The sequence below is a fragment of the Salmo salar genome, chromosome 19 (genome assembly GCF_965601325.2).
Source record: "Salmo salar chromosome 19, fSalSal1, whole genome shotgun sequence".
In the NCBI taxonomy this organism is placed as follows: Eukaryota; Metazoa; Chordata; class Actinopteri; order Salmoniformes; family Salmonidae; genus Salmo; species Salmo salar.
Window position 1 is genome coordinate 14,396,047 of NC_138309.1, and position 72,089 is coordinate 14,468,135.

The 72,089-nt window shown below is 41.0% G+C and overlaps 3 protein-coding genes across 6 annotated transcripts; 2 read left to right on the forward strand and 1 right to left on the reverse strand.

The window, feature by feature from the left end:
- Positions 1-5,713: 5,713 nt before the first annotated feature.
- On the forward strand, positions 5,714-23,636 carry LOC106578486 (ATP-binding cassette sub-family D member 3-like). 2 transcript variants are annotated; one of them, XM_082965641.1, is made up of 21 exons: positions 5,714-5,730; positions 10,983-11,232; positions 12,655-12,691; positions 12,792-12,893; positions 13,620-13,708; positions 14,645-14,714; positions 15,280-15,377; positions 15,493-15,616; positions 15,829-15,885; positions 15,982-16,124; positions 16,279-16,348; positions 16,494-16,563; positions 16,766-16,955; positions 17,175-17,339; positions 17,501-17,564; positions 17,886-17,963; positions 18,154-18,219; positions 18,373-18,582; positions 18,762-18,866; positions 19,094-19,150; positions 22,006-23,636. In XM_082965641.1, exons 2-21 carry the CDS (start codon positions 11,123-11,125, stop codon positions 22,081-22,083), a joined length of 1,983 nt encoding a protein of 660 aa, XP_082821767.1. In that variant the 5' UTR covers positions 5,714-5,730; positions 10,983-11,122; the 3' UTR covers positions 22,084-23,636. The 2 variants fall into 2 exon arrangements, with proteins under 2 accessions (XP_082821767.1, XP_014012817.1); XM_014157342.3 differs by lacking the exon at positions 5,714-5,730 and adding an exon at positions 10,164-10,407.
- A 3,073-nt stretch (positions 23,637-26,709) lies between these two features.
- Positions 26,710-33,341, forward strand: acp5b (acid phosphatase 5b, tartrate resistant). Its single transcript, XM_014157343.3, has 6 exons — positions 26,710-27,171; positions 27,365-27,555; positions 28,460-28,587; positions 31,730-31,921; positions 32,608-32,755; positions 32,897-33,341. Exons 1-6 carry the CDS (start codon positions 27,099-27,101, stop codon positions 33,134-33,136), a joined length of 972 nt encoding a protein of 323 aa, XP_014012818.1. The 5' UTR covers positions 26,710-27,098; the 3' UTR covers positions 33,137-33,341.
- A 250-nt stretch (positions 33,342-33,591) lies between these two features.
- Positions 33,592-44,674, reverse strand: LOC106578489 (tissue factor). 3 transcript variants are annotated; one of them, XM_014157344.3, is made up of 6 exons: positions 44,297-44,674; positions 43,903-44,035; positions 43,079-43,272; positions 42,631-42,815; positions 41,100-41,274; positions 33,592-34,947 (listed from the first exon to the last, which is right to left on the reverse strand). In XM_014157344.3, exons 1-6 carry the CDS (start codon positions 44,355-44,357, stop codon positions 34,802-34,804), a joined length of 894 nt encoding a protein of 297 aa, XP_014012819.1. In that variant the 5' UTR covers positions 44,358-44,674; the 3' UTR covers positions 33,592-34,801. The 3 variants fall into 3 exon arrangements, with proteins under 3 accessions (XP_014012819.1, XP_014012820.1, XP_014012821.1); XM_014157345.3 differs by having other exon boundaries at positions 43,903-44,011; positions 44,297-44,673; XM_014157346.3 differs by having other exon boundaries at positions 43,903-44,011; positions 44,349-44,671.
- Positions 44,675-72,089: the final 27,415 nt, after the last annotated feature.

The following is a 72,089-nucleotide window of genomic DNA, read 5'->3' on the forward strand; positions in this document are numbered from 1 at the left end:
TACATAAATTACAGAAAATACACAAATCAAAATATAAATACAAAATGCAAGCAGAAAGAAAAACATGGTCATAACATAAACCCATTCATCAGTAATAAGGTCCTCCGTCAGCTTTCTGAATTGCCCTACAGACACCAGAACATTTTGAAGATTGTTCCACAAATAAGGTGCAAGAAAACTAAAAGCTGATTTACCTAAATCAGTAGAGACCAAAGACATTTCCAGAGTTAGCCATCCCTGAGACCGGGTGTGGTAACTCGTATGTCTACAGTTTAGTAATGATGTTAGGTACAGTGAGACTTTTTGTAAAATGGCATTATAAATGAAAACATAGCAATGTATCAACCTACATGACATTAAAGAGGGCCAACCAACTGTCTGGTAGAGAATGCAGTGATGAGTACTAAATAGTCTCCCGTAATAAAGCGCAGTGCGCTATGATAAACTGCATCTAACGGCTTTAATGAAGTGGCATCTGTGTTCATTTCGATGATGTCGCCATAGTCTAGGACCGATAGGAATGTTGACTGAATAATTTGCTTTCTACTATTTAGCGACACGCAGGACCTATTTCTATAGAAGAATCTTGTTCTTTGGAACATCCTCAGGTCGTGTAACTATCCATGGGACTTAGAATAGGCTACAGAATAGGGCCGAGCTGGATATTCTGATCTGTTTCTAATAGGGCAGTTATTTGAACTATCCCCTCTACCCCACAGACCTATGCTCTCACTCGTCAGCTATGACACACTGCTCTCATTTGTTCCCTCCCCACTACCAAAGATGATTTACTATATTACCAAGTGACCGCTCTAACAATGGAAATACATGTCCTCAAAGATGGAAGGCAGGCGAGAGGAGGCAACACCAGGTTGGACCATTTTAGCCAATAAAAGGGTAGATACGCAAGTGAACAACCAGTGGTGGAAAAAGTACCCAATTGTCATACTTGAGTAAAAGTAAAAATGCCTTAATAGAAAATGACTCGGGTAAAAGTGAAAGTCACACAGTAAAATACTACTTGAGTAAAAGTAAAAATATATTTGGTTTTAAATATACTTAAGTATCAAAAGTAAATGTAATTGTTAAAATATACTTAAGATTAAAATTAAAAGTAAAAGTATCAATAATTTCAAATTCCTTAATAAGCAAACTAAACGGCACCATTTAAAAAAATATATATTTTTTTAGCTACACTCAGACATAATTTACAAAAGAAGCATGTGTGTTTAGTAAGTCCATCAGATCAGAGGCAGTAGGGATGACCAGGATGTTCTCTTGATAAGTGGGTAAATGTGACCATTTTCCTGTCCTGCTAAGCATTCAAAATGTAACAAGTACCTTTGGATATCAGAGAAAATGTCAAAGTAAAAGTAAAAGTACATTATTTTCTTTAGGAATGTAGTGAAGTAAAAGTAAAAGTTGTCAAAAATAGTAGTGTCCACTTATATCAGCGCATTAGTGCCTACCTAACCATTATTAAAATGTTATTCGATCAAATAAGCCTCACGTAGCAAATAAGCAATTGCAATTTTTGTTAACCAAATGTGACACTCTCTCACTGACCTCCATACCAAAATTCTTTCTTTTCGTGGACAGATTTTGGACGGAAGTAAACCCTCTCGCTTCGCCTCTTCTTGGATTGACAGTATAGCCACTACCCATCATGCTAGTCGATGCTTACGAGGGAGAATGGCGGAAGCAGATACTGAGTTTGAATCTGATGGCGCTAGGCAAAGATGAGAGTGAGAATGAAGGTGATGAGAATACTGGATGGGCTACAGTCGCTAAACGACAGATAAAGGGAGCTAAAATCACAGTTAAAATGCAGTCAAGTAAGCCTACTGCTCAAGGTGCAACTACTTCACAGTTAAAGTAGTAGGAGTGCAGTTCGAGGATATGAAGATGTACCTGGGAGATCCGCTTGATGTTGCCAACATGGTGAAGAAAGTGTTGGGTACTGTGGAATCTGGGAGGGTGACCAGAAGTGTAATTTCTTCTTGGCAGAACAGAAGGAGTGCATGTTGCGCCTCACCAGAATCAAGGGCACCAATTAAGGGCGTGATTTCTGGAGTCTCTGTGGAAGTCGGGGTTGAGAAGATGAAAATTCCTGGAGTAGTTGGGACTCGACGATTGACGCGTATGTTCAATGGAAAGAAGATAGCGAGAACATGTTACTGTTTTATGAGTCTCTCCCTACACATGTCAAGATGGGATGATGACGTTGAATGTTGCAATTGTGGTGGGAAGCATGGACATGAGTTCCCTGAATGTCCTATAAGGGTGAAAGAGGCAGAGATAGCTAGAATAAGAGCTGTTCAGTGTGTCTGTCTCCTATGCCAAGGCAGCGAGAAAAGTTAAAGAATATTCTAGTGCTTCTGTTGCCATGGAGACACCACATTCCAGTGCTGTGAGTGCCATTCGCAAGGTGCAGGACCCAGGTACCTTTGTCTTGAAGAAAGTAGATTTTGGGGCATTTATTGCTATGGTGAGAAACTGCACTGCAGGAGTGGATAAGAACTCAAGAAAGATCAATGTCATTGTATCTGCAGCTGAACGCTTCTTGAGAATGAAGGATGTAATGGGTGAGGAGCTGCATGGTGGACTGACTGCAGCTGCATCCTCTCAGGTCACTGGATCTGAGTAGAGCTCTGAGTGGATTTAAAAAATATATCTATATTTATTATTTATTGAATATTCGAAACATACAATATACTTGTAGTGAAGCCGCTCAATAACTACATCATACCAGTCATGCATCAGATTCCCGTTCCGAGCGACACACAGAAGCATCCAGGGTCAATGCCCTGCTCAAGAGCATATTGACCGATCAACCACCAGGCCAAAAAGCGTGAACCCGAACCCTCCAAGCTCCCCCCACTGTTCCCCAATAGCTGTCCCTCAACCATTCGAGACCCCTCCCAGGAAGAAAATAAAATAAAAAATACAATTAATTCCATTCCCCACCCCCAAGAACCCCCCAATGCACCAACAACCAAGAGAATGAACTAAAGAGACAAAAGGAAAAGACAGAAGAAAACAGCAAACAACAATGCAAAAAAATAAATAATAATAATACATTTAAAACAAAGGACATCAAGGACAACTAAAATCATAACAGCAATGCCAACTGTATATGTTTGTGTGCATGTCTGGCACTATTACATGTATGTGTGTGTTCTTGTATGTGTTTATTTGAATGAGAGTGTGTGTATATGTATGTGTACAAACACCTGCACGGCATCAGCCTCAGGCAAACCGGCATTAGTTGTAAAAACACTGCCACTTAGTGTCATTCAAATGTACTTTTATTATGTTTTATTTTGACTTTTTATTTTATTTTTTATCTTTGACCATCATTCTATCCCCAGCACAGCAACTCCACTCCCACTTGTCTCCAATTCCACATACCAACCCTCAGCTTCCCTCAGCCCATCCCATCTATCTCTGTTGGCCACCCACTTCGGGTTTCTTCGCAACTAATATCTTTCAACTATGCTGTGATGTTTAACGTACAATTTCAATCTATCTAATTGAATAGAATCCAGAGATTGTGAGTTGAATATAAATTATTTTACTAAGAGTATTAGTATATTAGTAATTGACTGACCCGGTCTCTCCAGATCTCCTAACAGTACTATTTCTAGGGTCAATTTTAGATCAATGCAATGCATTTTCAGCCATTCCTGAACCTGAGACCAGAAACAGTCTACCTGAGGGAAATACCAAAATAAATGGTATATTGATTCTATATCCTCACAACAAAACCTGCAGAGCTTCGATGATTTTATGCCCCAAATATTCAACATTTTGTTGGTGGCAAGAATTCTACATAATAATTTTAGCTGAAAAGCACGAAGTCTTGAATCTTGCGTTGTTTTATATATCAACTCATTCACCCTGTACCATGGAATTGTCAACATCCTGGTCCTGAAATGAAACTGGTATACTTTCCTATTTATGCTATTTTTATTCCTCTGCCAGTTTTGATCCTTTATATTGGGCAGACAGACCAGTTCCCTACCTCCTCCCGCTGCCACCCGCCTCCTCCATTTTTGGGGCAATGCTGTAATCAACTGGTTGTACTCTTGGATTGAGCAGACCTTTTCGTACAATTCTGATAACTCCATGAAGGAAATAACTCTACCATTCAAATTTACAATATAATTTAAGAACAAAATACCCTTTTCAAACATCTTTCCCATAAATACAGGTATTTTATCAACCAGCGCATTTGAGTTCAGCCATAATATTTGTTGTAATATTTGTTCTATCTTTTCAGGGAGATGAAATTGAAATTGTAGCCAGCTCTGCAATGTTTGTTTGAAAAAATGTAAAGTGCTCTGAGTGTTTTTTGAAGTTTTTTGTTTTTGTTTTGTGTTTTGTTTTCGGATGTTTGAGTGGATTCAAAGTTTTAGTTTTTTGCCTCTCTTTTTTATTTCCCGCATCCAGTAGTGGGCAGCAATGCACCATTTCTGGTGAAGTCCGCCCTAAAACCAGTTTTGCCAACAGATTTCTAAAGTTTTCAAAGCCCTCCAGCAACTTTTATTGGTAAAAGAGTATACAGTGTCACTGTAAGGGTGCCACAGCAACTTTGGGTTGATTTTGCGACTTCCCTGTTTGTGTGTATGTGGCCGCCTGGCTGAGTTCTGCTGGACTGGTCCCTCTCTGTGCCTCCGCCTCCACCTGCTGCTGCATGAGTGCACCTGTCACTTGCGACCCTTCCCCCGCCTCTCTTCTCTCTCCACTCTCTCCCCCGCCTCTCCCTTTCTCCACACTCTCCCCCACCTCTCTCTTCTCTCCACTCTCTCCCCCGCCTCTCTCTTCTCTGCACTCTCTCCCCCACCTCTCTCTTCTCTTCACTCTCCATTCTCTCCCCACCTCTCTCTTCTCTCCACTCTCTCCCCCGCCTCTCTCTTCTCTCTCCCCCACCACTCTCCTCTCTCCACTCTCTCCCCCGCCTCTCTCTGCTCTAGCCTCTCTTGGCCAGGGGGGATGGGGGGACATGCCGCCCCCCCAATATTCAGAACAGGTTGTGGGCATACCCCCAACAACAGAATGGTGTAGGCGTATACCAGTGGTCACTCCTCAGAGGAGGAAGGGGAGGACCATCCTCCTCAGTGAATTACATAAAAGTTGTGAAACATTAAAAAACGTAACCTTTTTAGATTAAACTAAATATTTTCACGTCAAGAAATAATTTATTAAAACACAGTTTTGCAGTGAAGGTCTACAGTAGCCTCATCAGCACTCTGTAGGGTAGCACCATGGTATAGCAGGAAGACAGCTAGTTTCCATCCTCCTCTGGGTAAATTGACTTCAATAGAAAACCTAGAAGGCTTGTGGTTCTCACCCCTTTCCATAGACTTACACAGTAATTATGCCAACTTCCAGAGGATGTCCTCCAACCTATCAGAGCTCTTGCAGCATGAACTGACATGTTGTCCACCCAATCAAAGGATCAGATAATGAATCTAGTACTGAAAGCATAAGCTACAGCTAGCTAGCACTGCAGGTCATAAAATGTGGTGCCTAGTTGACTTAAAGAGAGAGAAAGACAATAGTTGAACAGTTTTGAGAGAGCTACTGTAGCCATATTTCGTATTGTTTTCACTTTCACTTACTTAGCTAGTGAATGCAGGTAGCTAGTTTAGCTTACTCAAACAGAGAGGGATGCTATGTTAGCTAGCTGGCAATGGCTATCCAACACTGAAACTCTTCCAAGTCAAGGTAAGCTTTTGGTTTTATTAATTTATTGCCACCAGGGCCTGCCCTAAACTGCTTGGAGACTACACTACTACATGATTGTACCGGGTTTACTAACACGTTAGTTCTTGAAGCTATGTTGACAATGACATTAGCTAATATGGTGACAACAATGTAGGCTGTGTTTAGCGGGTAGCGGCTATGATAAGAAGGTTTGGCTTGAAAAGGTTTTTTTCCCATGAGATCCTGCTGTTTGTATGTGGCTGCTATGAAAGTGAACTGTGTTTGCATGTGATCAGGGGTGAATTCATTCCGCCAATTCTGTTGATAAACATTTCTTTAACGGAAGCAAACGGAATGAGTGTGTAAAGCAGTATTGAATGTGTCAATGTCTGTCACCTTTATTTCTCAAATGACTTTGTAAACTTTCATTCATAGGCTAGGTTGTAGCAACCTCATGATGGGTAAAGGGAAAAATGTTGTATCATGTAGTAGCCTAAATCTATCAATGTTACATTGAGCTGGGTGAATGGAATTTGAATGACAGTCATCCAATATGCTGTAATAGAAATAAGGCCATGCTCATAAAAAAAATCATTGTCCTCCCTCATCTTAACCGCCACTGGCATGTACCTGTCATTAAAAATATGAATGCAAGTAGACCACTGATTGGCCAGCTCATCCTCCTCAGGACGATGACATCATCCTCTATGAGGAAATAGCAAGCATTTTTTTAAAGGTTTGAAATACAAATTTGATACAGTTTTTTCTCTCAAATTTATGCACTGGCCTCAAATACAAGTATAGGATGAGTCAACAACATTATTTGGGTATGAGATAACAGAATATGAACTTTTAAAAGTGAGATTTTCACTGTACAATTACTATATAACAGCAAACGTTTCTATCTGCCCAATGGCAAAATGTGTAGAATTGCAGGAAATTAGCTTACAAACAGCAGAATGTCCTTGTTTTACCATGAAAACATACATTAAATTAGTTGCAAAATGAATAGGAAATATAGCCAAGAGGTTGACAAGGTTATAAATAATGATTTTTAATTGAAATAATAATTGTGTCCTTCCAACTTTGCTTTCATCAAAGAATCCTCCATTTGCAGCAATTACAGCCTTACAGACCTTTGGCGTTCTAGTTGTCAATTTGTTGAGGTAATCTGAAGAGGTTTCACCCCATGCTTCCTGAAGCACCTCCCACAAGTTGGATTGGTTTGATGGGCACTTCTTACGTACCATACGGTCAAGCTGCTCCCACAACAGCTCAACAGGGCCACTCCATTATAGACAGAATACCAGCTGACTGCTCCTTCCCTAAATAATTATTGCATAGTTTGAAGCTGTACTTTGGGTCATAGTCCTGTTATAGGAGGAAATTGGCTCCAATTCAGCGCCGTCCACAGGGTATAGCATGGCGTTGCGAAATGGAGTTATAGCCTTTCCTTCTTCAAGATCCATTTTACCCTGTACAAATCTCCCACTTTACCACCACCAAAGCACCCCCAGACCATCACATGGCCTCCACCATGCTTGACAGATGGCGTCAAGCACTCTTCCAGCATCTTTCATTTTTTCTGCGTCTCACAAATGTTGTTTGTGATCCGAACACAAACTTAGATTTGTCTGTCCATAACACTTTTTTCCATCTTCCTCTGTCCAGTGTCTGTGTTCTTTTGCCAGTCTTAATCTTTTCTTTTTATTGGCCAGTCTGAGATATGGCTTTTTCTAAGCAAATCTGCCTAGAAGGCCAGCATCCCGGAGTCGCCTCTTCACTGTTGACGTTGAGACTGGTGTTTTGCGGGTACTATTTAATGAAGCTGCCAGTTGATGACTTGTGAGGCGTCTGTTTCTCAAATTAGACACTCTAATGTACTTGTCCTCTTGCTCAGTTGTGCACCGGGGCCTCCCACTCCTCTTTCTATTCTGGTTAGAGACAGTTTGCGCTGTTCTGTGAAGGGAGTAGTACACTGCGTTGTACGTGATCTTCAGTTTCTTGGCAATTTCTTGCATGGAATAGCCTTCATTTCTCAGAACAAGAATAGACTGACGAGTTTCAGAAGAAAGGTCTTTGTTTCTGGCCATTATGAGCCTTTAATCGAACCCACAAACTAGTCTAATTGCTTCTTTAATCAGGACAACAATTTTTAGCTGTGCTAACATAATTGCAAGAGGGTTTTCTAATGATCAATTAGCCTTTTAAAATGATAAACTAGCTAACACAACGTGCCATTGGCACACAGGAGTGATGATTGTTGATAATGGGCCACTGTACGCATATGTAGATATTCCATAAAAAATCTGCTGTTTCCAGTTTCAATAGTCATTTACAACATTAGCAATGTCTACACTGTATTTCTGATCAATTTGATGTTATTCTAATGGACAAAAAATGTGCTTTTCTTTAAAAAACAAGGACATTTCTTAGTGACCCCAAACTTTTGAACGGTGGTGTATATTATATATTTTTTATGTGCTTGCGCAAATATACGTTATTAAATCATGACCTCATCTAGCGACTTCTATTGACAAACGGAGTAACCTAATGAAGCAGGCGTGAAAGAAATGCCTGAAACTAGACCCTCTACATCAGTAGTAACCAACCGATCACCAAACATAGTCGATCACCAAACATTTCTGTAAAAAACCCAACAATAAAGCCTTGCGTTCCTATTTTTTGTATTTGTTTCTCGTTGTTGGTCGTAGGTGCACTTGATTCAGCAGCCCTAGTGCTGTTGGTTGTAGGTGCACTTGATTCAGCAGCCCTAGTGCTGTTGGTGGTAGGTGAACTTGATTCAGCAGCCCTAGTGCTGTTGGTGGTAGGTGCACTTGATTCAGCAGCCCTAGTGCTGTTGGTGGTAGGTGCACTTGATTCAGCAGCCCTAGTGCTGTTGGTGGTAGGTGCACTTGATTCAGCAGCCCTAGTGCTGTTGGTGGTAGGTGCACTTGATTCAGCAGCCCTAGTGCTGTTGGTGGTAGGTGCACTTGATTCAGCAGCCCTAGTGCTGTTGGTGGTAGGTGCACTTGATTCAGCAGCCCTAGTGCTGTTGGTGGTAGGTGCACTTGATTCTGCAGCCCTAGTGCTGTTGGTGGTAGGTGCACTTGATTCAGCAGCCCTAGTGCTGTTGGTGGTAGGTGCACTTGATTCAGCAGCCCTAGTGCTGTTGGTGGTAGGTGCACTTGATTCAGCAGCCCTATTGCTGTTGGTGGTAGGGGCACTTGATTCTGCAGCCCTAGTGCTGTTGGTGGTAGGGGCACTTGATTCAGCAGCCCTAGTGCTGTTGGTGGTAGGTGCACTTGATTCAGCAGCCCTAGCGCCAGGAAGGCAAAGTGTTCCCATTTTGAACCATTTCATGTGTCTGAAGGTAGAATGAAGTGCACTTACAGGCCTACCGCTGGCCAATCAGACAGCTTAGATCACCGTGTCTGCACGGTTTCCTCTTACTTCCACTCATGCAACAACCAGCACTGCAGCTGCAATGAATATGTAAATATGCAAAGTGTTGTGTTGTTATTATTAGTGGCTTGTGTCTTTTTTTTATATCAAGGAATATTTCACTTTCTCTGGTCATAGGAGTAACAACATGAATTGGTGCATGAGTCAGAAATAATGCAGTCCAACTTGAGTTTCAGCATCAACTGGAAGACTGTGCCAAAGACAGTACAGTATGAAGAAGGGCAGAAACTGCAAATGCTGGTTAAGTGTTTATTTCTTTATAATCTTTGTTTATTTCTTTATAAAAAAAAAGAGCCTGTTTGAAGAGGTAGGGTTTCAGATGTTTTTGGGACTCTGCTGTCTGAGCTTCAGGGGGAAGCTGGTTCCACCATTGGGGTGCCAGGACAGAGAAGAGCTCGGACTGGGCTGAGCAGGAGCTGCCCTCCCAAGACACCTGAGGTTGCAGAACGGAATGCTTCTCTAACCCCAAACCCCGTCCTGGTCTGCTTGGTCTGCTTGGTCTGCTTCGCAAGTCTTCCCGGAAGTCTTGCGATGTTGCGTCTCTGGGTTTAGAAACTCTTTGACGGTGTCCCCTATTCTCAGCGGAGGGAGGGAGAGTGGAGAGACGGTGAGTCGGGTGAGGCACGGTGCTCCCTCCATCAATCTGGTAAAAAAGGCCATCAGTCCAGCTGTTCCTCACAAGTAATACAAATGATCTATTACCAGTGTGATCAGATAACACAAACCTCATTGCTGCAGAACTGTTTTTAAGTGGTTAATGTTGCATAGGCTTACGTTTTTTAAGTCATATTTTAAAAGAAATCTGAGCTGTAGATCTCGGCTTGCATTTTGACTCAGAAACGGTTGGTGACCACTGCCCTACATACTGGTCTTGACAAGAAGAAAAAAATCTGTCTGGGGAGGTTCTCTTCTGCACTGTTCAACCAATCCAGTAAATGTGGAGGAGGAGTTAAGATGGAGTGTTACCATAGAGTTTCTAAACCTAGAGGCGCAACATCGTGAGACTTCCATCAACGCTTGTGAAACAGACCAAACAGACTAGGCAAGGGGTTTGGAATTTGAGAAGTCAATGAGAGAAGTGAAAATGCCTTCCATGGTTGTTAATTTTCTCAAAATCTAAAGGCATAACCTAGATTCTAGCATATGTCTTAAAGCTGCAATATGTAACTTTTTGGGTGAACTGACAAAATTCACATAGAAATGTGAGTTATAGATCTGTGATTCGCATTGAAAGTAAGTCTAAGAAGCAGTATGTCTGTTCTGTGTGCTTTTCTATGTGTGCATTTCTATACTTCCTGTTTTTAAGTTTTGTTTTTGTATCTTTTGCTTTCAGTTTTATACACCTGCTTCAAACAGCTGAAAATACAATATTTTTGGTTATGGAAACGATATTTCACAGCGGTTTAGATGGTACAATGATTATCTACACTATACTTGTTTGTTTTGTCACATAAACTGAAATAGGCAAACTATTAGAATTTTAGAAACCAGGAAATAGTGGAGAGAATTCTGCATAGTGCATCTCTAAGTAGTTGAAGATGTTATTACTATAACCTAGTGAAAGTGACAAACTGACACGTTTTCATTTTTGTCAAAAACAGATTTATATCGAACGAGTGCCTTTGATTTGAAGGCCTGCATATGAGCAGTTTGGCGCGAGATGAGTGTTAGACCCGGTTATGTGTTTCTACTTGAGCCTATAAGTGTGATCTGGGATATCTATTAGAGAAGCAGTTGTAGCCTATCTTCGTACTGTACTGTCTTTGGTGTCACCTTGTTAATATTCAAAAGCGGAATTCACTTCACAGGCTCTCTTTCCATTTCCCCTGAAAACCGGAACATCCGGTTGTTGGGGACTTGGCAGAGAGGCTACAAATGGAGCAACCAACAGCTACTTTCCTTGAAATATAGTTGGCAACACTGCGGCTCAGTTGGTACTCTAGGAAACATGGCAGCCGTCAGTAAATACCTGACAGCTAAAAACTCCTCGATAGCTGGGGGAGTCCTACTCGCTTTATGCATCCTGACGCAAAGAAGAAGAAGAGGCAAATCAAGCGGGTATGTTGCTGAATAAATTATAATCTCGGTTGTACTTTAATTGTGCGTTGCTTAGAGCGCCCATGCCATCGGTTCTTGACTGAGGTAAAAGTAGTTTTATATTGGATATTCAGTGGATATTTGCTTTTCTCTATATTGAACTAATTATGCCATGACTATGAAAATTGTATATTCTGAATCAGGGGTGGATGGAGAACAATCCACTCAACTTTTTGTTGTTGTTATAAAAAAAAAAATAAGATTCCAGATTTCAATCTTCAATAGATCTTACACAGCGTGTCATGATTATGAAAATGGTTATGTTCTGAATCAGGGGAGGATGGACAAAAATCCAGTTAATTTGTAATTATTATAATTTTTTGCCACTTTCAATCTTCAATAGTTCTTACAAAAACGTGCCATGACTATGAAGATGACATATTCCGAATGAAAGGGAGGATGGAGAAAAATACCAGTTTTTTTTGTTGTAGTAGTTGAAATGTAAAAAAAAAAAATTGAGGGGAGGGATTGATTTTTTTTTGGTGGATTATTTATATTTTTAGGGTGGCTTTCAATATTCAAAAGCACTCTGCTTCAAAATGCTGATTTTCAGGTTGACCTAATCACTGCATGTGGTGTTGCAGCCAGAGTGAATGGGTCCGTTCATTAATCACTCTCCTCATCCCACCCCAACAACCTGCCTCTTTAAGAGAAAGAGACAATCCCAAAAGCAGTTACAGTTATTTTTGAAAAAATATCAACATTTCAAACCCAAAAAATTATGGGAATTGTTCTCCATCCTCCCCTGTTCAGAATATATACTTTTTATAATCATGGCACGCTTTGACCTATTGAAGTCCGAATATCCAATATAAAACTAATTTTACCTTGGTGTGTTCTTGTATCACAGAACTTGTGGCCAGCAATCCAAGTTAGACAGAATTCTTGAATGTCCAATTTGACAGACGTAATGGCTTAAATCTGAAAGTCAGTGATATATTGCAGTTATCCATAAGAGACAAGGGTTGACGCAAATCATATGTTGTTGCAGTAATTATGTGTTATTATATCTCTGTTGATGTAAGTCTCCATTCTCATTTGCAAACAAAGGTCTTTATAGCCTGGGTTAGCAGGATAATTGGGGCAACAAAGTAACAAAGACATCACTGTCAGTTTTCCCGCAAGATACAATGTTGCTTATTACCAGCATGCTGCCTGTCAGTGGAATTTGAAAGTTCATTGGACAGTTACAAATTGCTAATTCATTTCAGGTTAAATGCTGTGTCAAGATTCCTTGTGACCTTAGTTTAGCCTACACACCATACACTTGGTTTATGATGGTCAAGATGAAACTAATGTTACCTTGGTACTGTGTTGCTATCCTGATGTCCCACATGTCTGTTGAAACATTGTATATGACTATGTGCCCTATGTCTTTTACAGTAAAAAAGGGGGTTCAGAACTGGTGTTGAGCAATGAAGTAAGTATGTAAGCGCATCAACAAATGTATAAAATGTCCAACAACATGTCATTGTCACATTTGTCCCCTAACAACTGCTTTGGTTCTATTATTTGTGCAGGACAAAGCAGCTAAGAAAGACCGGGCTGCGGTGGACTATGTCTTCTTCCTCAGAATCAGCAAGATCCTCCGGATCATGGTGCCTCGGTGGTTCTGCAAAGAGGTGAGCCTTGTGGTTGGGTTGTTGTTGCGTTACAGAAAATATGGTCAACAATTGCACATATTGAGCAAAAACAAGATCTTAGTATTTCCCAATGGCTTATGATAAGTCCATTATTATGTAATCTGAATAGTAATATTAAGTGGATGTCTTTGTCAATGTCTTTGTTCTGTTGCGTCACATCATGATAAGCGTTGAACCTTGAAGTAATCAATATATGTGGGAACAGGCGATACCCTTGCCTTGTAAAGGTGGATATCTGTTCCTTCATTGCATCACTTTTACCCCACAAATGATCTCTTTCTCTATGCGTGCGTGTCTCAACATGTTCTACAATATTGTCTAAACGTGTGTGTTCTACAAAACCATGGAGCCTAGACATTGACCTTATATAATGATCAGTTTGTTTGATAAGCCAAGGTTGCGATGACATGAAATCTGTTGGGTGGATCAGAGTTGATCCTCTGAACTGAATGAGCTCTAATATGACGGAAATGCTGGTCATGCTGTTAGTTAAGGACAGGCCCATTCTACATTTGAACTGCCATGTTTTACTCATTCATATTTTTTTAATTAGTTTGCACACATTATTTACAATACAACATGAGATTGACTTGTTTAAGAACTGTCCATTGTATTGTTTAATCTGAGGGATTTGCTCATCTGGTGTTGTCTGTTCCCCACCTGTCCTGCACCACTTCTCTATTCCCTCCATTGTTATCACCCCAGACTGGATACCTTCTCTTCATTGCTGCTATGCTGGTGACCCGGACATACTGTGATGTATGGATGATCCAGAACGGAACCATGATTGAAAGGTTAGAACCATAGAACTATAATAGTGTTCTAATACGAGTTCTACGGTTAGAACACTGACTTTCCATGTGACTTGTTAGGATGCTTCACTATGACTGTTAACCAGATCATGATAGCCAATGAGTTTGGTGGTGGAAGTGTTGAAAGGGTTAAAATATTACATGCACAGATTCAGCTTAGTACTGGACTAAGACGCATGTTCAATGGAGATAATCAGCGTAGTGCTCTTTACTCCATGACTAGGCTTAATCTGGGTCTGGGAAACTAGCCCCATATCATACAGTATTTATTTTCCTGCTCAGGAATTGATTGCTGTCTTTCAATCTCCCACAGTGGTATCATTAGCAGAGATCGCAATCTGTTATTCCTACATTGCTGTCATACCTTGTGTAACTCTCCTCCACGTGATGGTTTTCATAGAACCCAAACCTACAAAACCAATAACCTGTTTTTTTTTGTTTGTTGCCTAGTATGTGTACTTAACCAAGTTAAGCTTTTCAGGCCATAACATTTGTAAACTCAATATGACTAATTGCCATTGGCTATTCCAATGCCAATGAATCTATTTGTATAACAAATAATCCTTCATTTCAGAGCTCCTCTGCTTCCATACATCTCACAGCCAATGCAGCAAAACACTAGCTAGGCCTTATATGTGAATTATCCTAAATCAGTTTTCTAAATTTGTTTGGTTGTTACTTTTTCTCTGCTCTCCATGACTTCTAGCTCGGTCACCGGATATGTACAGTATGTGCTTGAGCTAATGCCACTTTTCCTTGCCAATTACTATGACCATCACGGCAGAGGAGTTGGATAAAGCATAAACAGATCTGAAGGAGGCCAGAGGCTGGTTACTGCCACTAATGTTGAAATGAATCAATCTGACAATATCTATCTGTCTCATGTTTGCTCATTCTTGTGCATGTTGTGGTTTGCAGTGCAATTATCGTTCGCAACAACGCAGATTTCAAGAACTACTTGTTCAAGTGTTGCAAAGCTATGCCAATTGTAAGTGTGTTTTTGGTATTTCATCGCATCCAAAAGTTACATAAGTCTAGATGTTAATTGATATACTTGAGTCTGATTTAAATCTCATCTTGCAGTAGTAAGTTAGATGTATAACGAATAGTTTACAAATACCAGACCTCTGAATGTGCTACAGTAGCCCTACAGTACTTCTTTAGTGTTATAATTGTTCTTTTGGTGTAAATTCTCTGAGGTCTGATATTAACATGGTAATATACACTGAATATCAATTATTAACCTCTCTCTACGGAAAATCATCACTTACCAATACTAATGTATCAATAACCATATATTTAATTAGAATACTGGATAATGTTTGTGTACATTTGAACAGAATGTCAAACTTATGTGTATCTTATCTGCATGACACTTGGTATGTAATTTGCTCTGCATGCCTTGTATTAAACAGTCCCTCTGCCCATTTAACAAACAAATCCAGATTTCATCACATGCATACTGTGTTTGGAGAACAGACACTGCAATAGGTTGTATTTGAATTAAGCTCTGCTAGTAATAAAGTGTATGTTTTGTGACTGTCCATTTCCAGTTTGCCTTGGTGAATAACCTCTTGAAGCTGGGTCTGAACGAGCTGAAGCTGAAGTTCAGAGAGAGGCTGACCAAACATCTCTACGACGAGTACCTCAAGTAAGGATTGTCTCCTGCCTCATCTCAGAACTTTGACGTCTGGCTTTTTCACGTACATTCCAATAGGGCTACATATAAATAACAAATGAACTCACTCAACATGTACCATCCCCAGAGGATACACATACTACAAAATGGGCAACCTGGATAACCGCATCGCCAACGCTGACCAGCTGCTGACTCAAGATGTAGAGAAGTTTTGTAACAGTGTGGTTGACCTCTACTCCAATCTCAGCAAGGTACAGTAGAGTTGACCTAAACCATCATTTTTACTACTGTTTACCTTCTTGTCTGTGTGTGGTTCCAAGGTGTCTGGTGCGAATTTGTATAGTATTTGTAGAACATCTTAGTCAATCGTTAACTTCTTGTGTAAATCATAATATTGCTGAAAACAAGCCATCAAGAAAGCTACATTGTGTAAAATGTACACTTACTGCATCTCTCCTTTTAGCCTCTCTTGGACATTGGACTGTACATCTTCAAGCTGACGTCTTCCATCGGAGCCCAGGTGAATATATATATATATATATATATATATACTCAAGAAGCATCCAATAGATTCCATTCAGGTTTTAACAGGATGTGATGTCATTGTTTCCCTCAGGGCCCATCCAGTATGATGGCCTACCTGCTGATCTCAGGCCTGTTCCTGACCAGACTGCGGAAGCCTATCGGTAAAATGACTGTCATTGAGCAGCGCTACGAGGGAGAGTACCGATACGTCAACTCACGACTCATCACCAACAGGTAAAGACCTGGATCTACAATGACTTTATCATGGGTTGGCAATACAGTGTTTTCTGATTAAAGTAAAAACCTGTTAAATAAATCCTCAGTCATGGAGCGAGTTCTTTAAAAAAAGAGAACTAAGTTATGTTAAATATGTACTGTTTTGCCACAGTGAGGAGATTGCCTTCTACAACGGCAACATGAGAGAGAAACAGACGATTCATTCAACATTTAAGAAACTGGTAAGTACCATTAGTCCTTTGTTAGTAAGAGGGATATTAAAGATTTCTTTGTTCACTTCCATCTCAACGGGCAAACTGCTGATTGTGATTGGAACTGTCTCTACAGTGTCTAATGTTGTGATACCTTTGTCTTCTATCTTCTCAGGTCGACCATTTGCACAAGTTCATCTTCTTCCGCTTCTCTATGGGCTTTGTAGACAGCATGATCGCCAAGTGTAAGATCTGATGTTTTAACCCTACAGCTTATGATGATGTCCTCCGTTACATAGCCAGAGATATATGGCTCTCAGTCAACTTGCCATTGTCCAGACACCAAATTATTATCGCTTTGCTTGGCAACAAAATAACATTGTTCAATACAGAATTGGTTTTCCACCAGAGCTATGAGTCACCTCTTGGGTCTCTTCCCCCCTGCAGACATGGCCACCGTGGTGGGCTATCTGGTGGTGAGTCGGCCCTTCCTCAACCTGTCCGACCCCCGCCACATGAACAGCACCCAAGCTGAGCTGATGGAAGACTATTACCAGAGTGGCAGGATGCTGCTGAGTCTGGCCCAGGCTCTGGGAAGGATTGTACTGGCTGGCAGAGATATGACCAGGCTTTCTGGGTGAGACTTCACTCTTCCCAAAACACTGATCCCATCGCCTATTCCATTGAATTGGTGACATTTAATTCGAAGGCTTCTCCAGCCAGAGACCACATAACGGACATCACTCCCGTCTTTCCATGCCTTCACTCTACTCTTCCATCACGGCTCTTCATGCTTTCACTCCCAAGTGCTGTGTAGGTGGTCTTCTGATATAGGTCTGTCTCTCCTTCCCTACAGGTTCACCATGCGTATCACTGAGCTCAGGAAGGTCCTGAAAGATCTGAACTCTGGGAAATACGAGCGTACCATGGTCTCCCATCAGGACAAAGAATCATTAGGTGTAGAAAGAATCACACTGGTCCCGGGCAGCGGACAGATCATCAACGTAGACCACATCATCAAGTATGTGTGACAATCCTCAGTGCATTTCTGTACATAATATTGGCTGCATAAAATCACTTTAATATTTTTACTTTTACCTCACTGAAGTTGTTCAAACCGAAGCTGTTTTCTGAGGACTGAGCATGATTCGTCACTAAGAACAGTGTCTGACTGTGTTGCAGGTTTGAACACACACCACTAGCAACACCCAATGGAGATGTCCTGATCAAGGACCTGACCTTTGAAGTGGGCATCTCTTTCTTTCCTTTGTATATTTTATTTAACCTTTTTATTTTGGCATGGTTAGTCTCACTGAGAACTCACAGGTCTCTTGCAAAATAGATGTTATGAGATGGTAAAGCTACCATGACTTTGGAGTCCCTCGCCAATGAATGTGTGCCTCTTGTCTAGTCATTCAGTTGAACCTAAGTACACTCAAACAACTTAGACTTTAATGGGTGATGTTGAAGTAGTGTTGACATTCAAAGTTTGGAGGGCCACGCTGGATGTTACAATGAGGTTATTTCCTCTCCCTGACGCTCTCTCGCTTTCACTCTCTTTCTCCAGGTGCGGTCTGGTACCAACGTGTTAGTGTGTGGGCCCAATGGCTGTGGCAAGAGCTCACTCTTCAGAGTACTGGGAGAGGTGAAGAATTGTCTGTTTATGATCTTGTTCTATTTATTCATACTGACATGACTGTGTCTATGTAAGATGTGGCAATGGAAGATCTGGTAATAATGGAAGTACTGCAACAAAGTCAAACATTTCGGTTCAAGTAACTTAAGAGCACAGTAGGCCAATGGAGGTAACATTAGGTGTGTTGTTGACTCTATAGCTCTGGCCTCTGTTCGGAGGGCAGCTGACCAAGCCTGAGCGAGGGAAGCTCTTCTACGTTCCTCAGGTAACTAAATGGACACTTTGAGTCTTATATTACCAATGTTATATTCTATTCCATGTTTTGGTAAATTGGCAGCCATATTGGCTCTACTGGAAGGCTGTTCCATGTTATTGTAGAGACCGTACATGACCCCTGACCTCTTCCATCGTATTGTAGAGACCCTACATGACCATTGGCACGCTGAGGGATCAGGTAATCTACCCTGACACCTATGAGGAGCAAAAGAGGAAAGGCATCTCTGACCAGGTGCTGAAGGAGTACCTGGGCAATGTCCAGTTAGGTCACATCCTGGACAGAGAGGGGACTTGGGACACCGTGCAGGACTGGATGGATGTCCTCAGTGGAGGAGAGAAGCAGAGGATGGCGGTAGGACGAAAGAGCGGAGTTCTACCTGAAAATGACCGTTTTCTTTTGATTCTTTCTTCAGTTTTTAATCGAAGCTTTCTCAAGCTTACATCATCACATTCTAATTCAGTTTATTACAGAATTGGGTATCATAAGGTGATTGACTTTGTTTTGTATGTGTGATGTTTGTCTGTCTGTAGATGGCAAGGTTGTTCTACCACAAACCTCAGTTTGCCATCTTGGATGAGTGCACCAGTGCTGTGAGTGTAGATGTGGAAGACTTCATCTACAGTCACTGCAGAACGGTACGGATAGCCCCAACCCCTAACCCCCTCCAGCCTTTAACCTTGACTCTAAGCATGTACTGTGATATGTCTGAGTGCTTACATCCATCTTTATACAACTTCAGTTTAATAAATAACAATACACCTTACATACACGTTATGTCTGCAGCATAGTTCATATAGTTCCTCATGGAATTATTTGGTCTCAGAAGTGTTATCTTATGATTGGTTTGTTACTTCATCCACAGGTTGGCATCAGTCTGTTCACGGTCTCTCACAGAAAGTCTTTGTGGAAACACCATGAGGTAAGATGACAACCTTTCTGGAAACACCGTTACGTGGGTCTTTGTGGCTTCTGATGCGTCAGTGTACAGCATGTTGTTTTGGTGTGATACATCTGGGAGTTTTTAGTGGGACACTCCCTGGTAGTGCTTTTTAATGGTGAGTTTACAAACATAAAGTATGATAAATATATTTGAAACTTGTATCTCATTATGGTAAACAGTGCAATAAGTATAGCCAGTTATAATTGAAATGGCTTAGCAGATAATAAGAAAAGAATATCAGTATTTACCTGGCTAAAAGAGAAGGAATTTAATATCTATTGCTTACAGGAAACTCATTCAATTTTATATAAATAATTAAACATTGTAATAATAGTCATCTCTATATACTCAATAATTTGTAGTTTGGTCCTTTTTACACTTTTAGATGAAATTGTGTGGGAAAAGGACTGGAGGGGCAAAATATATTTCTCCCATGGGCAATTAAATTCAAAAGGGGTGATATTCATTAACAGTCATTTTGATCCGAATGTGCAAATTGTCCAAACAGATCCTCAAGGTAGATGGATGATTTTAAATATGTTTTGGACCATGATGGGAGGTTCTAATAAGGTTTTAAATACCTCTATGGACCGAAAAGGAAATCACACTACAAACTATCACCCTCATGAACTTAAGGAAATCACCAATGTCATGGATATATTGGAATTAGTGGATATATGGAGGCTTAAATATCCTGACCTAGTGAGACATACACGGCGGAGGCTCAATCAAGCTAGTCGTCCTGACTACTTTCTTATGTCATTCTCTCTGGCACCAAAAGTTAACAAAGTGTTGATAGGGGACAGAATGCAGTCGGACCATCAAATTTTCATGTGGATGAGGATATTGGAAATTTAATCAAAGCCTATTGGATGATAAATTATTCTGTCCTAGTTAAAAACAAGTTATAACTGACTTTTTCCAACATAGGTACATCAGATCCCCTTATTGTATGGGACACTTTTAAATGTGTCTTTAGAGGCCATGCAATTCAGTACTCATCTCTTAAACAAAAGCAATGTAGGTCAAAGTCCATACTAACAAAGGAAATGGAAGGACTAACAGTACAGATAGATACCAATAAAAACTGTGCCATAGAGGCTCAGAATAAGTGAGAGCAAAAACAAAATAAAATGAAGGAACTTATTCAAGAAAGATCCAGTGTAATATATTATGAAAAATAAAGCAAACTGGATGGAATATGGGGACTAAGGCACAAAAAGAATTCCCTGAAACTTGTTACAAATGACAGTCAACCATTATTCATAAAAAAAAATTGAAAGCGGAAGTAAAGTACTTTAAGCATATGTTTTCATTTCGGTCTCCTCTATCTCCACTAACCGAATCAAATTGTATGGATTTTTTTCTATTAATAATGTAAAATTAACATCTGTACAGAGACTCATGTGAAGGCCAAATTACAGAGGAGGAACATCTTGATGCAATTAAAGCCTTTAAGTCCAGGAAATGTCCAGGGCTGGATAGCATACCAGTGGAGTTATACCAAACCTTTTTGATATACTCAGAGGACCATTATTAGCAGGTTTTAACCACTCCTAAATAAATTATAGATTATCAGACACTCAACAAGAAGGTCTGATGTCATTATTACTGAAACCGGATCCAAGTGGTAAATATAAAGATCCAGTCTATTAAAACAATTGGAGGCCTCTTACACTTCAGTGTTGTGATGCAAAAATTTGAGGAAAATGCATAGTGGATAGAATTAAAAAGGTATTGTCGGATATTATTAATCCTAATCAGACTTTTTTTTTATATATATTTTTTTTTTACATGGACAATACATTGGAGATAATATAAGACAAGTACTGGAAACAATAGAACACTATGAAAAATCTGGGAACCCAGGCCTGGTATTCATTGCTGAGGTTTTTGATAGAGTGCGACTGGAGTTTATATATAAATGCCTGGAATATTTCAATTGTGGAGAATCTCTTTGGTTAAAGTTATGTATGGTAACCCTAGGTGTAAAATAGTAAATAATGGCTACTTCTCAAAGTTTTAAACTGTCAAGAGGAGTAAAACAAGGTTATCCACTATTGGCATATCTATTTATTTTTGCCATTGAAATGTTAGCTGTTAAAATCAGAACCGGCAATAATATCAAGGGGTTTGAAAACCATTGTACGCTGATGACTCTTGTTTTCTTTTAAATCCACCATTTGGATCCCTCCACAGCCTCATAGAGGCTCTTGATACTTTTTCTAACCTCTCTGGATTACAACCAAATTATGTGTACTAAATTACGTATTGGATCGCAAAAAATACAACTTTTACATTACCGTGTAGTTTACCAATAAAATGGTCTGACGGTGATGTGGACATACTCGGTATACATATCCTGAAAAAAAACTCACTCCAATACATTTTATAGAAAGTTACCAAAAATAGATAAAATCTTGCTACCATGGAAAGGAAAATACCTGACTATTTGTGGAAAAATCACCCTGATTAACTCTTTAGTCATATTTCAGTTTACCTATTTGCTTATGGTCTTGCCTATACCTAGCAAATATAACTTTTTTAAAAAGAAGCCATAGAAAGTTGGTTGCAATTTCAGTTTAATTCACCAGAAAAGACAGAATAAATAATACCATAAATATTGTGGTTTAACTCAAATATACTAACTGATAAAAAAAAAACATTATTTTTCAATACAATTAAAAAAAGAAAAGTAATCTTTGTAAATTATATCATAAATAGGAGGGCACATAAATGTGCCCTGGTGTGGCTGCCTGGTTATGGAACCACACTTTGAAAACATTTTACTGACAGAAATACCCTTTGAATTTTTGTTTTGTAACTTCATCCAGTACTACCTTCACATGGACGGAAGAGGGAACTACGACTTCAAACCTATCACCGAGGAGACCATAGAGTTCGGCTCCTAGAGGAGCGTCAACGACACACACCATCCTCCGGCCTGGAGAAAGGCGCCCCCTAATTCTGCACTTAAAACAAACCTAGACTACTGTTTTTAACATTGTAACCTCTTGTTTTCTTTTGACAAGATATATTTAAATGATCAGATATGTTAGTCTGGTTAAGTAAGCATTTGTCAACGGTGATTGTATGTGTTTGTGTTAAACGCTCTACAACAAAGCTTTCTTAGTGTCCAACATGCTTTCTCAAACCTTAACCTTGTTCTGAACACCTCCAAAACAAAGGTCATGTGGTTTGGTAAGAAGAATGCCCCTCTCCCCACCGGTGTGATTACTACCTCTGAGGGTTTAGAGCTTGAGGTAGTCACCTCATACAAGTACTTAGGAGCATGGCTAGACGGTACACTGTCCTTTTTCTCAGCACATATCAAAGCTGCAGGCTAAGGTTAAATCTAGACTTGATTTCCTCTATTGTAAACGCCCCTCTTTTACCCCAGCTGCCAAACTAATCCTGATTCAGAAGACCATGCTAGACTATGGAGACGTAATTTATAGATCGGCAGGTAAGGGTGCTCTCGAGCGGCTAGATGTTCTTTACCATTCGGCCATCAGATTTGCCACCAATGCCCCTTATAGGACACATCACTGCACGCTATACTACTCTGTAAACTGGCCATCTCTCTATACCTGTTGCAAGATCCACTGGTTGATGCTTGTTTATAAAACTCTCTTAGGCCTCACTCCCCCCTATCTGAGATACCTACTGCAGCCCTCATCCTCCACACACAACACCCATTCTGCCAGTCACATTCTGTTAAAGGTCCCCAAAGCACACACATCCCTGGGTCGCTCCTCTTTCTAGTTTGCTGCAGCTAGCGACTGGAACGAGCTGCAAAAAACACTCAAATTGGACCATTTTATCTCCATCTCTTCATTCAAAGACTCAATCATGGACACTCTTATTGACAGATGTGGCTGCTTCGCGTGACATATTGTTGTATGTGCCCAATAGGGGCGGCAGGTAGCCTAGTGGTTAGTGTTGGGCCAGTAACTGAAAGGTTGCTGGATCGAATCCCAGAGGTGACAAGGTAAACGTTGTCATGCTTCTAAGCAAGGCAGTTAACCCACTGTTCCCCAATCATCAAAGACATGGATGTCGATTAAGGCATCCCCCCGCACCTCTCTGATTCCGAGGGGTTGGGTTAAATGCAGAAGACCCATTTCAGTTGAAGGCATTCAGTTGTACAACTGACTAGGTATTCCCCTTTCCCAAGAATGTTTGCACCATGTTTTGTGCTGCTGCTATGTTGTGTTGCTACAATGCTGTGTTTCCACAATGCTGTGTTTCCATGTGTTGCTGCCATGCTATGTTGTCTTAGGTCTCTCTTTTATGTAGTGTTGTCTCACGTGTTGTGATATGTGTTTTGTCCTATATTTTTATTTTTTTAAATTATTTTTAATCCCCGTTCCCGCAGGAGGCCTTTTGGTAGGCCGTCATTGTAAATAAGAATTTGTTCTTAACTGATTTTGCCTAGTTAAATAAAGGTTAAATATAAACAATATGACTTGTAAGTTATGGTCCAAGTTGGCCTAGATGAATTATGTTTGCATTATAAGCCTGCAAACTGAATCATGTTTCATAATAATTAATGAGTTAGCTCATACAGATAACTGTACTTCCTAGGTGATGGGTTTAGTAATCCTGTAGGCAAGTAACTGAGGGAATGCAACAGTATAATCAATATCTTGTCTTTTGCTAAGAGCAATACCTACAAAGGTATATGTACAATTGAAGTCAGACGTTTACATATACCTTAGCCAAATACATTAGACTCAGTTTTTCACAATTCCTGACATTAATCCTAGTAAAAATTCCCTGTCTTAGGTCAATTAGGATTACCACTTTATTTTAAGAATGTGAAATATCAGAATAATAGTGGAGAGTGATTTATTTCAGCTTTTATTTCTTTCATCACATTCCCAGTTGGTCAGAAGTTTACATACACTCAATTTGTATTTTGTAGCATTGCCTTTAAATTGTTTAACTTGGGTCAAACGCTTCAGGTAGCCTTCCACAAGCTTCCCACAATAAGTTGGGTGAATTTTGGCCCATTCCTCCTGACAGAGCTGGTGTAACTGAGTCAGGTTTGTAGGCCTCCTTGCTCGCACAAGCTTTTTCAGTTCTGCCCACATATTCTATTGGATTGAGGTCAGGGCTTTGTGATGGCCACTCCAATACCTTAACTTGACCCCCTTTTTCCTCCAAACATAATGATGGTCATTATGGCCAAACAGTTCAATTTTTTTTTTCTTCATCAGACCAGAGGAAATTTCTCCAAAAAGTATGATCTTTGTCCCCATGTGCAGTTGCAGACTGTACTCTGGCTTTTTTTTATGGCGGTTTTGGAGTAGTGGCTTCTTTCTTGCTGAGTGGCCTTTCAGGTTATGTCGATATAGGACTCGTTTTACTGAGGATATAGATACTTTGTTTCCTCCATCTTCACAAGGTCCTTTGCTGTTGTTCTGGGAGTTTATTTTCCCACCAAAGTACGTTCATCTCTAGGAGACACAACGCATCTCCTTCTTGAGCGGTATGATGACTTCGTGGTCCCATGGTGTTTATACTTGAGTACTATTGCTTGTACAGATCAACGTGGTACCTTCAGGCGTTTGGAAATTGCTCCCAAGGATGAACCAGACTTGTGGAGGTCTACAATTATTTTTCTGAGGTCTCTGCATATTTCTTTTGATTTTCCCATGATGTCAAGCAAAGAGGCACTGAGTTTGAAGGTAGGCCTTAAAATACATCCACAGGTACACCTCTAATTGGCTCTGGCTAATTGACATCATTTGACAGAAGCTTCTAAAGCCAAGACATCATTTTCTGTAATTTTCCAAGCTGTTTAAAGGCACAGTCAACTTAGTGTATGTAAACTTCCGACCCACTGGAATTGTGATACAGTGAATTATAAGTGAAATAATCTGTCTGTAAACAATTGATGGAAAAATTACTTGTCATGCACAAAGTAGATGTCCTAACCGACTTGCCAAAACTATAGTTTGTTAACAAGAAATGTGTGGAGTGTTTGAAAACAAGTTTTAATGACTCCAACCTAAGTGTATGTAAACTTCCGACTTCAACTGTATAATATACAGATGAAGCTGCTGCTTGCCCCTATAGGGGTGAAGTCGTTCCATGTGATTTCCTAGCCTAGTTCCTGATCCGTTGGTACTGTCAAGGACCAGGCTATTCCTTATGGAGGAGAGAAACCCTGATCTACTGTAGAGTAAAGAGGACATGAAGCTCGAGACTCCCTTCCTCTCAGTGACTTCGTCCCAAATGGCTCCCTTTTCCATATATAGTGCACTACTTTTGTCCAGTGCCATCTAGTGGACCAGTGCCATTTGGGATGCAACCAAAGCGTTCCAGAGGAGCAGACGAGTAAGGCTCTGGACAGAATTACAAATCTTTCATCCCAAATAAGTACTCACTATGTGGTCAATATCTGTGCAGCGCTCAGGCGATCCCTTTCGAGCACGACGTCTGTCTCTGAGGCACTACTTCCATTACTACAGTAATTCTCAGGCTGCGTGTAGCAGTATGTAGGCTTGGCACTTGATGACTGACTATTGATTTATGAGGAATTGTATGAAATGTGACATTGTATGAAATGTGTTGCCCTCTTCCTTGTATCAGGATGTATCAGCCTTATTTCTTGGCCCCTCACCGCTGCAGGGACCACTACCCAACAGTTGCCTCTGTTTTTCAGTGAAATATACTGTAACGAAGTTCATGTTTTTACTGAACTGTAAATTAACAGCCTCTGCAGAACTCATGGTTTCATATGGGAGAGAGATTATAATACTGTGGCTTGACACTAAAAAGAGCATGGACCTGCAATATCTGTATCAACATAACATTTTCATTAAAAAGAGACCGTGACTGGACTAGACTGTCATATTATCACAGGGTTACATGGGGGGACAGGTGTTTAGTTGGCTTATGGTTTATGTCCTACAAAGCCCATAGAGGATCTAGACTGTAAATAGGAGGAATGGGAAGGGCAGGTAGACAGCGTTGTTCAACCTTAATGCATTCTCTTTGGTAGGTAGTATGATTGAAGCCTGCGCTGGGGTCGCCTGATGGGAGGAGACAGAAACGTGTCAACCCTGATAGAGGCTGATACCTCTCTGGAGAATGTGAGTGAAAGGTTACCTTGGTCAGAGTTCAAACATACCGTCAGAAAATAAGTGTGTTCTGTCGTCCTCTCAATTAACTCCACATACAGAGTAGTAAGTTGTTGTATATTTTATTTCATAGAGTTAAGTTTGATAAGTGCTGCGATTTTTACACTATGTCTTTGTTTTATAAGGATACTTGAGTTGCTCATAGATGCGTTTCGTAAAGGCACGTAATGTAGCAATGACTTTCCCATTTTAACCTTGGCACAGACAGCAGAGTCGTAAAAAAAGGTACCTGAGCTTTACATTGAACACGCCCTGTCTTTGTACATCTCCGGCGTAATAGGTGAAAGGTCATTGACATCCACTGGTACAGAGTACAGAACTCAAGTACACACGTGACTTGACCTGACCTTTCTTTCCATGTTAATCATTAAATCGAGACAGACTAAGGGAAGTTTTATAGTTAGACTGTAAATATGTCCAGGTGATAAGTTTAGGTGAAATTGTCTATATACATTTTTAATAAATGTTAGGTTTTCATCTAATTGTAATTTTCATATGTAGCAAATTTATTTACATTCCAAATATACTATTATATGCTAATTTGATCACTTAAATTCATTGTCTAGCGGCTAGCCTATCCGTTGTTCAATCTTGTCTTCTGAATTGGCTCAATACAGGAAGTTATTCTGAAACAACAATACTGCTTCCTCTATATGAACAGTTCTAAAGAGAACAAATAGAAATCTTCTTTCTGTTACAGCATTGTGACACACTGACCAACTGCTCAACTGTTAGTTTTCTTTGTTAGTAAGTCTATTCCTCTCCACCCTGGCATAATGGATAGGTTATATCTGCTGCTACTGGTGTGCTTACATTCATTCTGGCCTCACTGCCAACCACTGGATCAAGGTACAGTTTTCTATCTATCCCTGTTATCTGTAAGTGTGGCTGTTTTATATTATCAATTTCAAATCAGACTGTAATGTAATTGTACCAAAGACTCATCTGTTTTTGGTTCAAGCACATGAGATAGTCTGAAATAAAAAGTAGCAGAAGAATGATGTGTGATTGGTCTGCTGTGTTGGTTATACCTGTCCTTTAGCATCGCTGCGGTTCGTTGGGCTGGGGGACTGGGGAGGACTCCCGCTCTTCCCTTACTACACCCCTCATGAGGAGGCCATCGCTGAGGAGATGTCCTGGGCGGCCCAGACCCTGGGACTGGACTTTGTCCTCAGTCTGGGAGACCACTTCTACTATGACGGAGTGAAGGACGTGGATGACCCACGCTTCAAGGTCAGTTCACACAAAAACACAGTTCATAGTTCACACTTCAATACACTCAAAACACAGTGGTAATGTTATATTGTAAAACGTACAACACTTTAACTACAAAGGGCAGGGTAAATATATTATGATCCATTCTGTGTTTAGATAGGTCTTGTGTACATTGGTGTTGTGTACAATATCAAATCAAAGTTTATTGGTCTCGTACACAGATTTGCAGGTGTTATGTCAGGTGCAGGGAAATGCTTGTGTTCGGTCAGTTCAGTAGAATGTCTCGCAAATACAATACAAATACAGAATAATATAAAAATCTAAACAAGAAATAAAGAAATAACGATCAAGGTAGATATATTAGTGAGAATATAAATATGTGGTGTGTACAGACAATATAATTAGGAAGATAAAATGGTATGTACAGTAGTAGGTATATTACGATGAGCTATTCAGTGGTTCCGTGTTTCTAGCCACCCAGCTTTGTGACAGAGGGAATGTGGTTTGTTGAGTACACAGTGACATAACACAGATTGACAGATTGAGCTGTATTAAGTTGATAGTGGAGAGGGCACTTTCGCTCAACGAACTCTTCTAGAGCCATCCCACTGGGCACAGACGCCAATTGGAAACAACGTTGATTCAACCAGTGTGTGCCGATGGATGTGATTATCTTCTTGTGAAAAAACAAATAAAGAAGTGAAGCAAATGCCTGCCCTCTTGTGGTAGCATATTGTACACGAACTAGTTCTACAGAGCAGTGGGATATTAGTAGTTTTGCAGCACACATGATATGTAACATAATTATGTTAAAATGGATAATAGAAAATAGGAACAAAAAAACGAGTATTTCAATTATTTTTTTCTTGTGAATTTGCATCAGTCATTTTCCTGGGTGATAATATAATTTTTCTTCCTGCAGCACACCTTTGAGCGTGTCTTCTCTCAACCATCACTCGTTGACGTCCCATGGTACCTTGTGGCGGGAAACCACGACCATCTAAAAAATGTGTCTGCTCAGATTGCTTACTCCAACAGATCGGAGAGATGGTGAGCATCTTTAACAGTGCACTAGATAAACTGTGTGTTTTGATTGTTTTCACCACATCCTGAATGCAATGTTTGGTCCCACTTTAAAAGTACAACTTATAAAGGCTTTATATAGCATACATAAAGGTTTCACATATCCCCTATAAGAGAATTTCATGGTATATAAAGGGTGAAATAAACAATCCCACTATAGGGTGAATTGCCAAATTCACACTGTGAATATTTAAGACATAAGCTTACAGAGGATTTGTGAAGCCTTTATGCAGTGCTTAAGAATTATTTCTGTATGCTATATACTGTACACTGAGCGTACAAAACATTAGGAACACCTTCCTAATATTGAGTTGCATGCCCTTTTGCCCTCAGAACAGCCTCAATTTGTTGGTGCATGGACTCTACAGGGTGTCAAAAGCATTCCACAGAGATGCTGGCCCATGTTGACTCTAATGCTTCCCACAGTTGTGTCAAGTTGACTGGATGTCCTTTGGGTGGTGGACCTTTTTTGATACACACGGGAAACTGTTGAGCATGAAAAACCCAGCAGCGTTGCAGTTCTTGAACTTGACACATTCAAACCAGTGCGCCTGGCACCTATCACCATACCCCATTCAAAGGCACTTTGGGAGGGGCTTCTAGACTGATGTGTGGAATTGTTTTAAGATGGTCATACTATGGATCATTTAGCTATTTGATTGGACAAACGTTTGGACACACCTACTCATTCAAGGATTTTTCTTTATTTTTACTATTTTCGACATAGTAGAATAATAGTGAAGACATCAAAACTATGAAATAACACATATGGAATCATTTGGTAACATAAAAAGTGTTAAACAAATCAACATATATTTTAGATTTTAGATTCTTCAAATTAGCCACCCTTTGCCTTGATAACAGCTTTGCACACTCTTGGCATTCTCTCAACCAACTTCACCTGGAATGCTTTTCCAACAGTCTTGAAGGAGTTCCAACATATGCTGAGCAGTTGTTGGCTGCTTTTCCTTCACTCTGGTCCTACTCATCCCAAACCATTTCAATTGGCCAGGTCATCTGATGCAGCACTCCATCACTCTCCTTGGTCAAATAGTCCTTACACAGCCTAGAGGTGTATTTTGGGTCATTGTCATGTTGAAAAACAAATGATAGTCCCACTAGGTGCAAAACAGGTGGGATGGGGTATTGCTGCAGAATGCTGTGGTACCAATGCTGGTTAAGTGTGCCTTGAATTATAAATAAATCAAAGACAGTGTCACCAGCAAAGCACCTCCACACCATCACCCCTCCATGCTTCATGGTGGGAACCACACATGCAGAGATCATCTGTTCACCTACTCTGCATCTCACAAAGGCATGGCGGTTGGAAGCCAAAATCTAAAATTTGGACTCATCAGACCAAAGGACAGATTTCCACCGGTCTAATGTCTATTGCTCATGTTTCTTGGCCAAAGCAAGTCTCTTCTTCTCATTGGTGTCCTTTAGTAGTGGATTCTTTGCAGCAATTTGACCATTAATGCCTGATTCACGCAGTCTCCTCTGAACAGTTGATGTTGAGATGTGTCTGTTACTTGAACTCTGAAGCATTTATTTGGGCTGCAATCTAAGGTGTAGTTAACTCTAATGAACTTATCCTCTGCAGCAGTGGTAACTCTGGGTCTTCCTTTCCTGTGGCGGTCCTCATGAGAGCCAGTTTCATCATAGCTCGATGGTTTTTGCGACTGCACTTGAACAAACGTTCAAAGTTCTTGAAATGTTCCGCACTGACTGACCTTCATGTCTTAAAGTAATGATGGACTGTCGTTTCTCTTTGCTTATTTGAGCTGTTCTTGCCATAATATGGACCAAATAGGGCTATCTTCTGTATAACACCCCTAACTTGTCACAACACACCTGCATTAAGGAAAGAAATTCCACAAACAAGGCACGCCTGTTATTTGAAATGCATTCCAGGTGACTTCCTCATGAAGCTGGTTGAGAGAATGCCAAGAGTGTGCAAAGCTGTCATCACGGCAAAGGGTGGCTACATTGAAGATTCTCAAATAAACATATATTGATTTGTTTAACACTCTACAATGTTGAAAATAATAAAAATAAAGAAAACCCTGGAATGAGTAGGTGTATCCAAAGTTTTGACTCATACTGTGTTTACATTTTTTCAAGATAAAATATTGAATTTGGCCTTTACTACAATTATTATTGTTATATTTTTTTTAACACATATTTAACCCCTTTTATGGGGGTAGGCACAAACTACCTCCATACACCATAATTCTTTCTACCGGTTACCTTCAGACAAGTCCCATGACACTAGTGGAGGTGTTAGAGAAACACAGTGAACACCATCATATTCGTGACAATGTCCCGTTTCCACAGTGGGGTCAAATTAGTTTGTAGCCGAAACGGTTTGGTCGCTTCAAACAAGTTGGCACATCAATGGTACCGACTTCAGATGAGTCCTATGACACTTGTGGGGGTCATAGAGCAAAACGGAGAACACCATCGTGTTCGTAAGTGAGAGTCTCGCCTTTCCATAGAGTGGTCATAATAGTTTGTAGGCTGTTCGGACGCTACAGACAATTTCGTGAGAAGACCGATTTTTGGGATGTCTAATGGTAGGACAAACACCGCTCTAGCTCTGCTACTTCACTGCTGATGTGGAAGTGCGATTGAGACGCATCCAATGCAAAAAAACGGATATCTCTAGCTTAAACTGATGAGTTTTGATGTGGATTTAATCGACTCTAGGGGCTTTAAATCTTTTGTCTTGCCCATTCACCTTCTGAATGGCACACACAATCCATTTCTCAATTGTCACCAGGCTTGAAAATCATTATTTAACCGGTCTCCTCTCCTTCATCTACACTGATTGAAGTGACATAAGGGATCATAGCTTTCACCTGGATTCAACTGGTCAGTCTGTCACTGAAAGAGCAGGTGTTCTTAATGTTTTGTATACTGTGTATATAGCCTTTATTAGTTTAAAGTGGGACCCAATATTCATATTCAACTTATCAGATGCTTTTATCCAAATTGTACATACACTTTTAGTATGTGATCCCTGTGGGAATTGCCCACAACCTTTTTGTTGCTTACCAACTGAGCTACACAGAACCATAACGGCTGTGTTCTCTCCTCGTTACCTCAGGAGGTTCCCTGAGTTGTACTACGAGCTCCAGTTCAAGGTTCCCCAGAGTAACGTGTCAGTGACCGTCCTGATGGTTGACACCGTAGTGCTATGTGGGAACACCTATGAGGGGACCCAGCCCAAAGGAGAAGAGGACCCGGAGGCTGCTGCCAAGCAGTTAGACTGGATCAACTCCAGACTGGCAAACAGCAAGTAAATCCATATGGTCCAGTTTCCTGGACCTAGATTAAGCATAGTGTGTACTTAAGATCCTGTGTTTGAACTGTTGTGTTTCAGTGCCAGTTTCTCGAATCTAGATTAAGCATAGTCCTGGACTGAAAAGCCGAATGGAGATTTGACCCTGCTCTCAGTCCAGGACTAGGCTTAATCTAGATTTGAGAAACTGGCCCTAAAACACAACAGGTCAAACACAGCCTCTTAAGTACATGTTCAATTACATCTGTCAAACCACTGAGGTGGAACAGCAGACAACTTAACACTTAAATAACACGTGGATGGATTCAATGTTTTTCACGGTTCAGAGGAAAGAAAAGTCTCCGATCTGACAAGTTGTTGTTTGAGTCTCGGGAAAAGAATGTGAAGATTTCAGAGCATGTTTGTAGAGATCCGACTGACTAGCCTCCTCCACTCTCAAAACTCCACTCCTCCACTCTCATCACTCTTTTAATCAAGAGACCTTCACTTCCCACCGCTACACATACATTTCTCAAGCTGTTACCGTATGAGGACTAGATACTCCTGTAACAGAAAAGGTTCAGTAAGCCAGACTTACATTATGAGTCACCTTGCCTGAGACAAAGAATTGTTTTAGCTCCCCAAAGCGAATGCCCATGCTTTAGCTCAGCCGGCTAACACGGTCTTGTGTCTATTTCTCCCAGGTCAGAGTTCATTGTGGTAGCTGGTCACTATCCTGTGTGGTCCATTGGGGATCACGGCCCCACTAAGTGTCTTGTGGATAGACTACGGCCACTGCTGAAGAAGTATGATGTCACAGTCTACCTAAGTGGTCATGACCACAGTATACAGGTGGGTTATCATGCATGTTATGACCATATACGTACATACAATAACATGGGTTCAATGTTACAGTTTGAATAGACAAATGTTACCATCTCAGTCACTTATTTGAACAACTGATGTTGACCTGCCTTTTCATACTCCTACCAGTTTATCAGAGAGGATGATGGGAGTTCTTATGTGGTCAGCGGGAGCGGGGCCTTTACAGAAATTTCCATTCATAATATCAACAGCTTCCCGTCTTCATGGCAACGGTTCTCCAACGCTGTCAACCATACATCCGGTGGGTTCGCTTACTTTGAAGTCACAGAGAACAATATGACTGTCAGCTACATCCAGACTGATGGGAAATGTGTTTACCAAACAGGACTGGCAAAACGCAAAGTCTGACACAGGCAACGGCATCACGAGATAGTCAACAATGAACTACTGCAGGCCTAATATGCTGACTGTTTCTAAGGGCATACTGTATCTTTAAGCAGTTTACAAAACTGAAAACATCTCATTCTAGTTCAATGAATCTTTTAACTCTGTTTTCTTTTGATTAATAATTGTCTTGGACTGTAAAAAAATTAAATGATTCTCTGAATTGTAATTCTGTTTTGAATGCATTCTATTTTTCTTCAAAATACCCACCCCAAAACATTGTGAAATATTTGTCAGTTGAATGACCTGTAGATGGTGCTGGGTAGACCTTTTTTGCAGGAACTACACAAGACTGATGTGTGCTGTGATAACGCTCAAGTTACGTAATCTTTCTCACCAGACAGTCACATTAACATTAACATAACATTACCCCACTTTTCAACAATGTCTCATATCAAAGATAAACACATTACCACAAATTAATGATAAGACTTTATTATGAAAATGCCAATAAAATCAAACAAGAGTACCATATTAGTACCAGATTCCACAGTTATATAAGTGTTTAATTTTGCTTTGATTATTTTACATCATGTTTTATCATACACTGAGTGTACAAAATATTAAAAACACCTTCCTAATATTGAGTTGCAACACTTTTGCCCTCAGAACAGCCTCAATTCTTTGGGGTATGGACTCTACAAGGTGTTGAGCGTTCCTTAGGGATGCCGGCCCATGTTGACTCCACTACTTCCCACAGTTATGTCAAGTTGGCTGGATGTCCTTTGAGTGGTGGACCATTCTTGATACACACGAGAAACTGTTGAGCGTGAGAAACCCAGCAGCATTGCAGTTATTGACGCACTCAAACCGGTGCACAGGGCAACTACTAACATACCCCGTTTAAAGGCACTTACAGTAAACCTTTTGTCTTGCCCATTCACCTTCTGAATAGCACACATACACAATCCATATCTCAACTGTCTCAAGGTTTAAAAACTATTATTTAACTTGTCTCCTCCCCTTCATCTTCACTGATTGAAGTGGATTTAACAGGTGACATGAATAAGGGTTCATAGCTTTCACCTGGAAAGTCTATATTATGGAAAGAGCAGCTGTTCCTAATGTTTTGTACACTCAGTGTAAATATATTAAATATTTATAAGGCAAAACTTACGCAAAATAATTTAGTTTCAACATATAGGCTACTGTATCTACTGATAACCTAAAATACAAAGATTACTTTCAGAATGGCTACACATAATAAATTAAGCATCGTAATAAAAAATGATATATGATCCTACTAATCTTAATTTCCCATATGATTTAGTATTCAGCAGTCTCCCAAAATAAAGTTATATTTTACCAAAGATTACATCAAGTTAAAAACTATATAAAACACAATAAAATAAGAGTTGGTAGTGTTTCTAAAAGCTAATATTCACAGAAGTAGAAGTACCAGTCACAAAATCAAAAAGGAGGATATTTGCAGCATTGTATGGAAACAAAATATACACTACAGTACGTGTACCATATTCACTGGGCAGTTTCACAGAAACAAAATGGTGAACTCCAGTGTTTGACAGTGGAATGTTGAACTGGGGCTGCCCCTGCAGACTCCCTTTCAAAGTGTAAATCCAGTTAAGTTGTACCTTGTATTCCCAAGCGTGTCAATGATGCACTCCCTTTTTACACACTTCTTAGTGGCACTCCCTCTTTTCCACTTCTGTTGGCATTCCTTCTGCGTCTGTAGCACACCACTGTGACTCCGATAGCCACTACTATGATTATAATGATAAGTAGGATGAACGTAGCGATCACACCGATCCCATACTCTGGAGAGGAAATAGGGTTGCGAACCATTATTGGGCTAGACGGTGATTCACATGCACACACAAACACACACACAGGGAATCCACATTCAGTCTAAACATTAGTAATTCATTTGCTTATTTAATCCTTCGCATTCCCATCCCGATTGGCCCACTAGGAGATATGATCAGCACCTATAACCCTCTTCTCATCATGAATGATTCTACATTTATAATACTAGGACTTGGCATTAGCTGAGTGGGTAAGGATTTGATATCCTCAGTACCACAGATGCATATCTGAACTCCCTTAAAAATATAATGGCCAACATGAATTATCGAGTTGCAGAATATATTAAAACGGGGCCAAATTCCTTTAATGAACACATCTTGTCAAAAAGATCAAGGCTGACCCATGAGCCAGAAATGTTCTTTAATTATATAGAATTATATCCATTTTTTTATGAAACCTTTATTTAACTAGGCAAGTCAGTTAAGAACAAATTCTTATTTACAATGACGGCCTACACCGGCCAAACCCGGACGACGCTGGGCCAATTATTTGCCGCCCTATGGGACTCCCAATCACGGCCGGTTGTGATACAGCCTGGAATCGAACCAGGGTGTCTGTAGTGACACGGTAGGACCTGAGATGCAGTGCCTTCGACTGCTGTGCCACTCGGGAGAATAAAAGACACCAACCCTGCTACAGTAAACCTCAGTAGTACTACTTATCACAATAATATATACGTACAGTGGCTTGTGAAAGTATTCACCTCCCATTGCATTTTTCCTACTTTGTTGCCTTACAACCTGGAATTAAAATACATTTTTGGGGATTTGTATCATTTGATTTACACAACATGCCTACCACTTTGAAGATGCTAAATATTTTTGTGAAACAAACAAGAATTTGACAAAAAAAACAGAACTTGAGCGTGCATAACTATTCACCCCCCCAAAGTCAATACTTTGTAGAGCCACCTATTGCAGCAATTACAGCTGCAAGTCTCTTGGGGTATGTCTCTATAAGCTTCGCATATCTAGCCACTGGGATTTTTGCCCATTCTTCAAAGCAAAACTGCTCCAGCTCCTTCAAGTTGGATGGGTTCCGCTTGTGTACAGCAATCTTTAAGTCATGCCACAGATTCTCAATTGGATTGAGGTCTGGGCTTTGACTAGACCATTCCAAGACATTTCAATGTTTCCCCTTAACCCACTCGAATGTTGCTTTAGCAGTATGCTTAGGGTCATTGTCCTGCTGGAAGGTGAACCTCCATCCCAGTCTCAAATCTCTGGAAGACAAACAGGTTTCCCTCAAGAATTTCCCTGTATTTAGCACCATCCATCATTCCTTCAATTCTGACCAGTTTCCCAGTCCCTGTCGATGAAAAACATCCCCGCAGCATGATGCTGCCACCACCATGCTTCACTGTAGGGATGGTATTCTCGGGGTGATGAGAGGTGTTGGGTTTGTGCCAGACATAGCGTTTTCCTTGATGGCCAAAAAGCTAAATTTTAGTCTCATCTGACCAGAGTACCGTCTTACATATGTTTGGGGAGTCTCCCACATGCATTTTGGCGAACACCAAGCAAGTTTGCTTATTTTTTTCTGGCCACTCTTCCGTAAAGCCAGCTCTGTCTAGTGTATGACTTAAATTGGTCCTATGGACAGATACCCCTATCTCCGCTGTGGATCTTTGCAGCTCCTTCAGGGTTATCTTTGGTCTCTTTAATGCCTCTCTGATTAATGCCCTCCTTGCCTCGTCTGTGAGTTTTGGTGGGGGGCCCTTTCTTTGCAGGTTTGTTGTGGTGCCATATTCTTTCCATTTTTTAAATAATGGATTTAATGGTGCGCCATGGGATATTCAAAGTTTCTGATATTTTTTTATAACCCAACCCTGATCTGTACTTCACAACTTTGTCCCTGACCTGTTTGGAGAGCTCCTTGGTCTTCATAGTGCCGCTTGCTAGGTGGTGCCCCTTGTTTAGTGGTGTTGTAGACTCTGGGGCCTTTAAGAACAGGTGTATAAATACTGAGATCATGTGACACTTAGATTGCACACATGTGGTCTTTATTTAACTAATTATGTGACTTCTGAAGGTAATTGGTTGCACCAGATCTTATTTTATCAATCCAAGATGGCAGCAGTCAGACGTCCTCGTCTTGTCGTGTCCTGTGTATATTTACATATTTTCTTCTCATATCTTTTTATATTTTTTTTCTAAAAACTCAACTTCAAAACACTCTCCTGCAACCCGCCTCACCAATTAAAAAAAAAGTATTATTTACCTCAAATCTGAAATCCACAACAGAAGCTAGCCAGAAGTTAGCCAGTTCACTAGCTAACGTTAGAATTCAGCTAACCATGGTTGGCGGTCATCAGCTATCCCTTAGCTCGAAAAGCTATCGCCAGTTTTGTACAACGCGACTCAGACCAGAGCATACTGGACCCATTTTCTCTCCATAGCCCCGGATTTCTACCGCAAGCTCTGGACATTTACACCTGGATCTTGCAGCAAGCTAGCTGCTATCCGAGTGACTATTGGCTAACGTCGGTCCCAGAGCTAACAAATTATTGAACGCTGTCTTATCGGCTGCTATCTGAATAGGTCTATCGGCCAATTTTCTTGGGCCACTATAAATATAACTATTTTGCCAATTGGATTGGTCCCCTCTACCACACGGAACCCCACTAATCTACCGACGGAAACGCACGAGGTGGCTAAAAACAGACCATCTTCTGCCAACTTGCTACCCATGGACCGGCTAGCTGTCTGAATCACCGTGACCGCAACTGACCTCACTACTCACTGGACCATTTTGATCACTTGGCTAAGCATGCCTCTCCTTAATGTTAATATGCCTTGTCCATTGCTGTTCTGGTTAGTGTTTATTGGCTTATTTCACTGTAGAGCCTCTAGCCCTGCTCATTATATCTTATCCAACCTCTCAGTTCCACCACCCACACATGCGATGACATCACCTGGTTTCAATGATGTTTCTAGAGACAATATCTCTCTCATCATCATTCAATGCCTAGGTTTACTTCCACTGTATTCACATCCTACCATACCTTTGTCTGTACATTATACCTTGAAGCTATTTTATCACCCCCAGAAACCTGCTCCTTTTACTCTCTGTTCCGGACGTCCTAGACGACCAATTCTCATAGATTTTAGCCGTACCCTTATCCTACTCCTCCTCTGTTCCTCTGGCGATGTAGAGGTGAATCCAGGCCCTGCAGTGCCTAGCTCCACTCCTATTCCCCAGGCGCTCTCTTTTGATGACTTCTGTAACCGTAATAACCTTGGTTTCATGCATGTTGACATTAGAATCCTCCTCCCTATGTTTTATTCACTGCTTTAGCACACTCTGCCAACCCGGATGTCCTAGATAGAACGGCCAAAGGGGGCGGTGTTGCAATCTACTGCAGAGAAAGCCTGCATATTTCTGTCCTACTATCCAGGTCTGTACCCAAACAATTTGAACTTCTACTTCTACCAAGATCTCAGCGATCACTGCCTCATTGCCTGCACCCGTAATGGGTCAGCGGTCAAACGACCTCCACTTATCACTGTCAAACGCTCCCTGAAACACTTCAGCGAGCAGGCCTTTCTAATCGACCTGGCCCGGGTATCCTGGAAGGATATTGACCTCATCCCTTCAGTAGAGGATGCCTGGTTATTTTTTTAAATGCTATCCTCACCATCTTAAATAAGCATGCCCCATTCAAGAAATTTAGAACCAGGAACAGATATAGCCCTTGGTTCTCTCCAGACCTGACTGCCCTTAACCAACACAAAAACATCCTGTGGCGTTCTGCATTAGCATCGAACAGCCCCCGTGATATGCAACTTTTCAGGGAAGTTAGAAACCAATATACACAGGCATTTAGAAAAGCCAAGGCTAGCTTTTTCAAGCAGAAATTTGCTTCCTGCAACACAAACTCAAAAAAGTTCTGGGACACTGTAAAGTCCTTGGAGAATAAGAGCACCTCCTCCCAGCTGCCCACTGCACTGAGGATAGGAAACTCTGTCACCACTGATAAATCCACTATAACTGAGAATTTCAATAAGCATTTTTCTACGGCTAGCCATGCTTTCCACCTGGCTACCCCTACCCCGGTCAACAGCACTGCACCCCCCACAGCAACTCGCCCAAGCCTTCCTCATTTCTCCTTCTCCCAAATCCAGTCAGCTGATGCTCTGAAAGACCTGCAAAATCTGGACCCCTACAAATCAGCCGGGCTAGACAATCTGGACCCTTTCTTTCTATAATTATCTGCCTAAATTGTTGCAACCCTTATTACTAGCCTGTTCAACCTCTCGTGTCGTCTGAGATTCCCAAAGATTGGAAAGCAGCAGCGGTCATCCCCCTCTTCAAAGGGGGGGATACCCTTGACCCAAACTGTTACAGACCTATATCTATCCTACCCTGCCTTTCTAAAGTCTTCAAAAGCCAAGTCAACAAACAGATTACAGACCATTTCGAATCCCACCGCACCTTCTCCGCTATGTAATCTGGTTTCAGAGCTGGTCATGGGTGCACCTCAGCCACGCTCAAGGTCCTAAACGATATCTTAACCGCCATCAATAAGAAACAATACTGTGCAGCCGTATTCATTGACCTGGCCAAGGCTTTCGACTCATGTCAATCACCACATCCTCATCGGCAGACTCAACAGCCTTGGTTTCTCAAATGATTGCCTTGCCTGGTTCACCAACTACTTCTCTGATAGAGTTCAGTGTGTCAAATCGGAGGGCATGTTGTCTGGGCCTCTGGCAGTCTCTATGGGGGTGCCACAGGGTTCAATTCTTGGGCCGACTCTTTTCTCTGTATACATCAATGATGTCGCTCTTGTTGCTGGTGAGTCTCTGATCCACCTCTACGCAGACGACACCATTCTGTATACTTCTGGCCCTTCTTTGGACACTGTGTTAACTACCCTCCAGACGAGCTTCAATGCCATACAACTCTCCTTCCGTGGCCTCCAACTGCTCTTAAATACAAGTAAAACTAAATGCATGCTTTTCAACCGATCGCTGCCTGCACCTGCCCGCCCGTCCAGCATCACTACTCTGGACGGTTCTGACTTAGAATATGTGGACAACTACAAATACCTAGGTGTCTGGTTAGACTGTAAACTCTCCTTCCAGACTGACATCAAACATCTCCAATCCAAAGTTAAATCTAGAATTGGCTTCCTATTTCGCAACAAAGCATCTTTCACTCATGATGCCAAACATACCCTCGTATAACTGATCATCCTACCGATCCTCGACTTCGGCGATGTCATTTACAAAATAGCCTCCAATACCCTACTCAATAAATTGGATGCAGTCTATCACAGTGCCATCCATTTTGTCACCAAAGCTCCATATACTACCCACCACTGTGACCTGTAGGCTCTTGTTGGCTGGCCCTCGCTTCATACTCATCGCCAAACCCACTGGCTCCAGGTCATCTACTAGACCCTGCTAGGTAAAGTTCCCCCTTATCTCAGCTCGCAGGTCACCATAGCAGCACCCACCTGTAGCACGCGCTCCGGCAGGTATATCTCTCTGGTCACTTGCTATATTGTATTTACTTCACCACCATGGCCTTTTTTGCTTTTACCTTCCTTATCTCACCTCATTTGCTCACTTTGTATATAGACTTATTTTTCTACTATATTATCGACTGTATGTTTGTTTTACTCCATGTGTAACTCTGTGTTGTTGTATGTGTCAAACTGCTTGCTTTATCTTGGCCAGGTCGCAATTGTAAATGAGAACTTGTTCTCAACTTGCCTACCTGGTTAAATAAAGGTGAAATAAAATAAATAAATAAATGTAGGGGCTTCATAGCAAAGGGGGTGAAAACATATGCACGCAACACTTTAACATTTTTTTTTTTTTTGAATTATTTGAAACAAGTAATTTTTTTTTTCATTTCACTTCACCAATTTGTATTATTTTATTTATGTCCATTACATTAAATACAAATACAACCATTTAAATTACAGGTTGTAATACAACAAAATAGGAAAAATGCCAAGGGGGCTAAATACTTTTGCAAGGCACTGTATACCACTTAGCAGATGCTTTAATCCAAAGCCACTAGCAGCACAGTGTTGTGTATGTGATCCCTGTGGGACTTGAACCCACAACCTTGGCATTGTTAGTATCCTTACCTTCAAAGACGGACTTATCGTCGCCCGGTGAGCACTGTCTTTGACTGAGCTCTCCCAGCTGTTTGTCTGTCCTGCGGGAGGGGATGTAGGCCTGCACGTTGAAGCAGTAACTCACCCCAGGATCTACATCCCTCGTGTCTAACTCTATCTCACTGCTTGCAGAGATCTTTGTTTTCTAGAGGGAGAATTACATAAAGAAGAGCTTGTATTGTCATAAAACTATCAAATATTCATTACACATTCATAAAAATATTTGGTTGAGACGTTGATCAATGACATTCAAACCTATATTCACCCACTCAAAAAGACAGCCAAAAGTTAGTTGAATTTCTAATGTGTTATCACTATGCTTTCAACCATCTAAAAGCACAACCAAATTCCAATAGAAAAACAATGTCTGATTTTTGGTTTAATTGTCACCCAAAAGTCTATCACAACGCTTTCAACCATTTAAAAGCACAGCAAAGTTCAAACGGGAATACAATATCAAATATTTTTTTTATTTATACAACAGATGAACGTGTTATCACTTTGCTTGGTCAGAACCAAATGACCTGGATTGCAGTTGAGATTACATTAAAAGTACATGGTGCAATTAATCAATGCCATTTGATTCTGCGCAGATTATTACAGTAAATGTGAAGATCTCCACAGACCTACGATGACCTATGCATGCTATCTTCAACATGCATGCTTTATATGATTACATAAGACATGTATAGTTACGGTAGCATCAAAATGTGGCCATGGATGTGTTACTCATTTTACGGTTGAATGTTACATTAGTTTGTAAGAGAACCCTTAACTTTGGGCTATTTACTGTATTACAAAAGTCATATTAAATTGTGTTTGGTTGACCATGCAACCAAATATTAACATTTAAAGTCTCTACTGCTTGGATATTTCCATCTGAGCCACTGGCTAAATCCCATTCTTAAACTTATATTTTTGATTGAGTTGGAGATGTGAACCCAACATATAATTTGTTAACTTGTCCACAAGCTAATAAGCTAGATATTGTATTTCAAAAGTAATATTGAATTGTGTTTGGTTGTCATCTCAAACCAAAATCTAAGTAAAAAAAAATTGACTAAATCAAATCAAACTTTAAATGAAGTTAGATTTTATTTAGTCTTATTCTTTAACTTAAATGTTTAGCGGTGGTGCGCGCTAATAGCGTTTCAATCGGTGACGTCACTCGCTCTGAGACTTGAAGTAGGGTTTCCCCTTGCGTTGCAAGGGCCGCGGCTTTTGTGGCACGATGGGTAACGATGCTTCGTGGGTGTCAGTTGTTGATGTGTGCAAGGGTCCCTGGTTCGAGCCCAGGTTGGGGCGAAGAGAGGGACGGAACCTACACTGTTACAACTGCATTTCATTTAATTATATTCCTTGACTTGCTCCTTTAAGGAGCTTACACGATTGACGAATGTCCTCTATCTCACTTGGTTCGGCCTCAGGCTCGAGTTCTTTGAGGAACTGTAAATATCTAGTGTAGGGCTGTCATTGTTATTACCCTCCCCTTTGAGCTTACCTTGCCCGTGCTTGTTGCTTTCCCAAAGGTGACTTTGTACTGCAGTTCATCAGCGAAGACATCCCGGATGGTTCTCTGTTGGTTCTGCTCGTTGAACAGGGCTGTGAGAGGGTCTTCTACATACAGGATGATCTTCCTCTTGTCTTTGCTCACCTCGATCTTGAACTCAGGTCTGCCTATAAGAGCTGGAAGGGAAATAACACGAGAGACTGACATGCTTGCTTGTCACAATTGGAGCCACTTCGCATGTGGAAAATGTAGTTTGCACTGGTATGGCAGCGCAACCAAAGGTTTCTATAAGAATGGGGTGCTTGTCTGGGTAAATGTGGAAAATGTGCATTGATATGACTGTAGACAGGTGGTAGTTGGGTTACTTAGTGTCTTCGTAGGGACAAAATAGTATAAATGGTATGACATGTAGTGTAGGTGGCTGCGATGCAATACTTACTATCTTCGTAGGGGGTGAACCTCTCCGAGCTTGTGTGGGGGAACTCTATGCGGTCAGAGTTCACACCACGTAAAGGTTCTGAGAGGACATCAGCGGAGTATATGGCCTTCAGGTCCACCAGAGAGTTGGACAGGTCACACTCTGTCTCCATAGTCCTAATACAGTGTTGGTTCTTCTTTCTGTTCTGACCGATTCTGAAATAAAGGAGATATTTATGATACAGTCACAGCATCATTCTGATACTGTTAGCGTTCCTCTCTCTGTTCTGGCCAATACTGAAATAGACGTAATGGTAGGTTTCAGTCAAAGGATTATCATTATCTTCAAAAAATGTTTTTGTTGCATTTAGGTCATTCATTGGGTCTGGGTTGATATCTTAGTTCAACAATAAGAAAAGTACCACATTCTATTTTAATCTTTGACTTGCATTATAATATTTATCTCATTGCACCACATATCACACAAATTGTACTTAAATAAATACAACATTTTGTATTCCTTATTTTTTTTTCTTGAACTATTCACCAGGTTAAGATGGTTCAATTGCTGAAAAACCTTTTAGCGGATCTAAAGTGTAGTCTGATCACATCAGTCCTCACATTTTTCCTGCTCTCCAACACATCACCCTGACTCTTCAAGGTCAGAGACCGAGTCGGGGAATAGGTTAGTGCATACTTACCATGATAATGTTATATAGGCACTGTCTTTTTAATATTTAATGGAGACATAGGCTAGTGTGTGTGTCTCTCTGTGTGTGTGTGTGTTGTTCCGTCTTCCTGCAAATGCAAAAACCAGTAATATCAGTATGTAAATGCTTTACTTACACAGAATATTCAACGGTGTATGAATAGTTTGAAGGTTTAGGATCCCACATAAGCAGTGTTTTGAAGTTGATAGACAACCAAGAAACGTTCTGTGCCTTGGGATAGTCCCCTAGAAAAAGAGCAAAAAGAGCAACTACATGTATTGTTAGACATTGACAATGAGTGAAACTTAAAATAATTAGCTACAGTGTGCCTTTTCATGACAGGGTCACAGGGTGCATTGCCTGTACTGTAAACCAGGCTGGTTCCAAGAAATTGCCAACGAATAATTAGGACGTAATGTCTTTTAAATGCAGTATCAACATCATTTGATTAATCCATATACTATCGTTCTAGTGTACAGCGTTTAGGATTGTAGGCTATATTTTAATTGTTCATGATGTTTCTGACTCACCTGAAACACAGTTTGTAAAAAAGAATGCAGAACACAATGTGGTAAAAATTACCCTTTCCATTTTCAACACTGTATATTCCAACAGGTCAGTGTAAAAACAGTAATCCCGTCGAGGTAGAGTTAGGTGAATGCGGAATTTAGATGCACATAGCAGCGGTGGTCTCAAAAGTAATATAACTCTCTTTGTTTAAAGAAAAATCCCTTTGAACAGGCGCGCGTCACGGATAAATAAATGCTGGCGAGATTAGAATGGTGTGGTCGGCGACGATTCACCTCTGATAATTCAGTCTTCTTGTCCCAGCCAGCTATATCTGTCAAACGTACTGTCTAGCGATATAAAGACGCGTGTGTCGACCAAATAAGGATTGTCAGGTTTGTGGTTTCTTGCCTGATGGGATGGGCTTATGAGAGTGTTGTGTAATGCAACTTGCTGAACTTTATGTGATGAGAAAATGATCGTAGCCTGTATTTCAAACAGCAGCTGCTGTGTCGCTCCACCAATGTTCAGTCAAAAAAGTATCGACACTGAAACTGAAACAATTTAAAAAAATGTACTGTGTTACAGTTCATACAAGGACATCTGTAAATTGAAATGAATTCATGGATTTCACATGAGTGGAAAAGCTGATATGCATCTGTTGGTCACATATACCTTAAGAAAAAGATAAGGGGCATGGATCAGAAATCCAGTCAGTATCTGGTGTCACCACCATTTGCTTCATGCAGCAGGACACATTTCCTTAGCATAGAGTTGATCAGGCTGTTAAATATTGTCCCACTCTTCTTCAATGGCTGTGCAAAGTTGCTGGATATTGGCGGGAACTGGAACCTGCTGTCATACACATCGATCCAGAGCATCCCAAACATGCGCAATGGGTGGCATGTATGGTGAGTATGCAGGCCATGGAAGAACTGGGATATTTTCAGCTTCCAGGAATTGTGTACAGATCCTTGCAACATGGGGCTGTGCATTATCATGTTGAAACATGAGGTTATGGTGGCGGATGAATGTCTCGACAATGGGCCTCAGGATCTTGTCACCGTATCTCTGTGCATTCAAATAGCCATCTATAAAATACAATTGTGTTGGTTGTCTGTAGCTTATGCCTGCCCATACCATAACCCCACCTCCACAATGGGCCACTCTGTTCACAACTTTAACATCAGCAAACCTCTCTGCGGTTGAGGCCAGTTGGACATACTGCGAAATTGGAGGTGGCTTATGGTAGAGAAATTAACATTAAATGATCTGGCAACAGCTCTGGTGGACATTCCCGCAGTCAGCATGCAATTGCATGCTCCCTCAAAACTTGAGACATCTGTGGGATTGTGTTGTATGACTAAACTGCACATTTTAGAGTGGCCTTTTATTGTCCCCAACACAAGGTGCACCTGTGTAATGATCATGCTGTTTAATCAGCTTCTTGATATACCACACCTGTCAGGTGAATGTATTATCTTGGAGAAACGCTCACTAACAGGGATGTAAACACATTTTTGAGAAATAAGCTTTTTCAGCTCATGAAACATGGGACCAACACTTTATGTTGCGTTTATATTTATGTTCAGTGTAATATAATAGCCTACGGTATAAACTGTGGAGATCACATTTATGACAATGTCATCATGCATTTTTGGAAAATCAGTCTACTCACAACTGCTGTCCAGGAGTTTCCCCCGTGGGATAAATTGTAGTGATAATCAGTGATTTCAGGTTTGTAGGGTAACATCGGGTAACTAGCCACCCCTAAAAACAATGGCCAATTGCTGACAAAGCAAAGTTTGATATACATTTGGTATGTGGATGATGGTCATGCTTAGGCAAACAAACTATGAAGGGGAATAAGTGGCTACAGTATACAAATGTTTTGTTATTTGTTGTTTTAAGAAAAGGGGTGTTTTACCCAAGTACTGGGGTAACTGGTTTTGCTGGGGAGGAGGGCGGATTATTTTGTGTGTCTCGCCTAGGGCGGCAGAACGGCCAGGACTGGGCCTGAGCACACTTGTTCCAGAGAGATTAATTTACCTGTTGGTGGAGGCAGAGTCAAGGTGAGGCCATGGGGTAAGAGGGGAAGCCAGGGGTATCCTTCAAACGGCATGGCATGATGCCCACCTCAGGTATTCAACAAGAGGACATCTAAAGGGTGTTGTCATTAAAAAATGTTGAGCAATATTATTAGTAAAATATATTGAAGGGGGCGTCTGCATACTAAGACAAAGCCATATGAGTCACCTCATTGAGTGTTCAGACAGGCATCTTATTTTTAGTTGTTCTTTAATGGAGTCAGTCATGCTTTCAATGGATTCATGTCAAATTAAATGTCAAGTTCAAAAGCTTTATTGTCCATTAGGGTAAAGTGTCTAGTCTTAAAAAGGATATATCGGCTGTGCAGCTTAGAAAATACATAACTGTCGTCTGAGGGACTACCTTTCAGTGATTTTGTCCCTGTGGTATGCAGTGGTATAAAGCACTTAAGTAAAAATACTTTAAAGTACTACTTAAGTAGTTTTTTGGGGTATCTGTACTTTACTATTTATATTTTTGACAAATTTTACTTTTACTTCACTACCTTCCTAAAGAAAATTATGCACTTTTTACTCCGTACATTTTCCCTGGCACCCAAAAGTACTGCCTCTGATCTGACGGACACATGCTTAATTTGTAAATGATCTATGAGTGTTGGAGTGTGCCCCTGTCTATCCGTAATTAAAAACAAGAAAATGGTGCTGTATGGTTTGCTTAATTAATCTAAGGAATTTGAAATGATTTATACTTTTACTTCTACTTTTGATAGTTATGTATATTTTAGCAATTACATTTACTTTTGATAATTATATTTATATGTTTATTTAAAACCAAATACTTTTAGACTTTTACTCAAGTAGTATGATACTTTTATTTGAGTCATTTTCTATTAAGGTATCTTAACGTTTATTCAAGTATGAAAATTGGGTACCTGTTCCACCACTGGTTGTCGTAGTGAAGAGACCAAAACGCAGCAGGTATGTCTATGCTCATCTTGACGTTTTAATAAATTCAAAATGAACACCAAAATAACAAAAGATCAACAAAAACAGTCTGGCAAGGCACAAGGCTAAACACAGAACAATCTCCCAACAAATGACAAACACACCCTAATATATGGGACTCTCAATCAAAGGCAAATAGACAACACCTGCCTTCAACTGAGAGTCCCAACCCCAATTAACCAAACATAGAAATAGACACACTAGACTAAACATAGAATACATGAAAATCAAACAGTGCCCAAAACCCCCCGGAATACTTAAATCAAATGCCCCTTCAACAAACACACCACCCTGAACCACATAAAACGAATACTCTCTGCCACTTCCTGACCAAACTACAATGACAATTCACCCTTATACTGGCCAGGACGTGACACTGGTGGTATGTACAACTCACTCTCAGCCAGGAACACTTTTACCACTGCATGATGTCATGCTGAATTAAAGTGTGTTAACTCCTGGGCTGTCTTATTCCCCTCTAACCGGGGGCAGTGGCAGTGGGACACAGACGAGGAAACACGTAGAGCGGGTTTGCTCTCTTTCACATATCAAGGCCAAACCTCATATGACTCAGTATTGCAGACCTCTCAATGGTAGCAATACGATGAAGAAATTCATTTATACACTAATAGTAATTTTAGAGTACATGTTCTAGTATAGAAAATACAGATTTATTTCTTGGAGGCATGAAAATACGATCCATAAAATATATTGTCAGACGGTCCACAACAAAGGAGAAATGAAATGTCATACAAACTTTCCCCACATAAGCACATGTTGTGTATAACATGTCTGAGTTTTTATGGATTGCCATGACAACAACGTTGGTTGCATACATTTTAGTAATGGTGTGATCATCTTTGGTGGGCCTACTAGAGAAAGAATGACTCCTATCTTCTTTAGTTTTTAGCTACCAGTGTGGTAGAATACCAATGTGGTTGGCTCACTGGCAGTGGCACTCATTCACTCCAGAACCGCTGCCAGGGGAGGCTTTCCCCCAATAAGCTTATGCTAATCAGGGTCTGGATGGTGCCTCACACAATCGCCTGTGGCTTTGAATGTAAAAACACTTACTGGAGAGTCTGAATGCCATTACAGGAGCAGCAAAATGCCTTCCATTGAACGAGGCACAGAAAGCAGGCCAGGGACAGGCAGACCGGGCTCATTAGAAGATTATGTGTGACCACCGTTACTAGACTACTGACTATGGTCTAGCTATGACTAATGATACAAATCTGAATGCCTTTAGAAAGGAAAGAACGAGAGAAAAGAAAAGTGTTCGCACGGTTTCCATATCCAATACAGTTAGGAGTTGCTGATTGACAGAGAGGACAGGTTGGAATGAAAAGCACCCACATTCTCTGGACTTGTGTCTCACAGGGGAATATTACGTTTTATTTTCTTTAGAAAAAGGTTGAATACACTTAAAATACACAATCTCTTATCCCCAGGCTAACCGTACAAAGCCTCAGGGAATTAAAAGCATGATGACAAAATGGAAGAATATTTCTGAGGAAATTATAATTTACAAAGCATCACTAAAACAGCTGATTCCACATTTATGCTGTGTGATTCACTCAACATTTTTTAAAATAATAATACCAAATACATACATATTCACATGTTCTGTTTATTTATGTGGTTATAAGTCATTGAATAATACCAAACTAGCATCACTCAAACAGCCAAATCTAAGGCTAACAGTGCTGTCTGACTCTCTCAATTCATTCATTATCAACAATATAAAGGACGAGTCCCACTTCAGACACCAGCAAGCACAGTAAGCATAGCCATTCATAATACATTACTGCTGGACGCTGATCTACTGTTTTCCTTTATGGACAATTAGGCTGAAGAATGCAGGTGGAAATGACATCATAGGCCTCCTCTGAGCTCCATTGTCTAAATATTTACCAGTCACGTCCATTGGGAAATGAGAAGAAATTATATTGAAAGTCTGACTGCGAGCATGGCTTGTTTCTATGAAACTACTTCATTTCATGATCTTCCCCTCTCACAGTTTGCCAATAGTACACTCATAGAATGAGTAACATGAATTAGACTCAGTCAGCTCAATGAGGTAGCTACTGATGAGTAAGTGAATGGTCCACATTTAGAACGGTCGGCTATCCCAAAATTCTATTCAGCTTGTTGTATTCATTTATTTACATCCTTTCATTCCAAGTTGGAGGGAAAACATATGGCGGATTGGGAGTGAGTCAGTAAATGTGGTGAACAACTTGCAGGCTTAGAGGTTTAGTTGACTGATTAATTGTCAAAGGAGAATCTCTGCCATATAGGGGAATGGAACAACTTAATATTGTCTTTCAGTACAAGCTACTGTTCTTGTCATGGTGATGGCTGAGAGTCATTTTCTAAATGTCACGTTTGGGACATGTTCAGAGAAAAGTTGTGAGCCGCATGAAGAGAAAACGTATTTCCAGATGTCTCTGGAATTCCATTTATTGAACCTTAGTTAAATATATGAGGGATGATAAGGGATGATAAATTGAAAAGCATAAAATTAGATTCAGTTCAAGGGGAAGTTCCATGATGTGTTTTTACAGGAATTTGATATTTTCTAGTGTTATTCTTCTCAGCAAAACTTACAATTTTAATAAGTAAACCACCCCGTTCACGAAAATGGTTCACTCCTACAGACAGTGAGTCACGTGTCCATGGCTTGCTAAAGCAGGTAGACAGGTATTGAGGTATTCAGTTACTGTTCGATTGAACGTTTGAATGGGCAAAACGAGTGACCTAAGCGATTTTGAGTGTGGTATGATAGTTAGTGCAAGGCGTGCCGGGTCCAGTATCTCAGAAACGGAAGGCCTCCTGGGCTTTTCAGGCAAGAACGTGTCTAGGGTTTTCCCGAAAATGCACACAAAAAAACATCCAGTCAGAGGCAGTCCTGTGGGTGAAAATAGCTCGTTGATGAGAGGTTGAAGGAGAATGGCAAGAATCTAGCAAGTTAACAGGCGGGCCACAAACAATCAAATAACGGCATATGACAACAGTGGTGTGCAGAACTGCATCTCGGAACGCACAACTCGTCGGCCCTTGTTACAGATAGGCTATTGATAGGCTATTGCAGCAGACGACCACACCAGGTTCCACTCCTATCAGCTGAAAACAAGAAGAAGCGGTTCCAGTGGGCACGTGATTGCCAACACTGGACAATTGAGGAGTGGAAAAACATCCCCTGGTTTGACGAATCCCGGTTCCTGTTGCATCATGCTGATGGCAGAGTCAGGATTTGGTGTAAGCAGCATGAGTCCATGGCCTCATCTTTCCTGGGATCAACGTTACAGGCTCGTTGCGGTGTAATGGTGTGGGTAATTTTTTACCTGGCACACGTTAGGTCCCTTGATACTAATTGAGCAATGTTTCCATGCCCCAAAGTATTTAGGCTGTTTTGGATGCAAACGGTGGTCTGACCCAGTACTAGATGGGTGTACCTAATAAACTAGCCACTGAGTGTACATCTCACTTTACGAAATTTCACTACTTTCTGGAAAACTGGCATGCCTTGAAATGAGTTCATATGCCAAATTACCAAGTAGTTGTTTAGTTTGGCTTATACTCTGTACAGTGCCTTGCAAAAGTATTCACCCCCCTTGGCATTTTTCCTATTTTGTTGCATTACAACCTGTAATTTAAATAGATTTTTATTTGGATTTCATGTAATGGACATACACAAAATAGTCCAAATTAGTGAAGTGAAATGAAAACATTTTCTTGTTTCAAATACTAATAAAAAACAGAAAAGTGGTGCATGCCTATGTATTCACCCCCTTTGCTATGAAGCCTCTAAATAAGATCTGGTGCAACCAATTACCTTCAGAAGTGACATAATTAGTTAAATACAGTCCACCTGTGTGCAATGTAAGTGTCACATGATCTGTCACATGATCTCAGTATATATACACCTGTTCTGAAAGGCCCCAGAGTCTGCAATACCAGTAAGCAAGGGGCACCACCAAGCAAGCGGCACTATGAAGACAAAGGAACTCTCCAAACAGGTCAGGGACAAAGTTGTGGAGAAGTACAGATCAGGGTTGGGCTATAAAAAAATATCCGAAACTTTGAATATCCCACAGAGCACCATTAAATCCATTATTAAAAAATGGAAAGAATATGGCACGACAACAAATCTGCCAAGAGAAGACCCCCAACAAAACTCACGGACGAGGCAAGGAGGGCATTAGAGGCAACAAAGAGACCAAAGATAACCCTGAAGGAGCTGCAAAGATCCACAGCGGAGATTGGAGTATCTGTCCATAGGACCAGTATCTGTCCATAGGACCACTTTAAGCCGTACACTCCACAGAGTGTACGGCTTAGAGCTGGGCTTTAAGGAAGAGTGGCCAGAAAAAAATAAGCAAACGTGCTTGGTGTTTGCCAAAATGCATGTGGGAGACTCCCCAAACATATGGAAGAAGGTACTCTGGTCAAATGAGACTAAAATTGAGCTTTTTGGCCATCAAGGAAAACACTATGTCTGGCGCAAACCCAACACCCCGAGAACACCATCCCTATAGGGAAGCATGGTGGTGGCAGCATCATGCTGTGGGGATGTTTTTCATCTGCAGGGGCAGGGAAACTGGTCAGAACTGAAGGAATAATGGATGGTGCTAAATACAGGGAAAAAAACCTGTTTCAGTCTTCCAGAGATTTGAGACTGGGACAGAGGTTCACCTTCCAGCAGGACAATGACCCTAAGCATACTTCTAAAGCAACATCGAGTGGTTTAAGGGAAAACATTGAAATGTCTTGGAATGGCCTAGTCAAAGCCCAGACCTCAATCCAATTGAGAATCTGTGGCATGACTTAAAGATTGCTGTACACAAGCGGAACCCATCCAACTTGAAGGAGCTGGAGCAGTTTTGCCTTGAAGAATGGGCAAAAATCCCAAGGGCTAGATGTGCGAAGCTTATAGAGACATACCCCAAGAGACTTGCAGCTGTAATTGCTGCAAAAGGTGGCTCTACAAAGTATTGACTTTGGGGGGGTGAATAGTTGTGCACGCTCAAGTTTTCAGTTTTTTGTCTTAATTCTTGTTTGTTTCACAATAAAAAATATTTTGCATCTTCAAAGTGGTAGGCATGTTGTGTAAATCAAATGATACAAACCCACAAAAAAAATATTTTCATTCCAGGTTGTAAGGCAACAAAATAGGAAAAAAAATGCAATGGGGGGTGAATACTTTGCAAGCCACTGTAGCTGCTTGCTGGGATTCACTTGTATCTTGAGAAGGCTCCATCCATGAGAAAATTGTGTGCTGATTTCAGCATTCTCATTAGCAATTTACCCAACTATATTTTGCTTTCCTTCTACCCTGGTAAAGCCCCATCCTAACAAGGCGGTTATAACCTTCCCTGGTAGCTGCCAAAACAATTGTTGCTCTTCTTCTGCACCCTCAACTTTAACCATGCTTGATCCAAATCTGAATTTATATCAAGGACTAAGCAAGCTTATAGGGACCTTTGCATTCGGAATGGATGAAAACCACACTAGATGGAAGATGGACCTCTCTCTCTCTCTATAAATATAACTTTCATTTTGTGACACAACTAGGGGGTTCTCCCTCTGCTAAATTTGTTTGGTCTTTAAATCTGACCCTCACATTCCATGTTTTTCTTTGGTGTCCAAGGAAATCCTACATTTCCTCCTTTTCTTTTGGGATGTCTTCAGCACTGATGACCCGGTAGGTTGGGCAGGGTATTAACAGAGATGCATCCTGTTTTTCTACCGTGTTTGTGTTGTAGTATTTATCTAGAGCCTTCAGGTCTTTTGCACAGTGAGCTGTGGAAGTATACAAGACTGTTTACTTTAGTACACCATAATGATTGGATGGCATAGTCATTATTTCAGTGGATTGTGTATTTAATGCAATGCAATGTCACGCAAACTATATCCTGTTACAGAACAGTACATCAGTAGTTATGTAACAAGATGAGTTTGCTTGATTCACTGAGGGACTAGGAGGCCAATGAGGCGAGTTTGAACCTGTTTGAATCAACACAAAAAAGTCCCAGACAGAATTAAGATGAAGACATAGGCCTAGACTGAGCAATCCCAATAGTATTGTGTGGGTTTCAAAACCACTGTAAATTGTGAAATTCGATGTACAGATTTGACTTGGTCAAGAAGACGTTTGATGTAACCACCACAGGAGGTTGGTGGCACATTAATTGGGGAGGATGGGCTCATGGTAATGACTGGTGCGGAATAGGAGGAATGGTATCAAATACATCAAACACATGGTTTCCAGGTGTTTGATGCCAATCCATTAGCTCCGTTCCAGACATTATTATGAGCCGTTCTCCCATCTGCAACCTCCACTGATAGCCACCTACGGCATACCATACACCTCCCTATATATTAATAAAAATTCCAGGAAAAATGACCAAACTGAATGAAATTGTGAAGAGTTCAAGTCTTAGAGTTAATTATTCTATGTTTCACATACAGCGGCTTCAGAAAGTATGCATACCCCTTGACTTATTCCACATTTGGTTGTGTTACAGCCTGAATACAAAATGGATCAACAAAAAAAATTTGCACCCAACTACACACAACACCCCATAATGAGAAAGTGAAAATGTGTTTTTAGAAATGTTTCCAAATGTACAGAAATAACTAATTTACCTAAGTACCCATGAGTCAAGACGTTACAGTGGAGGCTCCTCGAAGGAGGAAGGGGAGGACCATTCTCCTCAGTGAATTCATTTAAAAATAAATGGTGAAACAAAAAAAAAGTTTTCCTTTTTAGATACTAAATATATTCACATCACCAAATAATTGATTAAAACACATTGTATTGCAATGAAGGTCTAAAGTAGCATCAACAGCCCTCTCTGGGGTAGTACCACAGTGTAGCTGGAGGACAGCTAGTTTCCATCCTCCTCTGGGTACATTGACTTCAATACAAAACCTAGGAGGCTCATGGTTCTCATCCCCTTCCATAGACTTACACAGCAATCTTGAAGCATGAACAGACATGTTGTACACCCAATCAAACGATCAGAGAATGAATCTAGTACTGAAAGCATAACCTACAGCTAGCTAGCACTACAGTGCATAAAATGTGGTGAGTAGTTGACTCAAAACGAGAGAAAGACAATAGTTGAACAGTTTTGAGCAAATTAATTTCTTAAAAAATGAAGGAGAAACGAGAGAGAGAGACAGATAGCTATATTTTGTAGAATTTTCTTCACTTTCACTTACTTAGCTAGAGAATGCAGCTAGATAGTTTAGCCTACTCAAACACCCGGCTCAAACAGAGAGGGATGCGATGTTAGCTAGCAGGCTATGGCTTTCCAACACTGGACCTCTTCCAAGTCAAGGTAAGCTTTTGGTTTTATTAATTTATTGACACTGGTGCTCGCCGGTTTAACTGCTAAACTGCTTGCTGACTACACTGTACTGCATGATTGTAGCAGAATTACTAACATGTTAGTTCTAGTAGCCATGTTGACTATGACGTTAGCTAATATGGTGACAATGATGTAGGCTGTGTGTAGCGGTTAGCTATGGTATGAAGGTTTGGTTTGGAAAGGTTTTTTCACCTGGTCACAGACAGCTGTTGTGTTGTGCACTGAAGTCCACAAGAGTGCGTAGATGCGAGAAGGAATTATACAATGAGCAAAGTGATAATGCTGTTTGTATGCGACTGCTATGAAAGTGAACTGTGTTTGCGGGTGATCAGGGGTGTATTCATTCTGCTGGTTCTGTTGAAAAACATTTCTTACACGGAAGCAAACGGAACGAAACCGGTATAAACTTACCTGAATTTGTCCAATAGAAGCTCTCATTTGCAACTGTGGGACTAATGATGACACCGTAGATCAGCTAGACACAGGTAAGAGTGTGCAAGGCGGTATTAATTGTGTCACTGTCTGCCACCTGATTACTCCAATTTTCTCTCGACCTGTGCACTTACATGGTAAACTTTCATTCGTAGGCTAGGTTGTAGCAACCTCATGATATGTATAGGAAACATTTTAATATCATGTAGTAGCCTAAACTTATCGATGCTACATTGAGCTGGGTGAATGGAATATGAATGACAGTCATCCAATATGCTGTAATAGAAATAAGGCCATGCTCATGAAAAATGAATGGTCCTCCCTTACCTTAAACGGCACCGACCGCCACTGATGTTAAACTCACCTTGGGCAGCGTTTACAGCTGTGAGTCTTTCTGGGTAAGTCTCTAAGAGCTTTTCTCACCTGCATTGTGCATTCAATGTCGTCTTGTTCAGCAACTCCAGTGGTACTCAGTGATGTGTTGTGTGGGATTTGCCCCAAATATAACTCTTTGTATTCAGGACATGAAGTTAATTTGCCAAATTTTTTGCAGTTTTACATTAGTGCCTTATTGCAAACAGGATGCATGTTTTAAACTTGGTAACTGTTTTAAAGTCACCGTTGCCCTCATGGTGAAGTCCCTGAGTGGTTTCCTTCCTCTCTGGCAACTGAGTTAGGAAGGATGCCTGTATCTTTGTAGTGACTGGGTATATTGATACACCATCCAAAGTGTAATTAATAACTTCACCATGCTCAAAGGGATATTCAATGTCTGCTTTAAAAAGTAATAATCTACCAATTGGTACCCTTCTTTGCAAGGCATTAGAAAACCTCCTGGTCTTTGTGGTTGAATCTGTGTTTGAAATTCACTTCTTGACTGAGGGATGTTACAGATAATTGTGTGTGGGGTATAGAGATGAGGTAGTCATTCAAAAATCATGTTAAAAACTATTATTGCACACAGAGTGAGTCCATGCAGGTTAATATCTGACTTGTTAAGCAAATGTTGATACCTGAACTTATTTAGGCTTGCCATAACAAAGGGGTTGAATACTTATTGACTCAAGAAATTTCAGCTTTTCATTTTGCATTAATTAGAATTTAAAAAATCTAAAAGCAGAATTCCACTTTGACATGATGGGGTATTGTGTGTAGGCCAGTGACAGAAAATCTAAATTCAAGACATTTTAAATTCAGGCTGTAACACAACAAAATGTGGAAAAAGTTAAGGGGTGTGAATACTTTCGGAAGGCACTGTATCTATCATATTAAGTATGACACTGTAAGTTGATTTTCAACATTTATATTTATTAATGATCAACCACAAAACGTTCAGAGTTAAGTGAACAAGCAAGTTAAACACGCAACAAAAAAACAAACAAACACTTTCAATGATTACACTAAACACCCACAGATTTGCATGCAGTACATTCCTATTCCTAATTATCACAATTACCCTCTTGATCAGGATCCTATGAGCTCTGATGTGAGCAGGGCCAGAGTTGGCATGTTTGTTTGGTGGTTTGTAGAGTCAATAAGAGGTCACAAAGGACTCAATTGACATGATTCGTTTATCATCAAGCCAGCACAGGTGACTGATAACATTTAGTTTACATTCCTACCCTGCCAGATGTTTTTTATTTAAGGGACCGGGTATACTGCCACACTTTAAAGGAAGCCGTTCAGGGGTTGAATAGGGGCACAGTACTGCAGATTAGGCCTTAGCCAGAGGAGAGGAATTTGTTGTTTCATAGAGAGACTGCTCTGAAGGTTTTGTATAGTCATGGGGAATTAGAGATGAACAAAAGGTAGCTCAGTTCACAGGAGTGGCAAATGATTTAATGCCAAAGATAAAGTTCTTCTTTCACACACAGCTCAATTTGTCACTATTTCTATCGTAAACATTATTCATCATCATTCTGTGGTTTCCTTCTAACCATCAGATACTGGGTGACTACTGCAATGCGGGTTGTATTCGATGGAATTTAACCTTATATCTCATCCCGTAAACTAGGGTGGAAACATATCGGATGATTAATTGTTTGGCTGGGAAAAGTGCTAAAGGACAAAAATCTCACTAGTCTAGGTAAAGAATAAGTCAGATAGTGTCAAATGGTTAATTGTAATTTCACATCTGTTTCTCAGGAACAAGCTGTTCCATCTCCCATAAATGTCTCCATGAATTACACTGTATACAGTAGTTACAAGTTCTACGCTGACTGTGAAACTCAAATGACAATATTGCTGAAACCTGGTTTTCAGATTTACAGTTGAAGTCGGTGTACTTACACTTAGGTTGGAGTCATTAAAACTTGTTTTTCAACCACTCCACAAATTTCTTGTCAACAAACTAAAGTTTTGGCAAGTTTGTTAGGGCATCTACTTTGCGCATGACACAAGTAATTTTTCCATCAATTGTTTACAGACAGATTATTTCACTTATAATTCACTGTATCACAATTCCAGTGGGTCAGAAGTGTACATACACTAAGTTGACTTTGCCTTTAAACAGCTTGGAAAAATAAATAAAAATGTCACGGCTTTAGAAGCTTCTGATAGGCTAATTGACATCATTTGAGTCAATTGGAGGTGTACCTGTGGATGTATTTCAAGGCCTACCTTCAAACTCAGCGCCTCTTTGCTTGACATCATGGGAAAATAAAACAAAATCAGCCAAGATCTCAGTTTGGTTTTATTGTAGACCTCCACAAGTCTGGTTCATCCTTGGGAGCAATTTCCAAATGCCTGAAAGTACCACGTTCATCTGTAGTACGCAAGTACAAACATCATCGGACCACGCAGCTGTCATACCGCTCAGGAAGGAGACACGTTCTGTCTCCTACAGTGAGGGAAAAAAGTATTTGATCCCCTGCTGATTTTGTACGTTTGCCCACTGACAAAGAAATGATCAGTCTAGAATTTTAATGGTAGGTTTATTTGAACAGTGAGAGACTGAATAACAACAAAAGAATCCAGAAAAACGCATGTCAAAAATGTTATAAAATGATTAGCATTTTAATGAGGGAAATAAGTATTTATTTATATAATTATGATAGATAAAGACAATGGGAGAGTGAAGAGAGAGAGAGAAAGAAAATAAAAATGGGAAAAAAGAGAGAGACAGAGAGGGGGAGAGAGAGTGATAGTGAGTGAGACAGAGAGAAGGGGAGAGATACAGGGACAGAGAGAGAGGAAGAAAGGGAGTGTGGACAGTGGTATACTGTAGCTGTGAAGGGCTCAGTGAAGGGGTTAGGGTTTTTTTGCGGGAGGTCCATGATATCCAGATGTACAGTGGTACATTTCCCATGATAAGATTAATTTGTTTTCCGATTTGGAATAAAATGTCCTCGTCTTGTTTTTGCTCCCCTTTCTCTCAGTCTGTGGTAGATTAAAAACAATACTCTGTAGCTGTCTGACTTCTCCTTGTTTGTTTGATTTGGACATTTTATACCACAGCTAAACAACTAACTTATTATTGAGAGACTATTTAAACATTTGGGGGATGTTAACATTCCCATTCCCATTAAGTTCTAGTTATGATTTTATCTAACATTAGGATGATAACATCCTAAAAACATGAAAATAATATTTTCAGAAAATGTTTGAAATGACATATCCTAGGAATGTTCTCCTAACATTCACAAAAATGTTGTGCACAACATCTGTAACAACCACCACACAGAACATTCCCCTAAGGTTCCTATTAGGTTTTCAGGTAATGTAATAACAAAATGTGTTCTGGGAAGGTTATGGGTTTGTATGAAATTCCTGGGGTTTTCTGACCCAAAACTGACCCTTTCTCTCAAATAACTAATGACAGTGTTGCATTGCTGTTGTTGAGTGTTTCTAGTACAAACTTCCCCTCCCTGTTTCTGCATCCATCCTGTGTTGAAGTGAGATCTGAAAGAACATAATCCTCTCTCTGGGACTTTGACGGAGAGGATCAGTAGTCTGATCAACATAAAAAGCTGAAGCAAAGTTGAATGCATAAACATCTGATTTACTGAACATTTAAAAGCAGTTTTCTCCTGGAAAGTGCAAACTGTAGTCATTCAAGACTGAAGGTGAAGGTCTTTGTGAGTGTGCTGTGCAATGAATTGTGTAGTCATCTCTAAAGGAGGCTTTTGTCCCCACTCCTAAGAACACTTGGTGTGATGGTGGCAGTCCCATGGGCAAATATCATGCTTCCATTGCATAATTAACATATTTTTATTTTTATTTATTTTTACCCCTTTTTCTCCTCAATTTTGTGATATCCGATTGGTAGTTACAGTCTTGTCTCATCGCTGCAACTCCCATACGGCCTTGGGTGAGGCGAAGGTCGAAAGCCGTGCGTCCTCCAAAACACAACGCCACCAAGCCGCACCGCTTCCTGACCACTGCTCGCTTAACCTGGAAGCCAGCCGCACCAATGTGTTGGAGGAAACACAGTACAGCTGGCGACCAAAGTCAGCTTACATAAGCCCGGCCCGCCACAAGGAGTCGCTAGAGCGCGATGGGACAAGTACATCCCGACCAGCCAAACCCTCCACTAACCCGGACAAGACTTGGCCAATTGTGCACTGCCTCATGGGTCTCCCGGTTGCGGCCGGCAGCGACACAAACTGGGATCGAACCCGTTTCTGTAGTGATGCCTCTAGCACTGCGATGCATTGCCATAGACCGCTGCGCCACTCGGGAGGCCTCCTGGGACAGTTGAATCACATTTTCTGTGGAACCTTCTCTTCCATTTTCTTACCAGGCACCTGATTTCCCATTTCCAGTTTCAGTTTCTGTACAGATAGTTATCACGTTTCCTGCAGGCCCACACACAGAAGTGCACTTTTCCTCCAACCCAAAGTTCACACAAGTTCACATTGAATTAGTTTCTTATTTTAACAAATTTGAGGCAGTACAGACACACACACACAAAAAAAACATTGAAATGCTACTTGATAGGTCTGGTAAACACAAAATTAAAGGAAAATATGTGTGTTATGTTTGTTCCCTATATAATGACAAACCGGGGCGTAGGTTGAACTACTTTTAATGAACATATACTTCAGCTAGAAAACTCCATGTTTAGCCATGCAAGGCATTCTTCAACCACCTGGCCCCCCGTACAGCCTGCTGGGTAACGTAGTCTAAATGTTATTAACACATAACAACATATCTTATTTCCTTTAAAAGAAAACTACTTTTCTATGTAACTACACGTCACATCACATTTGTTTACTCAACCTGCATAACATGCAATTTTCAATAACACACATTTCTTTCCCCCCAATTTTTTTTACATTGCTCTCATCACTTGAGGCAATAAACATATTCTGATGTATTATTATTATTTTTTCAACTAAATATAATCTGTCCAACAATACTCTATTGTGGCTCTATTTCTTTTCACATAAACAAAACATTCAGTCCAGGTTCCCCCTTTTTTTTCTCTTTCTTTTTTTTTGTTGCAATTCTCAATAAGCCTTTCAGGGGCTTATTGACAGTCCTTTTTAGTCGTTCTGCTGAAATGCTTCCTGAAACTGTTGGACAGCGTTCGTTGTCAGTAAGGGTGTTCTGACTGAATTGTCCATTTCTAAAGGCATTTGATGCTTCAGCAGTATCCTCCTGATGATCCTCAGTCCCTTGAGTGAATGGCTGAAGCCTTAGATCCACTCTGTTTCGTCTCAGTTGTGATCCATGCTCCGTTTGGATCTCATAGGATCGTGGTGCAACTTCTCTCTGCACACACTTGCTGCATCCAAGTTCCTGTAGTGATGTCTCGGAGTCGTACATGATCTCCAGGTTTCAGGTCAGGTAAGTGTCTTGCACTTTTGTTGTGTCGCTGTTTTTGTTTGTCTTTCTGTTTTTTCTTCATGAGTTTGACTTTGTGAGCACCTCTGGGTGTTAGCAAGTCCTCGTGGATGGGTAGGTTGGTTCTGATGCGACGTCCCATCAATATTTGTGCAGGTGAAAGTCCGTTCTGCAGCGGTGCGCTGCGGTAGATCATCAGATTTTTTAGGAAATCCTCCTTTCCATCGTGTGCCTTTTTCATCAGACCTTTGACAATTTTGACTGAACTCTCTGCTAAGCCGTTGGACCTTGGGTAGTTGGGGCTGGAGATGTTGTGTCGGAATCCCCAGTCGTTAGCGAACGATCGGAATTCGGAACTTGAGAACTGCGGGCCATTGTCCGAGTACAGTTCAGACGCAACCCCATGTCTTGCAAAGACTGATTTCAGGTAGGTGATTACAGCTTTGCTGGAGGTATCAAATCAAATCAAATCAAATTAATTTATATAGCCCTTCGTACATCAGCTGATATCTCAAAGTGCTGTACAGAAACCCAGCCTAAAACCCCAAACAGCAAGCAATGCATGTGAAAGAAGCACGGTGGCTAGGAAAAACTCCCTAGGAAAAAAGTAGTTGGCAGTGTTGCTACTTCAGGGTAGTTTGAGTAGTAGCCGGTAACAACAATGTGACTTTTGCCATTGCAGTCAAAAAGGTCAACTCCAACTTTGTAGTAGGGTCTGTTGGGTACTGGATGAGGCATTAGCAGCTCTGCTTGCTGCTTTGGCCTGTAGGTCAAACACAGTTCACATGAAGCAGTGGTCTGGCTGATTTCCTGGTTCATTCTTGGCCAGTACATTACTTCTCGTGCTTGTCGTTTGCATTTTTCCTCACCCAAGTGGACCTTGTGTATTTTCTGTAGCATTTCTTTGCGTAGTGTTATGGGAATGACAATCTTGTTGGCTTTGAACACTATGTCATCCACAACAGTGAGCACATCCAGTAATCCTGTATTCTCCTTGGACAGTTGTTTGCGGGCCATCCTATCGGTGTTGTTTCTTTCAAATCTGTCATTGTTTGGTCAGCTGCGGTCTCTCTTTTGATCTGCTCCATTCTCTCAGAAGACACAGGAAGTGATGCTACGATCATGTCGACGTAGGCCTGAATCTCAGTGTTTTTCTGTGTGTCGAAGCTCTCTTTCTTGTCGACTGCTCGAGAAAGAGTGTCGGCAGCGAACATGAACTTTCCCGGGGTATAGATCACCTTCACGTCATACTTTTGCAGTCTGATCAACATTCTCTGGATTCTCATTGGACAATCATTCAGTGGCTTAGACATGATTGACACCAATGGTTTGTGGTCGGTTTCTACTTCGAAGTCTCGTCCGTAGACGTATTGGTGAAACCTTTTGCAAGCGTATGTGCTCGCCAGTAGTTCTTTCTCTATTTGTGCATACCTTGTCTCTGCGCCTGTCAAGGCTCTGGAAGTATAAGCGACGGGTTGCCATGTTTCATCATGCTGTTGCAGAAGAACTGCTCCCAGGCCAAACTGTGATGCGTCTGCAGAAATCCTTGTACTTTTCTCTGGATCATAGAACCTGAGCACTGGCTCTTCTGTGATTGTCTTCTTTAGGATTTTGAAGCAGTTTTCCTATTCATGGGACCATTCCCATTCATTTTTCTGTTCCAGAAGACATCTGAGTGGAGCAGACTGTGCTGACAGTTGAGGTATGAACTTTGCAAGGTAGGTGATCATGCCCATGAAATGTTTCACATTGTCCTTGTTCTTTGGGCGCTCCATGTGTTCTTTGGGCGCTGATGTTTTCCTCGGGTCTGGTTTGACTCCATCCTCTGAAAGTACGTCTCCCACGAAGGTAAGTGTTTTCACACCAAACTCGCATTTGTCCTTGTTTAGTTTTAGGTTAACTTTCCGTGTCAGGTCCAGCACTTGTCTCACTCTCGCGTTGTGTTCTTCTTTTGTGGACCCCCAGACGGTCATGTCATCCATCATAGTCTCCACTCCTGTAATGTGCTCGAAGATCATGTGGATTGTCTTGTGGTAGACCTCTGGCGCTGAGAGAATCCCATATGGTAGACGAAGAAATCTGTACCTGCCCTCAGGTGTGTTGAATGTGCATAGCCTTGAGCTTGCATCATCTAGCTTCATTTGCCAGAATCCTGATGAGGCATCCAAGCTTACTGAACCACTTTGCTCCAGCAAACGGCAACATTATTTCTTCTCTGGTTGGCAACTTGAAATGCTCTCTCTTGATTGCTTTGTTGAGATCTCTCGAGTCTAGACATATCCTGAGATCACCGTTCTTTTTCACGACAATAACCAGTGAGCGTACCCAGTCTGTAGGTTCATCCATTTTTTAAATGACGTCCATCTTTTCCATGCGTCCGAGTTCCTCCTTGAGCTTTGACCTCAGTGCAAATGAAACTTTTCTGCATGCATGCACAACTGGAGTAATTTTGTCATCAGAACATATTTTGTGTTCTCCTGGGTAACATCCAAGACCCACAAACACGTCCTCATACTCAGCCAGTAGTGATTCTTGGTCATTTTCAGTCTGTGATGTCACTACATACACTCTTTTCAACAAATGGAGCTTTTCACATGCATTGATTCCTAAAATAGGCTATACACTCTGTTCCACAATCAGCAGCTGTGCTCTGAACTGTTTTCCTTTGTGCTACCTTTGACTGGTACGTTCTCCCCAGTATAACCAGTAACCTTAATTTTCACCGGGTGTATTTTGCTCTTCACCTTCAGTGTTTTGTAGTCATCCAGCGACAACAGGTTTACCTGTGCTCCAGTATCAAGCTTGAATGGTATTATAGTTTAATTCACAGTCAATGGCACAATCCACTCAGCATTTACTGCATTGCATATTTCCACAGAATCAACAAAGAATTCTTCAATCTCCTCCTTGACTGTGTGAACCTTTTTCTTTGTAGCCTCAGCTTTGCAGCATTTTTATAAATGATTATTTTTCCCACAGTTGTTACATGATTTTCCATATGTAGGGCAATGTTTTGGCTTGTGGATAAATCCTCATTTTCCACATGTAGTGTTTTGATATCTTGCTTTTGCTTGTTTTTGTTTTGTAAGGCGTTGTGTGTGGTGCTCCTCTCTTTTTATTGCATACACTGACGTCTCATCCCTGTGCAGCTCTTTAGCTTGTACTCTGGTAGTTTCAGCTGCTCTACATATATTCACTGCTTTATCTAAAGTTAAATCTTGCTCACGCAGCAATCTTTCCTTGAGTCCATTATCAAGTATGCCACAGACTATCCTGTCTTTCACTAGTGAGTCTTTCAGATTTCAAAATTCACACGTTTTGCTCAGTGTGTTCAGCTCAGCCAAATACTGGTCAAAACGGACTCCCTGTTTCTGTTCATGAGAGAAAAACTTGTATCTATCAAGCATGATGTTCTGGCTTGGTACAAAGTACTCCTCAAATTTAGCCATTAGCACAGTCAATGTCAAGTTTGCCTCGTCTTGCTGAAAGCTATTGTAAATGCCCAATGCATCCTCTCCAATAACATGCAGAAAAATGGAAGCTTTCAATTTGTCATCATCTCCCCCTGCTCCACTGGCTGCTAGGTAGATATTGAATCTCTGCTTAAAACGTTTCCAATTGTCAGCTAGATTGCCTGTTAACTGCATAGGAGTAGGAGGACTTAGGAGGACCTATCCATGACGGAGAACAGGAACAGTGTCCATTTCTCTTACTTCAGTATGTTGCTCATCAACTTGCTCGTCAACAGATTCCAATGCAGCCTCACTCTAGCTGCTGTCACTCTCGCTGCTGCGGCTCGTTGCCCTCGCTCTTGCAAGCTAGCATCTTCGACTACTCACGTCACTTGACTTGTGGTAGAATGTTCAATTTTCGTCGAGTAACTTTGCAGAGTTACTCCTTTCTTTTCTCTGTCTCGTCATAGCGACTACCAATCTGACACCATGTTATGTTTGTTCCCTATATAATGACAAACCGGGGCGTAGGTTGAACTACTTTTAATGAACATATACTTCAGCTAGAAAACTCCATGTTTAGCCATGCAAGGCATTCTTCAACCACCTGCCCCCCGCATAGCCTGCTGGGTAACGTAGTCTAAATGTTATTAACACGTAACAACACAATGTGAAAAGTAAAGAGTACCTTAAACACTCCAATTAATTTGTGCTCTCTCTTGCCTAAAGGTGATACATCCACACCAGCACAAACATTAGTGTGTCACAATGGCAATGTTCAAACAATATCCACATCGAGATGTGCCAACAATTCCTACCGCATTTCCAGCATTCTGAGCTGTCAGAACAGACATTGTTTCCCAGCAACAACACTGACCCACTGCCCATTCAGTCAAAACAGCATCCTGCAAAATTCTGTATGCTGCTGTTTGTTACTAAAAGACTAATCTAAGTCTTACTGCCCGTATCCGAACAATACAGTACAGTAAGCCAATAGGAAGGATTAAGTTGATAAAAGCTAATTAGGTTTTCACAGGAAGTCTGATATAAAATACTAATCCCCACCGCCCGTAAACAAACAATACATTGAATAAGTGATAGGAAGTATTAATCAATTAATAAGCACATTTGTTTTTGCACAAAAAATCTGTCAAAGTTCAGCAAAGTTAGAGTTGTCCTTTTTCACCCCTTACCGTTCTAGCCATGAGAATATGCCTTGGAAAAAACAAAGCCCCAGGCAGACTAAATGGCCTGCCTGCCATCAAGTTGCTGTGAAACAGCAATCAGAGGAGCTAATGGTCTTTTACTACTCAGGGACAAAACAAACATCCAAATGGAAGTTCAAAGCCCAGCGGATCGGAACAGATGACTGTGTAGAAAAGGCTTTGGCACAGAGAGATTGAATTTGTACTAATTTCAGTGTTGATACTGTGTCCATATGGTTTCAAAATGTAGTCTTTATTTTTGTTGTTTCACTGTACAGTTTTAAACTTAGTAACCCAAACTTTTACACCAGTTTGTTACAGCAGTTTAACCAAAAGATGCAAATTCTTTCACACAATTCAAGCATGCCTATGTGTGGTAAAGACAGTATTTTTCCACGGGTTCTTTGCAGGTCCCCGCGTGTCGCCCCTGCCTGCTTAGGAATTTGAAGTCTTGGTTGGTTAGCGGAGATTAAATAGCAGTCGGAGGCACCATAGAGGTATGGGAAGGACACGGGTTGGGTTTGCGGCGGCCCACCTGTACAGGCGTGTTATGACATGCTGTCTGCTCGTCAGTGCTGCAGATTCCTGGCTGCTCCCCTCTAGAATAACAGATGAGTGATTGAGGAATCAGATAGGGAGTTGAGACTCCTGTAGACATGACAGTACAGTAGCCCTCATGGTGGCTAAAAATGAGTGATAGTGGATTGTAGGAGTCACAAAGTAGATCAGAAGCCGTCTAAACGACTGGACACACCATAATGAACGTCGGCTGTGCGTGGCCGTGCACAGTAGATCACCTGCTGGGTGTCGATGAATGGTGGTGATTCATCATGTGGAATCATCGGAAAATGGAAAGAAAATGAAGGCCCATGTCCTGTGTTAAGAGGCGATAGGACAGCCACCCGCTGCACACAGCAGATGTTTGATGTATGCACACAGCTAATGTTTGTGGTGTGTCTTGTCCTGAAAGAACACTGTAATCAACTGTCCCCCCCCCCCCCCCCCCCCCCCCAGGAATGAGTAGATTCCCAAAAAGTATGAGGTAACCGTTGCTGTATTAGTATGACATGATGCAGTCACTACGAGGCTTTAGCTAACATTCGAATTCAAATTCTTAGTGTTTGTTTCCTGTCTGTGTGATATACTGTCCTAGACCCTTGAATTCTGGGAATCCGTCTAAATTCTGTTCCCAGGGATCTTTGTGGTTCTAGATTATTCCCACTTCATTTCATACAGATGCAGTCAGCCTGGGAGAGGAGAACAGTATCAGTCTGATAAACAACTCCCCCAAAGCATTTCATTGGAATAGGCCTCAATCAATGCCGGGTAATCCCTCTGCATCAATTAGACAATCCAACTCTCTACTAAAGTACATGCATTATGTAAAAACCCATGAAAAATCATATTCCCACATTCTGCTACATTCATCACAAGTCTGGCCAAAAATAAGAAGTGATACATTAGATTATACTATAGATTAACTTTGACCCTACTGACTCATGAACAACACTGTTTGTGGTATAGCAGCTACTGTAACAGTCATTTCATTCTACAATCTTAGAAGAAAGGGTTCCAAAAGAGTTCTTCGGCTGTCCCCATTGGAGAACCCTTTTCGGTTATAGCTAGAACACTTTTTGGTTCCATGTAGAACCCTCTGTGGAAAGAGTTTTGCATGAAAGCCAAAAGGATTCTACCTGGAACCAAAAAGGGTTCTTCTAAGGGTTCTCCTGTGTGGACAGCTGAAGAACCGTTTTAGGTTCTAGATAAAATCTCATGACTAAGAAGACACTTCTGATTCCACTGACTCTCTCCATCTGTCTCCCCTGTACAGTGGCAGGATATTCCATTTCCAGACTGGGGCTTTCTGGTCAGTATGATGTTTCTGGCCAATCTAACTCACTATGAAGTCATGATGTGTATGCTATGGGAAAGAAGTGGATTTAATTTCACACTGTGGATCATGACTAAGAAGAACCTTCCGATTTCGTCTCTCTCCTACAGTGGTAAAATAGGAAACCTATTTTACCACTGACTGAGGTTCTTAGCCATTCTATCTCACTATGAAGTCATACTGTGTATTTTACCTAAAGGGAGTACGCGAGTGGAGAGCAGATGGATGCACCACATCTGCCAGGTGGCCTGCTGCCCAGATACTACAAGACCAAGGGTACTGATGGTAATTTAACTGGCTAAAGTACTTTCAGCTTCTGCACAGATATCATCTCACAAATAACTGTGATGGCGAGCAGGAAAATACTGAGTGCATTTTTAATGGAAAGCTGATCCCTTTAGTCTGTCTAGTGTATGTTTATTGACCTTTTTAAGTTAAATATCTTAGCTGAATAATTGCAAGAACATGATATGATTCCAATGGGGGATTACTGTATGAACATAAATGGTCAGACAGCAGTAGTAGGCCTACCGTAAATGAGTAAATGGTTATTTTATAAGCTAATATACAAGTTACAGTCTACTTATTCTCTGCCCCACTGTAAAATCAACCACTCCTAATCAAACATAAGTGATTCATACAGTGGCTAGCATTAGAAAAACACCTATTTTACAGATGGATAAACATTTCTGGAACAGCAAAGGAGTTTTTCTCCAAAAAAAAGAACATGTGGTTTGCTAATAGACCAAAAGTTGTTCCACAGTTTGGCTGAAAATATATGAAGCAAGCTGTCTGAGTCTTGCTGTTACCTTCTCTGCCTTCTCCTTTCAGACTTTACATCATCCAACTGGAGTGCAAATATTTGCAAATGGCTTACATGTCTTTCCCTAAGGACCTACATTATTTGAGTGTAATTTATGTCTTTAACAGGAAAAATAAACATTAGAGTTTGTATTTACTTATTCCCTGCCATGGACTTGGATTATCCGGGAAATAATGGACGCGGGAACACGAGATGTGGAATGCTGTTTGGTCTAAATGCAGACAAAATGGTACGTTTTTTTATGCAATCATGTGGCTGTCCAGACAATGACATCTGATATCTTGATGTAGCTTACTAGATTACTACAGGATATGAAGAACATGATTTCAAATTGAGAAATTGTTTCAACAACTGAATGGCCAAATGAGTAATTTCAGAGGTGACAAATGCAGATATGGAAGAAAAACGATGCAAACAATATACTGCTATTAAGCTTTCATCTGACAACAACACATGGAAACTGTGCCTCATCTCAACTTTTAGAACATTGTTCCAGAGCAAAACTAGTGTTGTGATAAAAAGCATGCCACCACCAGAACGATGAATAATGTCAAACAAGAGTCAATGGGTGTGGGGAAACATGCACTCCTACTCTATAGTCTCAACGATCATATTCACCGATTGGGAATTCACAGAGACAGCCACGCCCCTGCTTAAGCTTAATGTTTCTAGCTCCAACAGTGCAGTAATAATATATAGTGATATATAGTGATATATATATAGTGATCCAAAAAGTTATAAGAAAGAAATGAAGAAATATCAGAACGATCAATGTCGAAGTCTGGAAAATATATTTATACAAAAGTATGTGGACACCCTTTCAAATTAGTGGATTCGGCTATTTCAGCCACACCCGTTGCTGACAGGTGTATAAAGTCGAGCACACAGCCATGCAATCTCCATAGACAAACATTGACAGTAGAATGACCGATACCGAATAGCTCAGTGATTTTCAACGTGGCACCGTCATAGGATCCACCTTTCCAACAAGTCAGTTCGTCAAATTTCTGCCCTGCTAGAGATATCCCAGTCAACTGTAAGTGCTGTTATTGTGAAGTGGAAACATATAGGAGCTACAATGGCTCAGCCTCGAAGTGGTAGGCCACACAAGCTTACAAAACGAGAAGCGCATAGCGCATAAAAATCTTCTGTCCTCTGTTGCAGCACTCCCTACCGAGTTCCAAACTGCCTCTGTAAGCAACTTCTGCACAAGAACTGTTCATTGGGAGCTTCATGAAATGGGTTTCTATGGCCGAGCATCTGCACACAAGCCTAAAATGACCATGCACAATGCCAAGCGCCGGCTGGAGTGGTTTAAAGCTCGCCGCCATTGGACTCTGGAGCAGTGGAAACGCGTTCTCTGGAGTGTTGAATCACGCTTCACCATCTGGCAGTCCGATGGACGTATCTGGGTTTGGCGGATGCCAGGAGAACGTTACCTGACCGAATGCATAGTGCCAACTGTACGGTTTGGTGGAGGAGGAGTAATGGTCTGGTGCGTTTTTCATGGTTCGGGCTAGGCCCTTAGTTTCATTGAAGGGAAATCTTAACTCTACAGCATACAATGACATTGTAGACGATTCTGTGCTTCCAACTTTATGGCAACAGTTTGGTAAAGACTATTTCCTGTTTCAGCATGACAATGCCCCCATGCACAAAGCGAGAGCCATACAGAAATGGTTTGTCAAGATCGGTGTGGAAGAACTTGACAGGCCTGCACAGAGCCCTGACCTCAACCCCATCGAACACCTTTGGGATGAATTGGAACGCCAACAGCAAGCCAGGCCTAATTGCCCAAAATCAGTGTCCGACCTTACTAATGCTCTTGTGGCTGAATGGAAGCAAGTCCCGGCAGCAATGTTCCAACATCTAGTCTAAAAGCCTTCCCAGAAGAGTGGAGGCTTTTATAATAGCAATGTTATGTTAATACCCATGATTCTGGAATGAGATGTCAACGAGCAGGTGTCCACATACTTTTGGTCATGTAGTATATATACAGTGCCTTGCAAAAGTATTCACACCCTTGGCATTATTTACTATTTTGTTGCATTACAACATGTCATTTTTATGGATTTTTATTTCGATTTCATATAATGGACATATACAAAATATTCCAAATTGGTGAAGTAAAATTTTAAATGGAAAAGTGATGCGTGCATATGTATTCACCCCCTTTGCTATGAAGCCCATAAATAAGATCTGGTGCAACCAATTACCATCAGAAGTCACAAAATTAATTAAATAAAGTCCACCTGTGTGCAATCTAAGTGTCACATGATCTGTCACATGATCTCAGTATAAATACACCTGTTCTGAAAGGCCCAAGAGTCTGCCACACCACTAAGCAAGGGGCACCACTAAGTACAAAGAGCTCTCCAAACAGGTCAGGGAAAAAGTTGTGGAGAAGTACAGATCAGGGTTGGGCTATAAGAAAATATTCGAAACTTTGAACATCCCACGGAGCATCATTAAATCCATTATTAAAAAATGGAAAGAATATGGCACCACAACAAACCTGCCAAGAGAGGGTCGCCCACCAAAACGCACGGACGAGGCAAGGAGGGCATTAATCAAAGAGGCAACAAAGAGACCAAAGATAACCCTGAAGGAGCTGCAAAGCTCCACAGCGGAGATTGGAGTATCTGTCCATAGGGCAACTTTAAGCTGTACACTCCACAGAGCTGGGCTTTACGGAAGAGTGGCCAGAAAAAAGTCATTGCTTAAAGAAAAAATAAGCAAACACGTTTGGTGTTTGCCAACTGGCATGTGGGAGACTCCCCAAAATATGGAAGAAGGTACTCTGGTCAGATGAGACTAAAATGTAGCTTTTTGGCCATCAAGGAAAACGCTATGTCTAGCACAAACCCAACACCTCTCATCAACTCGAGAACACCATCCCCACAGTGAAGCATGGCAGCATCATGCTGTGGGGATGTTTTTCATCGGCAAGGACAGGGAAACTGGTCAGAATTGAGGGAATGGTGGATGGTGCTAAATACAGGGAAATTCTTGAGGGAAATCTGTTTCAGTCTTCCAGAGATTTGAGACTGGGACAGAGGTTCACCTTCCAGCAGGACAATGACCCCACTCGAGTGGTTTAAGGGAAAACATTGAAATGTCTTGGAATGGCCTAGTCAAAGCCCAGACCTCATTCCAATTGAGAATCTGTGGTATGACTTAAAGATTGCTGGACACCATTTACATTACATTTACATTTAAGTCATTTAGCAGACGCTCTTATCCAGAGCGACTTACAAATTGGTGCATTCACCTTATGATATCCAGTGGAACAACCACTTTACAATAGTGCATCTAAATATTTTAAGGGTGAGGGGGGGGGGTTAGAAGGATTACTTTATCCTATCCTAGGTATTCCTTAAAGAGGTGGGGTTTCAGGTGTCTCCGGAAGGTGGTGATTGACTCCGCTGTCCTGGCGTCGTGAGGGAGCTTGTTCCACCATTGGGGTGCCAGAGCAGCGAACAGTTTTGACTGGGCTGAGCGGGAACTGTGCTTCCTCAGAGGTAGGAAGGCGAGCAGCCCAGAGGTGGATGAACGCAGTGCCCTTGTTTGGGTGTAGGGCCTGATCAGAGCCTGAAGGTACGGAGGTGCCGTTCCCCTCACAGCTCCGTAGGCAAGCACCATGGTCTTGTAGCGGATGCGAGCTTCAACTGGAAGCCAGTGGAGAGAGCGGAGGAGCGGGGTGACGTGAGAGAACTTGGGAAGGTTGAACACCAAACGGGCTGCGGCGTTCTGGATGAGTTGTAGGGGTTTAATGGCACAGGCAGGGAGCCCAG

Excerpts from the sequence above, each read along its gene's own strand:
- LOC106578486 (XM_082965641.1), top strand. The coding sequence starts at position 11,123 with ATGGCAGCCGTCAGTAAATACCTGACAGCTAAAAACTCCTCGATAGCT. Across the intron at positions 18,867-19,093 it reads TCTACAGTCACTGCAGAACG|GTTGGCATCAGTCTGTTCAC; the intron begins GTACGGATAGCC and ends CTTCATCCACAG. Across the intron at positions 19,151-22,005 it reads CTTTGTGGAAACACCATGAG|TACTACCTTCACATGGACGG; the intron begins GTAAGATGACAA and ends AACTTCATCCAG.
- acp5b (XM_014157343.3), top strand. The coding sequence starts at position 27,099 with ATGGATAGGTTATATCTGCTGCTACTGGTGTGCTTACATTCATTCTGG. Across the intron at positions 27,172-27,364 it reads CTGCCAACCACTGGATCAAG|CATCGCTGCGGTTCGTTGGG; the intron begins GTACAGTTTTCT and ends CCTGTCCTTTAG. Across the intron at positions 32,756-32,896 it reads GTCATGACCACAGTATACAG|TTTATCAGAGAGGATGATGG; the intron begins GTGGGTTATCAT and ends TACTCCTACCAG.
- LOC106578489 (XM_014157344.3), bottom strand. The coding sequence starts at position 44,357 with ATGGAAAGGGTAATTTTTACCACATTGTGTTCTGCATTCTTTTTTACA. Across the intron at positions 43,273-43,902 it reads TACACCGTTGAATATTCTGT|AATCGGTCAGAACAGAAAGA; the intron begins GTAAGTAAAGCA and ends CCTTTATTTCAG. Across the intron at positions 42,816-43,078 it reads GTTCACCCCCTACGAAGATA|CTCTTATAGGCAGACCTGAG; the intron begins GTAAGTATTGCA and ends TTTCCCTTCCAG.